General features: G+C 33.0%; 5 protein-coding genes and 1 pseudogene across 6 annotated transcripts; 4 read left to right on the top strand and 2 right to left on the bottom strand.

The window, feature by feature from the left end:
- The first annotated feature begins 22,709 nt into the window (after positions 1-22,709).
- Positions 22,710-25,339, top strand: LOC120135658 (phosphatidylinositol:ceramide inositolphosphotransferase 1-like). The gene is made up of 12 exons (XM_039151893.1): positions 22,710-22,844; positions 22,932-23,021; positions 23,191-23,277; positions 23,371-23,439; positions 23,606-23,686; positions 23,873-23,944; positions 24,051-24,111; positions 24,212-24,314; positions 24,560-24,655; positions 24,748-24,794; positions 24,884-25,011; positions 25,097-25,339. Exons 1-12 carry the CDS (start codon positions 22,812-22,814, stop codon positions 25,172-25,174), a joined length of 945 nt encoding a protein of 314 aa, XP_039007824.1. The 5' UTR covers positions 22,710-22,811; the 3' UTR covers positions 25,175-25,339.
- A 4,020-nt stretch (positions 25,340-29,359) lies between these two features.
- LOC120135660 (serine/threonine-protein kinase BSK6-like) lies at positions 29,360-31,951 on the top strand. Its single transcript, XM_039151895.1, has 10 exons — positions 29,360-29,489; positions 29,568-29,788; positions 29,893-30,028; positions 30,118-30,251; positions 30,339-30,444; positions 30,536-30,621; positions 30,734-30,922; positions 31,030-31,191; positions 31,293-31,406; positions 31,568-31,951. The coding sequence occupies exons 1-10, from the start codon at positions 29,408-29,410 to the stop codon at positions 31,808-31,810; spliced, it is 1,473 nt and encodes a 490-aa protein (XP_039007826.1). The 5' UTR covers positions 29,360-29,407; the 3' UTR covers positions 31,811-31,951.
- A 211-nt stretch (positions 31,952-32,162) lies between these two features.
- On the bottom strand, positions 32,163-34,375 carry LOC120135659. Its single transcript, XM_039151894.1, has 2 exons — positions 33,665-34,375; positions 32,163-32,514 (listed from the first exon to the last, which is right to left on the bottom strand). The coding sequence occupies exons 1-2, from the start codon at positions 34,099-34,101 to the stop codon at positions 32,277-32,279; spliced, it is 675 nt and encodes a 224-aa protein (XP_039007825.1). The 5' UTR covers positions 34,102-34,375; the 3' UTR covers positions 32,163-32,276.
- A 1,425-nt stretch (positions 34,376-35,800) lies between these two features.
- On the bottom strand, positions 35,801-38,137 carry LOC120135436 (transcription factor MYB1-like). Its single transcript, XM_039151696.1, has 2 exons — positions 37,726-38,137; positions 35,801-37,067 (listed from the first exon to the last, which is right to left on the bottom strand). The coding sequence occupies exons 1-2, from the start codon at positions 38,063-38,065 to the stop codon at positions 36,349-36,351; spliced, it is 1,059 nt and encodes a 352-aa protein (XP_039007627.1). The 5' UTR covers positions 38,066-38,137; the 3' UTR covers positions 35,801-36,348.
- Positions 38,138-51,496: 13,359 nt separating this feature from the next.
- Positions 51,497-53,208, top strand: LOC120135471 (annotated as a pseudogene).
- A 1,241-nt stretch (positions 53,209-54,449) lies between these two features.
- Positions 54,450-56,696, top strand: LOC120135439 (E3 ubiquitin-protein ligase HAKAI homolog). 2 transcript variants are annotated; one of them, XM_039151702.1, is made up of 4 exons: positions 54,450-54,826; positions 55,111-55,169; positions 55,477-56,318; positions 56,391-56,696. In XM_039151702.1, exons 1-4 carry the CDS (start codon positions 54,572-54,574, stop codon positions 56,597-56,599), a joined length of 1,365 nt encoding a protein of 454 aa, XP_039007633.1. In that variant the 5' UTR covers positions 54,450-54,571; the 3' UTR covers positions 56,600-56,696. The 2 variants fall into 2 exon arrangements, with proteins under 2 accessions (XP_039007633.1, XP_039007632.1); XM_039151701.1 differs by having other exon boundaries at positions 55,477-56,696.
- Positions 56,697-72,089: the final 15,393 nt, after the last annotated feature.

Raw genomic sequence — 72,089 nt, 5'->3', positions numbered from 1 at the left:
TTGTAAATTTATATTTAAATACTTGAAGAAAAAAAATATATTTAAATAATATTAAACTTGAAAATTTTATAATCAAACATCTAGATTTTGACCTCTTATAATATGTATGTTGCTACAATAGTTGAAGTTCATTTTAAATGTTAAGATCATAAGTATTTTGTAAGGCAACAATAAAAAGAATTAAGCCTTGAATCTAATAGAGTCAAGAACATGCCTTTGACACCTTAACAACTCATGTCACGAGATTATCATATCTCACATTATTTAGATATTAATTTTTCAAGCGTTTAAGTCACTTATACATATATTCATTGAGTAATTAAAGATAATATTTGTACATTGTTGTTGTTATTACTATTATATTTGACATTATTAATTGTTTAAATATTTAAACATTTTTCCCGTGAGCAAAGGACGGGTATGACATGATGTGGAACATCTTTATTTTATGTGATATGGAAATATGTTAATCTAAAAAGTAAATTAAAAACTATATTGTTTAGGATATTAGTTATTTCAAAGTGATATATGGGTAAGAAACACGACAGTAGGGCTAGGTAATTGAAAGGCGCCGTTGATGGATTTGGTCATTGGGGTACCCCACAGACGGAGTCACCCCATGATAGGTCCCCCTTGCCCTAAACAGGCGATTTGATCACACATATTTATCGATTATTTACCTTTTTAGCACCGTTTAATATATATATTTCTTGAAGTGACACCTTTTCGGCTGAGCTGGCAAAAGACGCGTCCCCGGAGACGCGCTTTACCCGTGTTTTCGTTGAGTTGGATGCCACGTGTGGAAGGCGCATCCCCAGGGACGCGTCTTTCGCCAGCTCGACTGCCACGTGTGGAAAGCGCATTCCCGGGAACGCGCCTTCCATTAAATGCCATAAATGCCCCAATCTGTTTTCCCTAACTACCCCTCCTCCTCCCCTATATAAACTCCCTCAACCCTCCCTCATTCTTCACACCAAAATCATTTCTCTCTCTTATAACTCAATTCTCCAATATTTGAGTTTTAAATTTGTTATTAGTGGTAAGAAATTTATTTTTATGTTATTTTTTTAAATTTTATATAATTAATATATTATGTAAATATTATTTTTTATTAAAATAATATTTATAATTATTATTATTTAGAATTATTAATTTTTTTGTGCTAATTATATTTTTTTGTCTACAGTTATAATGGAAAATGAAATGCTGTTGCGATTGGATATTGATCATATCTCCAGACATTTTAGCGATATGGTAATATTTTTTATAATTAATGTTAATATTTAAATTTATTTTTATTTTAAAGTTATTATGAATTTATATTAATTTTTATTTTTTAATGTATATTATTAGGATACTGTCATATTTTAGAGACTTTTATTAAAATCCACGTATACCGACACCGGAACGTATTTGCCATTTGGCTTCTGCCGGGTTTGGGTATATTGCAACAATTATTGGCGGTTGCAAACTCGAACCTGTCCTAATCTCGCAACCAGGTGCATTGTATGTGGTTGCGGCATCTGATCGATTTTGATGAAGCTGGAAGATATAGTTGGGGCGCTGCAGTTTTGGCATTTCTCTTTAGAGAAATGTGTCGGGCGACGAATTATAAGAAAAACTGCTATCGGTGGATGTCTCATGCTTCTACAATCATGGGCGTGGTTCCGCATGCCTTTCTTATGCCCGATCGTGAATGAACCATACGTATTCCCTTTATTGTTGAGGTAATTTTCAAACTAAATTTTGATTTAAATATTTTCAATTAATAGGGTGATATTAGTTTATATTATTCTTAAGTGGTCGATGAAAAGAAAGGACCATAAAGTATACCTACGGGTTAGAGGAAATTCGTTTACTTATTGATACGAAAGCTGGGTCTGAGGTATGTTTAAATTTGTTTAATTATTAATATTTTAATTTAAAATGCTAGATAATTAGAATATTTTATTTATTTGAATTGTATATTTAATTTCAGTTTCAGTGGATACCTAATGCGAGCGATGAAGTGAAAGCTTGCATCCCACCCCACCTTAGTAGGTCATTAGAGGTATGGATATCGGTTATACCTCTTATATGTTATGCTATTATGAGTGGCATCCAGTGATCGCGTGCTCCGTCAGTATGTTGTACGCAATATATTCCTGGAGCACCTAGGAATTTAGACGACGTGCATAACATATAGACGAGGAAAGAAAGAGTTAACTGGGTGAGACACAGAGATTGGATTGCGCTTTGGGAGAACCGATTACACTGTTGGCCCCTCGACAATATTATGCTGAAACTGGTCATATGGTTACGGATAACTATATGGACTGGTTTAATGAAAATAGGAAGTCGTTTCTACTTTCGGCGGAAGCACGAGGGGTTAACATTCCTAGGCGCCGAGAAAGACGTCAATCGTCTCAATATCATCGTCCCCGACGCGTGGATGGAGAGAAGGCGCTACGGTTCTGCATCTCCTACCACAACATCCTTATCCGTCGATGCCGCAGGGGTATATTCCCAACCCTCTATTTCATATGCCAAGCCCACCAGTTCATATGCCATCTCCGCAGGGTTACATTCCGAGCCCGTAGGGTTACATTCCTAGCACGCCAGGTTACATGCCTAGCCCGCAGGGTTTCATACTATATGGAGGTGCATATACGACTATGTTTAATGATCCAACATATGGTTCATATGCATCTTATTTGGCTGGTGGTGCTTCTCCGCAGACACCTCAATCTCCATCTGGATCACAGACATCGATGCCAATGTTTCCACAGTTTCACAGTTCCCGGGGAGCGGTGGGTTGTTACTAGCACTCCTCCAGGGTCGTTATTTTATACAGGCCCTTCAGCCTTCACGTCATCTACACCAATGAAGAAAATGCTGCTGATGATGATAGTGAAGATGAGGAGACTGAAGAACAAGTTCCACGAAGAAATCCTCCACGAAATAGACAACCACCGCCATGTGGAACTCATTCGAGAAGACGACATCGGTGATCCAGTTGTATTTTAATGTTATTTAAATAATTATATTTCAGAATTTTATGTAATTTGGTTATGTTATTTAAATGTCATTTGTTACATACATATTTTAATGTGTTATTTTTATTCACATTAACATTAATGTTTGATAAATGTTTTAAAATACAAATTATATTATTCGAAATTTAAAATAAAATAAAAAATAATATTATTCGAAATTTAAAAATTAAAATATAAATTATAGTTTTCGAAATTTAACATTAAATTTCAACTTAATATTCCAATTGTATTCGAAATTAAAAGTTATATTCCAATTATAGTTCACAATACTTAAATTGAAATTAAATTTATCCATACATGATTTTATCATTAACATATATTAAAACGTATATATTAAAATAACTTATCACTTCACATTTATTCGTAAAAACATCTCTATGCTCATTCCATACAATTTCAATGTCACAACCAACTTATCACTTCACATGAGTGACATAATAGGGCAATGATAACATATTATCTGACAAAATAATGGAAGGCGCGCCCCCGGGAACTCGCCTTCATGTGAATAGTACTCCGATTATAGACACTATATATGCAACGTATTATAAACTTCAAAACAAAACTTCAGTTCACAAGCTTTCAAATTCTCAAATTCCCAAACTCTAAATTCTCAAATTCTCTGAAAATGATCGTCTTTCTGCTGTTGTTTTGTATGATGGAGAAATAAGGAAGCTGAAGAGGGGGTTGTTTTTGAATCAGATCATTATCCCCTTAACCTTTAAGAGAAAACGTCACAATTGAGGAGTTAATCACAAAAATTTCGTTAAGGATTCGTGTAGCAGGCCAGAGAAGACTATCTTCACTTCAGTACAGATTTATATAATTTGTCAATGTATGTACACCTAAATAATTTTTTTAACTTTTAAATACATAATATTTTTAATATATTATTTATATATAATTAATATTATTAGTTATAATTTTTTTAAAATATAATAATAATTCCACCTTCTAAGTAGAGAAAAATATTAATTAAATAAATTAAAAGTTATTAAAAAATTTATATATACGTACACATTTCATGTTCTGATTGGATGATTAAATTTATTAAATTAAATTTTCAATAAGTCTAATTTTATAAAATGTAAGTCTTGAAGATTAAATATGTAATTATACTATTTAACTTATGCATCAATATTTTCGTTAAAATACTGATAAAAGATGACTAGATGATAACATTAATAATTAACTGATAAAATTATAGATCGATAATCAAAATCAAAAATAATATATAACCATATGTGTTATATTATAATTTCATACATTTTTCCTATAACTACAATAAAATCAAAACTGGTTTTCATATATTGTTCTATCATTAATGTAGATAATTCACTCACCTTTAACACAAATTAACAAAATACATTTGATAATTCTTACATTAAATCGAACACTTTACATAATATATTACTAATTTATAATAATAATAAAAATAAAATATTTATTATTAAATAAAATATGTGGCAGTCGAACGCGCCTTTCGCCAACTCAACCGAAAAGGTACCACTTCATAAAATATATATTAAACGGTACTAAAATGATAAATATTCGTTAACAATTTGGTGAAATCGCGCCCCCCCCCAACACATGATGTGGCAGGCACGCAGCGGCCTTTTCAACTATCGCAACGCGAATTTGCGATACTGGAGATCGCGTTGCGATTTACATATTCGCATTGCGAATTTGTTGGTCATTTTGACAAATCCAAAAAAAATTGGTTAAAATCGTATATTATAAGACATTTTTGGTCACTGAGGCGATTTTCTCTATATATATTTTTAAAATTATATATATATTATAATTTTCTTCCTATATTTATATTTTTTCTTTTAAAAGGAGGAAGATATTTTTATAAAGCATCCAAATTCTGACATAAGAACCATATTTTTTTATTTTAAAAACTTTATGACTTTAGATTCACAATTTATCATTACAAATATCTAAATAATTTTTGTAATAAAGAAACATGTAATTGATAAAGTTTTCTTATTTTAGTCTTAATACAAAAACAAGTATTTAAAAAATACTTCGAAAAATGTTTTGGTGTTAATTTTTTTTTGTTAAAAATATATATCTAAAGTTTTATCTAATACATATTTAGGTATCTATCAATAAAAAAGTTGTTAAGTGACACGTGTCACGTTCATATTTTTTAAAAGTCAAATATTTTTTGTTTTTTGTTTTTTAAAATATGAATGTGGAACATATCACTTAACGGGTTTTTAACGGTAGACACGTAAAAGTGTAACAAAAAAAATTTTATGCACATATTTTTAACAAAGAAATCTTTAAACATTAAAAGTTAATTTGAGTATAATCTAGACACTTATTTTTATATTAAACATTTTTTTATAAAGAAAACAAACAAACATGTCACTATCCCTTCCCTATTCTTTGAAAAACCTGCATCAGATTCTCCCTAATCTTAGCATATGAATTGACCCATGCAGTGAACTGTTTTTCTTACTTTTAATAGTTTATCGGTAAAATAATGATCGCGTCAAAAATGCTTTTAAATATATTATTGGTAGAAATTTATTTTAGGGTTTATGATAATTATTATAATAGTTTGAAACTTGTCAAATGGATATGGTGAATTTTAATAAAAAATATATAATTTATTAAATTTATCTTGTTGACATGGCGAGTTTTAAAAAAAATATTTTTTATTAAAAAAAATTCATACTCTCGTGACGATTTTAATAAAAATATATATTTATTATAACTCAGTATGTTCATGTGACCAGTTTAAAGTACTATAGTAAATACCATAGATCCAAAATATTTGAATGTGTTCTATTTTATTAATTAATTATTCTTAATGCATTATTGCATGCTTTTACCTTTTTTTACTTAAATTAAAGCTTAAAATTATTATTTTTTCATATAAGTTCCTCTATCTATTATTTTGAATGAACTATTTTTCAATTTTATGATAGATTTTAAATTTCTAATATATAAATTTAAAAATTAAAAAATGAATATTTATAAAAAACTTATGAACTTTAAAATTTTTAAAAGTATTTTTAATAGTCTGAGATAATTATAAAATATTATTTGTTTTAAGATATTTATTAGCCATTAACAACGTTCGCGCACTCCAGAAAAGCAATTGTTTGGATCCATTATCTATTGGAAGAACAACACTCCATTTTATATTAAAATCACTTAATAGGTACAATTTCTAAATATAATATAAAAAGTTAAAAGAATGTGTAAATAAATTTTCTAACTTTGTTATTGATAAATTTATTGATAATGCAATCATTATAAATACAGTTATTTAAAGTTAATTTTTTTAAATGATACTAATTTTTCACTAAAATCATTCAAAAAGGGTAAGGAATACTGATGGTCCTAACAATAGGATAATAGTCCCTTAATTATATGATAATATTTTTATTAAGTCACTTGATTATTCAAAGTTACAGAATGATCCCCTGTCTATAGAAAGTTTCTTTGTCAAGTCCTTCGACTGTTACAAAATGATCATCCGACTATTAATTATGTTCCAAACTTGTAACATCCTCAATATCGGGTTGTGACTAAATTGTAAAGTTTCAGAATTAGGGAAAAATAAAATAGTTGAATAGTTCAATGATTTATGTGGAGATATTTCTTAAAGTTATTGGTAATTATAAATTAAGTGAAGGGCAAAAGGTCATTTGGCTTAGAAATTAATTAAAAATGGGATGATAAGGATATAGGATAAGATGAAAGAGATATTTCTCCAAAACTTCTCTTCATCTTCTTTTTTCTTCTTCACGTGAACCCCCAAAGGAAAGGTGAGTTTCTTTGTTAGTTAATTGTTTGTTGATTTTATGGTTGGGTTTTGATCATTAGATGATGTTGAAAACATTTTGATATTTCGATATAACAAATTAAGATAAATGAATTTTAAGATTTTCCAATAAGGTTTTCTAAGTATATTCGATAATTATTCGAATAACAAAATATTACTCCAAATCTTTTAAAAGTCATTTTTAATCCTTACTCAAGTGTAAAATAAGTTTTAATCTTAAATAATTTCAAAACAATTTTACAAAGTATTTCGAACCATTTCAAAGCCAAAATTCCAGAATGCTCAGAGGGAACCGATTTCCCCCCAAGGGAGTACCGATTCCCCCATGGTTTGGCTCCGAGAATTCCAGTATGCTCGGAGGGAACCGATTTCCCCAGGGGGTACCGATTCCCCCCACTGTTCAACGGTCGAAATATTTGAATTTTACACCTAGGAACCAATTCCCCATTAGGGGTACCGATTCCCCCACGCTCCAAGTAGAAATATTAATTGTTTTCACACTTAAACGGCTCCAAAAACTTCATTAATGATCCCCAACATTCAGAAGTGATTCAAGTTGTATTTAAGCAAGCTTAGAAGCCATTGATCAATAAGAAGAAATATCAAGCAACTAGAATCAAGAGAGAATCAAAGAGAAAGCATCAAACCTCAAGTTTGAGCATTTCAAGCCTATCTTTCATTCAATATTCATTTTGCTTTCAAGAACACTTATTGTGCTTAATTGTATTCATTCTTGAGTGTTCTTTTCTTTGTTCTAGAATTGTGCAAACAATCTACCTTGTAAGGATTTCCTTGTAAGTTTGCAAATTTGTATTATTCTCTTTGGGAGAGAGTGTTCTCAAGAATTTGGGTATAAGGGTTTGTAAGGTTACTCTTTGTCCTCAAAAGAAAGACAAATTAGTGAATTTGTGGAAAATCCTTAGTGTGGATAGCTAAGGTCGTGGACGTAGACTTTGGTTGAGAAAGTCGAACCACTCTAAATCGTTGTGCAAATTTCTTTCAATTTTCTGCAAAAGCTTCCACCAAAATTTTAATTGCCAATTCACTCCCCTCTTGGCCAATTTCGTCAATTGATTAACTCAACAATTGGCATCAGAGCCTAAATCATTTGAAGGTTTAATCACCTCTTGAGTCGATCCGGGAAGAGTTAAATCGATAAAGATGACGTCTACCTCCGGTTCATTCTCCATGGAAGAATCCAGACCTTTTGACATGCCTCAACACTTCAATGGAACAAATTATCATCATTGGAAGAGGTGTATGATGATATTCATCAAAGCATTTGATATGGAAGCTTGGATGATAATCAAGAAAGGATATTATTCTCCTACTAAGAAGGCAAAGAAGTGGAGTGTTCAAGAATGGAAGGAAGCTCAACAAAACTCAAAGGCTATGCACATGTTGTGTTGTGCAATTGATCCTAATGTATATAAAGAAGTTTCTTCTTGTTCAAGTGCCAAGGAAATGTGAGATAAGCTTGAGGAGATCTATAGAGACAAGGAAGAAGAAGAACCAATAAAAGTGATGTCTCTATTAGCTCTCACAGAGCCAAATGTATCTTCTAACTCAAATATATCAAATTCAAAATCTTTTAATGAGTTACAAGATGCTTATGATAAATTATTTTCGGAGTTTGAGACCATGAACTCCAAATACAATAAATTGATTTCTAAATTTATTGCTAAAAATGATCTTCTTTTGAAAGCTAAAACAGACTTGGAAAATCAAAATGAAATGTTGAGAAATGAGTTAGAGCTTTCAAAAATAAAATCTGAAAACTTTGAAAAAGAAATTTTCAAATTAAACAAACTTCTTCTAGAAATGAAAATGGATTTTGAAAATCAAAATGAAATCTTGAAGAAGGATTTAGAACTCTCAAAAATGAAATTTGAAAGTATTGAAAAAGAAAATTTCAATTTAAAAGATAAGCTTGGATGTTTAACAAGAGAAAAAGAGATCATTCTAAATAATTCATCTAGTTCAATAATGAAAATATGTTGACATTGTCATTATCATGGTCATAAGGAACATATTTGTCCTTTAAAGAAAGGAAAACGATTTAAAATTAGACAAGTATGGGTTCCAAAAGGAACAAGAGGCATTGAAACTAATTTTCAAGGATCCAAAGCAATTTGGATACCAAAATCTACTTAAATGTCTCTTGTAGGTGTGTGAAAGCAATGGTGATAAAGATGATGATATTCAAGACGCTCTAGCCACACATAAAAAAAAGGAATGGGTAACCTCTAAACTTAATGTTTTTATTATTTGGTTGCTTATTTAGTTTATGTATGCATGAGCTTTTAAAATGTTAAATTATGTTTTATCTCATATATGTTGAAAAATATTGTATGATGGACATAGTAATTTTTTGTAATGTTTTATAAACTCTAGTTCATCATATTAATTTTTGGTCAAAATTGTTTTTAAAATGTAATTGATATCTCTTTAACAATTGATATAGATTTTTTCAAGAACTTTGGTTTTGCAAAATTTTGACCTGAAATTTTTCTTAATGTTTGTGCATAGATTTTTTGTTTAAATATTATAAAGTTTTAATGCATAACATTTTCAAAAACTTTACGCATGTGCTCTTAATTTCTATAATCAACATTGCATAATGTTTTATATGTGAATGGGTTAAAAGCATAATCTTTTGAAAAATAAATTTGATAAAAGATACAATGTTTTATTTTAAATGATTGCAAAATTGATTGGCATTGCATCTATTTTCGATTATGCTTGTTGGTCATAAAATAGGGATATATACATGATTCATTTAGATTTTATTAATATGACTATTTTGTGCCTAGTTGCCAAGGATGAGCATGATAACTTGTTATGGCATAGGAGACTAGAACATGCTAGTATGAGTGTTTTACAATGGTTAGTTTGAGGAGAATTGGTTCGAGGGCTGCCTAAACTAAAATTTGATAATGATAAAATTTGTGATGCTTGTGCTAAAGGAAAACAAAAACGAATTTCTTTTAAATCCATTAATGATGTATCAACTAGTAGAGTATTGCGACTGATCCATTTAGATCTTTTTGGGCCATCTAGAACTACTAGCTTGGGTGGAAAACAATATGCATTTGTCTTGGTAGATGACTATTCTAGATATACTTGGGTTCTATTCTTAATTACTAAAGATGAAGCATTAGAAAAATTCATCACGTTTTCAAAAGTAATACAAAACAAAAAAGGTTACTCTATAACTAGTGTTAGGAGTGATCATGGAACTGAGTTTGAAAATCTTGGATTTACTGAGTTTTGTAATTCTAATGATATTAGCCATAATTTTTCAGTACCTAGAACCCCTCAACAAAATGGAGTTGTTGAGAGGAAAAATCGAACTTTTGAAGAAATGGCTAGAACCATGCTTTGTGAAAATAATTTGCCAAAATATTTTTGGGCGGAGCCACAAATATCGCTTGTTATGCTGTAAATCGAGTAATGATTAGGCCAATTTTAAAGAAAACTTCATATGAAATTTTCAAAAATAAAAAGCCTAACATTAGCTATTTTCATCCTTTTGGATGTAAATGTTTTGTTTTAAACAACGGTAAAGAAAACCTTGGCAAATTTGATGCTAAAAGTGATGAAGGAATTTTTCTGGGTTATTCCTTAAATTCTAAAGCTTATCGAGTATTTAATAAAAGAACTTTAGTTGTAGAAGAGCCTATACATGTTTTTTTCGATGATAATCTCCTTTCGAGGAAGGATTCTTGTGTTAATGATGATGTAGGTATTATAAATACAAATGACGTTAGACATGACGTTGGAGAATCATCATCAAAGGAAGAAACGAAAGATGAGAAAACTCATGATCCTCTCGAGAATCCAACCATTGAAGAAAGGGAAGTATCTTATCCAAGAGAGTACAACTATGTCAAGGATGGTGAGATTATAGGTGATCCATCCAAAGGGGTAACAACTCGATCTTCTCTTAGAAATATTTGTAATTATGTTGCATTTATTTCATGCATAGAGCCTAAGAATATTAAAGAAGCATTAAATGATGAACATTGGATTATGGCTATGCAAGAAGAGTTAAATCAATTTGAGAGAAGTGAAGTATGGACATTAGTTGAATAGCCTGGTAATAAATCTACTGTAGGTACTAGATGGGTATTTAGGAATAAGCTTGATGAGAGTGGTAATATAGTGAGAAACAAGGCTAGACTTGTTGCTCAAGGGTATACTCAAGAAGAGGGCATAGACTATGATGAAACATACGCTCCCGTAGCTAGGATGGAAGCAATTAGAGCCATAATTTTTCAGCACCTAGAACCCCTCAACAAAATGGGATTGTTGAGAGAAAAAAATCGAACTTTAGAAGAAATGGCTAGAACCATGCTTTGTGAAATAATTTGCCAAAATATTTTGGGCGAAGCCACAAATACCGCTTGTTATGTTGTAAATCGAGTAATGATTAGGTCAATTTTAAAGAAAACTCCATATGAAATTTTCAAAAATAAAAGCCTAACATTAACTATTTTCATCCTTTTAGATGTAAATGTTTTGTTTTAAACAACGGTAAAGAAAACCTTGGCAAATATGATGCTACAAGTGATGAAGGAATTTTTCTGGGTTATTACTTAAATTCTAAAGCTTATCGAGTATTTAATAAAAGAACTTTAGTTGTAGAAGAGTCTATACATGTTGTTTTCGATGATAATCTCCTTCCGGTGAAGGATTCTTGTGTTAATGATGATGTAGGTATTATAAATACAAATGACGTTAGACATGACGTTGGAGAATCATCATCAAAGGAAGAAACGAAAGATGAGAAAACTCATGATCCTCTCGAGAATCCAACCATTGAAGAAAGGGAAGTATCTTATCCAAGAGAGTACAACTATGTCAAGGATGGTGAGATTATAGGTGATCCATCCAAAGGGGTAACAACTCGATCTTCTCTTAGAAATATTTGTAATTATGTTGCATTTATTTCATGCATAGAGCCTAAGAATATTAAAGAAGCATTAAATGATGAACATTGGATTATGGCTATGCAAGAAGAGTTAAATCAATTTGAGAGAAGTGAAGTATGGACATTAGTTGAATAGCCTGGTAATAAATCTACTGTAGGTACTAGATGGGTATTTAGGAATAAGCTTGATGAGAGTGGTAATATAGTGAGAAACAAGGCTAGACTTGTTGCTCAAGGGTATACTCAAGAAGAGGGCATAGACTATGATGAAACATACGCTCCCGTAGCTAGGATGGAAGCAATTAGAATGTTATTAGCATTTGCATGTTTTTCATGAATTTAAAATTATATCAAATGGATGTTAAAAGTGCATTTTTAAATGGTTTTATAAAAGAAAAAGTGTATGTGGAACAACCTCCAGGTTTTGAAGATTCAAAATTTCTGAATCATGTTCTTAAATTGACAAAAGCACTTTATGGTTTAAAACAAGCTCCTAGAGCTTGGTATGAAAGATTGTATAATTTTTTTAATTGAAAAAGGTTTTTCAAAAGGGAAGGTTGACACTACATTGTTTTTAAAGCATAAAGGTAAAGATTTATTAGTTTTTCAAATTTATGTTGATGATATAATATTTGGTTCTACTAATGATGTTCTTTTCTAAGAATTTTCTAAGCTAATGCAAAGCGAATTCGAAATGAGCATGATGGGGGAGCTCTCATTTTTCTTGGGACTCCAAATCAAGCAAAGAAAAGATGGCATCTTCATCAATCAAGCTAAGTACGTCAAAGATATGCTCAAGAAGTTTGGACTGGAAAATGGGAAACCTCATGACACTCCAATGAGCTCTTCAACAAAGCTTGACTTAGATGAAGGAGGTAAATGTGTAGATGTTAAATTATATAGGTCAATGATTGGATCTCTACTTTATCTAACTGCAAGTAGAACAGACATTATGTTTAGTGTTTGCTTATGTGCTAGATTTCAATCATGCCCTAAGGAATCACATTTACTAGCTGTTAAGAGAATCTTTAGATACCTTAAGGACACTCCTAGTTTAGGACTTTGGTATCCTAGAGACTCTAGCTTTAGCTTGCATGCCTTTTCTGATGCGGATTATGGAGGATGCAAATTAGATAGGAAAAGCACCTCCGGTACTTGCCAATTCCTTGGAAATATGCTGATTTCTTGGTTTTCAAAGAAACAAAATTGTGTTACATTATCTACCACTGAAGCCGAATACATTTCAGCTGGTAGTTGTTGTGCACAAGTTTTATGGATGAAACAACAACTTTTTGATTATGGAATTGAAGTAGGTACCATTTCTATCAAGTGTGACAACACTAGTGCTATTTGTCTCACTAAAAATCCCATCCAGCACTCTAGAACTAAGCACATTGAAATAAGACATCACTTCATTAGAGACCATGTCACTAAGGAAGATGTAGTTCTAGAATTTGTTGATACTTTTCACCAATTAGCGGATATCTTTACAAAACTTTTAGACAATGAAAGATTTTAGACACTTAGGAGAGAATTAGGTTTGACCAACCTCTCTTCACTTAGTGTTTAAAATAATTTTAGCACTTTTAAGAATAAATGAAAAATGCTTATAATAGTAATTTTTGATTGCATTCATTGCTATTAGTTAGGGAGAGTTTATGATTCTTGATGAAAATTATTTGTTTGTTCAAATAATGTTTAATGACAAATTTGATTGTTTGAACATAGTTAATTTTTGAAATATGAGTTGCCAATACCACTATGATTAATTAATTTAGCACTATTGGATGTTTAAAATACAAAATTTTTAAATATTTGGCAGAGGGAATCGATACCCCCCATAAGGGAACCGATTCCCCCTTTGATTGGGAACCGATTCCCTCCTTGAGGGAATCGATACCCCTGACGGGTTCTGGATATATCACGACCAGAAAACCCATTCTCTCAAAACCTCTCTTCTTTCTTAAACGTCTTTCATCCTCTCTTTCTCTCTAAATCTCCATTTTTGCCAAAATCATCAAATACAAGTCAGAATTAGATCGTTCTTCAACTTCTAATCCTTGCAAACAACATCACATTCTCATAAAATCCAAAATTTCAAGGTAATATTTCAAAATCCTCTATTTCATTGATTTTTGAACTTATGACTAATTTTGATTAGTTCTAAGATTAATATTACATCGGGCATTGGTTATATAATGATTTTACAACCAATTTCGTCAAAAACACTCAATTTTTCAAAACTTTTTTTTTCAAAATAAATAAAAAAATCGAAAATTGTTGTTTTAATTGATGTTTTTTATTCAATTATGTTTTCATAAAAATTATACGTATTATGATTTTCAAACATTATTTTCCAAATAGTTTTTCAAAATATTGCCCTTTAGGATTCGGTTTAGAGAACATTGAAATATTGAGAACTCATTTGAGTTTTGGGTTTGATTATATTGCATACATGTGTTTAAATTTGCAGGTTACATATTTTATTCTGATTCTTAAACCATGTCAAATCCTAAATAACCTAGGACATTGTCTAGTAGCTCAAGTCAAAATCGACCTCTTATTCCTCCACCCAATCCAAATAACCCAAATATAACCATTATGAACTCTTGTTTCAACGTACCTGGTTGTGGACAAGATCTATACCATATGCACCATATTTGTTTTGAGTCATACAAAATCTGGGAAGAGCGTATCCCCTCGATCCAAGCTATAGAAGATATGAACTTCCAATATCTTCCTACTCTTAAATCCTAGAAGTTTGATAAACTCTTGAAACTCAAATCTTTGGTTTATCATCAATTAGTCCTCATTTTTTCCAATGTGGTATGTGTCCAAAACGAGCGCCGATCTAAAACTATAGGAATTCAATCCTATCTTTTAGGACAATTCATTTTATTGACTTCGACACAATCACTACCCATTTTGGACTAGATAACTCAGGTTTACTGAAAAAGAGACTATGGATTCACCCTATAAGTCTAAGGATAGTGAGAGTACCCTAAGAACTCATCGTGATAGATTCTTTCATTATTTGATCTCTTGGTGGTTTAGACCATCCGGAGATATGTACTCCTCCCTTAGGAACATAAATATATGGTGGATATATTGTATCCAACATAAAAAGAAGATTAATCTGCCACATCATCTTTAGTGAGTTTCCATAAACATTGTTCCTTCCAAGAATATAAAAAACCTTGGTTTATGGTTGTCTCCTTAATAATTTGTTTATCAAACTCGATCTTTGGGTCAATGGTCCCAAACTCAGAACTTTTAATTGTGAAATATTTTGATGTTCATGGATTGTTTTATTTTGAGTGTTTGAATTTGTTGGATAATTGGATATTTGAACTTACATGCTTATATTTGATTTGATTTTCACTTTCATTTTGAGCTTAATGTTTATTTTTGCATCATTTACATATTAGTTGCATTATGACCAATTTTTTGTCATTTCACATTGTTTATGAATATTGAATTATGGAACTAATGGCTAACGTTTCTCTTGATTGTGATCTTAGCAGCTTAAGCTATATATTTACAATCAATTGGCTAAATGATTTCAAAACCTTGTTTAAAATCTTTTAAAATGTCTTTTGATTAAACAAAAAGGGGGATAAGTGTTTTAAAGGGGAGAAGTGTTAAAGTAAGGGGGAGTAATTTTTCAAAAACGTCGTTTTTATTTCAAAATCTTAAAATTACTAAAATGTTTTGTTATATCAAAAAGGGGGAGATTGTTGAAAACATTTTGATATTTCGATATAACAAATTAAGATAAATGAATTTTAAGATTTTCCAATAAGGTTTTCTAAGTATATTCGATATAATTATTAGAATAACAAAATATTATTCCAAATTTTTTAAAAGTCATTTTTAATCCTTACTCAAGTGTAAAATTAAGTTTTAATCTTAAAATAATTTCAAAACAATTTTACAAAGTATTTCGAACAATTTCAAAGCCAAAAATTCCAGAATGCTCAGAGGGAACCGATTCCCCCCCAAGGGAGTACCGATTCCCCCCTTAATGGTTTGGCTCCGAGAATTCAAGTATGCTCGGAGGGAACCGATTCCTCCCAGGGGGTACCGATTCCCCCCACTGTTCAACGGTCGAAATATTTGAATTTTACACCTAGGGAACCGATTCCCCATTAGGGGTATTGATTCTCCTCACGCTCCAAGCAGAAATATTAATTATTTTCACACTTAAACGGCTCCAAAAACTTCATTAATGATCCCCAACGTTCAGAAGTGATTCAAGGTGTATTTAAGCAAGCTTAGAAGCCATTGATCAATAAGAAGAAATATCAAGCAACTAGAATCAAGAGAGAATCAAAGAGAAAGCATCAAACCTCAAGTTTGAGCATTTCAAGCCTATCTTTCATTCAATATTCATTTTGCTTTCAAGAACACTTAGTGTTCTCAATTGTATTCATTCTTGAGTGTTCTTTTCTTTGTTCTAGAATTGTGCAAACAATCTACCTTGTGAGGATTTCCTTGTAAGTTTGCAAATTTGTATTGTTCTCTTTGGAAGAGAGTGTTCTCAAGAATTTGGGGTATAATTCTTGAGGGTTTGTAAGGTTACTCTTTGTCCTCAAAAGAAAGAAAAATTAGTGAATTTGTGGAAAATCCTTAGTGTGGATAGCTAAGGTAGTGGACGTAGACTTTGGTTGAGAAAGTCGAACCACTCTAAATCGCTGTGCAAATTTCTTTCAATTTTCTGCAAAAGCTTCCACCAAAATTTTAATTGCCAATTCACCCCTCTCTTGGCCAATTCCATCAATCGATTAACTCAACAGATGATAACTAAGCTTAAGGAAAGCTTAAGTTGTCTTAAAATAAAAAGATGAAGTTATGAAAGATTAAAGAAAATGGGGTTTTAAGTGAATTTTTGGAAAAGAGTTGATAAGTTGAATTTGAAACTAAATTTGACTTGTCATCAACTTAATTAAGAGATATGAAGTGATAGAATTGAATTTAGAGCATCTTGAAAATTTCGTATGATTATTGATTTCCATATGAAAGATGAAATTTTGAGGTTAAAGATGAGATAAATGGATATAAATGAGTTTAAGCATATGTATGTGAGTTAAGGATATAACAGGGGTTGAAATATGGCACAATTAAATTAGAATGAAGTAATTTACGTGCATAAATGAGAATTTTGGACTAGTGTGCATCGATACACATTCAACATGTACCGATGCATCAAGGATAAATTTCCAAAAATTATTCAGTGTGTATCGATGCACACAGGTAGGCATCGAAGCATGGGAATTTTGAAGTTATTTTGTGTACCGATGCACCCATAGTGCATCGGTACACCCTTAAAGGAAAAATGAAATTTTGGTTCATTAAACTAGCTTGAATTATAAACATCAAGTTATAAGGTTTAGGCTTTTGATAATCGTATCGAAATTTATGTTTATGTAGATATTGAGCCTAAATAAGTTCCGGAACAATCAAAGAATTAGGATCGAATCAAAGCAAGGATAAGGTGAGTGCAATTTAATCGTACTTATGTTATTAATCAAACAATGGCTTGCGAGGAGCTAGTGACGGAGTTACTATGGTAAGAAGTAATTCCTAAAATGTTATATGATTGAGGTGATTCTTATGAGTGTATATGTTAAATGATATGTGTGAGTATATGTTAATGTGATGGTAAATATGTATAAAGGAAATAAGTGATAATATGAGAATCTATTATAAGATATATAATATAAAAGTGTGATAGTGAACTATGTGAAAGAACTATGAGATACATGAGCTTATATGAATAAGTTTATATATTATTCTTATGTGATACGACCTACATGATTATATGTTATATGCATCATTATACATGAGCTATGTCTGACATGTTATTCTATGAGCTATGTGACATATGAACATGAAATCATATGAAAAGTGACATGAATTACATGAAAGTAAACTACATGATTATATGTTATATGAAATGACATAGATGTTTACACATACATGTGGTATGTGACAGAAGAAAAGGTATATGTGATCACAAGAGAAATGACATGAATACATGAGCATATGAAACCTAAAAATAAATGCCCATGGTATATGATACGAGAGCGATAGGTATAGTTGGCATGCCAAGAGTCGAGGGTTTACCTATGTCTTTCGGGACAGATTGACAGTTTACCTAGGTTCTTCGGGACCTATGGACAGTTGTCGAGGTTCTTTATGACCTCTGGATAGGTCTTTCGGGACAATTATACAAGCTGTGGTGATAGCATAATAGTGCACAACCTCAATGTACTCACATACCTTAAGTTCTTAGAAGTGTACATGGGCTAATATATAATCTTTAAAGATAATAAATAACTTGATATGATACTATGTGTGCTCTGTTGTGAAATGATATGGATGCCCGATGGTGAGTATAAAAAGGTACAATATATGATTACATGATAAAAAGGAATTAATGATAGTAATATGAGTACTGATAAGTATGTTAATGTAATAGGTATATGTGTGCATTGGTTATACAATAGGAGATATGCTTTTATATGATATGATAGTATTAATTGTTTATGCATTAATATGAGTAGAGTAATATCATATGTTTTCATGTCTCACTAAGTCAACGACTTAGCGTGTGATTGTTTCACGTGTAGGTTCTGAGAAGAGGAAGATTGATAAGAGTTATGCAAGACATTTCAATTTCTTCTTTCCAAAGATCAGATCAGAAAAGAAATGTATAATATGTATTTTGTAATAAGGATAGTGGTTGGGATGTAAATAAAGGTTTAAATCTGATATGTTCTAATTGGTTTGTAAAATCATATGATAGAGTTTTGTAATGTTTTAAACGTATTTATGTAAATGTATAGTAATGAATGGTTAAATTTTTACGAGTTTTATGAACGTTTTACGAAAGTCACTGTAGCAGTACATCGATGCACAATTTTGCTTCTTAATTTTAGTGCATCGGTGCACTGTAGCAATGCATCGATGCACTGTAGCAATTCATCGATGCAATGTAGCACTGTTCATGGCACTATTCACTACTGTTCACGGTACTGTTCATACCGTATAGTATTGTTCATAAATACATTTTTGCCTTAAATTTTTATAATGAAGCATAATTTAATAGTATTTTCTTAATATAAGTCCAAAGGTTCTGTATTTTGTTAAGAATTTTGTTTTTAAAAGTCAATGTGACATCTCGGACTCGTATTCGGTCAGGTACGGGTTGGGGTGTTACAAAACTCACCCCTTTTCGTTAAATTTTTTACAAAAATATGAATTGTACGTTAACCTATTGACTGAGATATGATAAAATACGATCTCTTAATCTCAAATGACTATCATATCTCTGTCAACATGTTATATCCAACTTATACTACCATTATTTTTTAACGAAAAACGACGAGTTTGAAATATAATGATTAATCTAGTAATCATTTTGTAACTTTTAGTAGTCAAATAATTCAATAAAACTTTATCTTATAGTCGGGATCATTTGTATACTTTACCCTTCAATAAATTATATATGTATATATATTGATAATAAACCTTTACAATCTCTGTTTTGAAAACCGGACCGGACCGGTCGGTTCAACCGGGAACCGTTGCTTAATCCGGTTCAATCTAAACCGATTAAACCACTATTAGTGAACCGGCCAGAACCGTTGAACCGTTCAAATCGGACCGGCTGAAAACCGAAAAAAATCGGGATTTTTGATTTTTTTTATAAAAAAATTAAACCAAACAACGTCGTTTGTTAAACGAGCCAAGTCGAACTCGAGTATTGCTGAGCTCGACTCGAACTTGAAAACTTTAAAAGTAAGCTCAACTCAACTCAAACTCACAAGCTAAAAATTATCAAGTTCAACTCAAACTCGAAATATAATATTGAAACTTGAACTCAAAAAGGTTTGAATTCAAAAAAAATTAGAAGCTCGATTGAAGCCTAAAATTCGAGCTTAATTGAAGTGAAAGAATAGTTCACTCAATGCTCACCAACAGGCTCCATGATTTTGAATGCCAAATTACCTCTATTATTTATAGAAGTTAGTTGTGATGTGCTTCTATGTTTCTTAGCAATGTGAGATTATTTTGTTCTCATATTTTTACTCTTAGACTTTTGGGATGCTCTTCTATGTTTCTTAGCCATGTGAGATTGTTTAAAAAAAAATTAAACCAAACAATATCATTTTGTTATGATTTTTTTAACCCCAAATTTATTTTTTAATTATAATTATATAATTATATTTATTATTTAATATGTTTTATCTTAAATAGTATATTGTAGTTAATTTGAATCATTTTGTTTCACTTGATTTTATGGTTTTTAACTTATATATGTTATGATTTGCTTTGAATATTACTTGTGATATAAAAAATTATTTTTTATTAAATATTTTTGATATTTTTATTTAATTTTTTAAATAATTATGACGTCGTCCGATTCTTCCGACCGATCAAACCGATTCAACCGATTGAACTAATAATCGATAGCATGACCGATTCACTAACCGATCCGGTTCTGAAACCATGTTTACATTATATTTACAGAGTCTTGTGTTTGGTGCCTCGTAATTTTAGCCTCATCGTCCAGTGGGGCCAACTAATTAGCGACGGTTCGGGCAAAAATGTGAAAAATGAGGTCCACTGGCCGCCCGCCCACCTTGATTGTGGAGATGGCTCGCCAATAACTACCTTTGACTTTTGACCCTCTCCCAGTTCTCTTTCCTTTTTCCATAACTGCCCTTAACTGTCACCCAACTTGTGAATCATCTTAATATATTCAATTGCTGATCTTATCAATTCTTTGAATTCGTAAATACAAAAAGAATTTATATTTGAATTACATCTTGAAAATGGAATGGTGTAGTTTTGAATAGGTAAACTACAAGAGTGGTCCCTTTTGTTTTTGACCCGTCTTGTTTTAGTTATTGATTTTAGAAAAAGTAATATTTTGGTCATTTACGTTATATGTTTATTATTATATTTTGTTCAATGGATCGTTGACCCTCGCTAGTTCGATGATTTGAGAAACTGATAAAAAAGATTAATTTCTAATTTAATCTTTTTTTTTTCACATTCTTCAAACAAAATATATCAAATCTCCCAAATCTCCCTAAATCCTAACAGTCCATCAACTACTTTTGCTTCATTCGTGATAACAGAGCATATCAAACATGATCATTGGCGTGGTAGCGCGACCGTGCACAATAACCCGAAGACGATAGCTCTAATCGGGCGAAACTGGGGAAAATATGTGTTGGGGTTGAAGGGCAGAGCTTCAGTCGACCACGGGGCAGGTGTGTTGGAGACATTGGGTAAAATGTGAGTAGAGTTCTAGGGCCATGGTAGGAGGCCGACGTTCACAGACAATTGGGTCGTGTGGGTGGCCCTATGGCATACTGATTGGTCGTGAAAAGCAATAATTAAAAATTGAGTTGACGTCTACGTGACTCAAAACATTATAACAATCTCTGTCGCGAAAAATAGTCTGAGAAAACAGAAGAGTGACAAAGAATTCTAATGCCTAAAATTTAGTGATTAAATTAAAAAATTTAAAATTTTAACGACTAGAATAGAAGTAAGAAGAAAGTCAAGTGATTAAATTTAGAGTTTACCGTAGAAGTTTATACAGTTGATCGTGTATAGAAAGAGGAAGGAAGGAAGGAGAAAGTAATGGTCAGCAAGTAATGACAATTGACAGGCAGACAGACAGACATACTGGCAAAATAACATATTCTGAGTATTTGCAGGTCGGCACATGCAACCCCCCAGCCAACGATCAAGGCTGCTTTAATAATTATTAATTATCGTAACCCCTAACCAAATGCTCGTTACTGTTTTACCTATAAAAGGCTATTTTAGTACATCAATTACGATTTAAATTAAAATACATCGAATTTTAAAATATACTGTTTTAACTAATTATTTTTATACACTTTCTTAAATAAAAATATCTAAAATTATGAAAAATTATAAAAAGAAATATTAAATTGAGCACATAAGTTGAAAATATTTTATAATACCGTCAAAATTCACAAACCAATTTAAAACAAGAAAAAAAGATGATACATGAAAATAATTAAAAAATTAACCAAACAATTTAATCAAATGATGATATAAAGAAATAATATTGTCTACAGTGAAATATATACTATTATAAAAATTCATATAACAATAATTATTCGTTAATACATTGACAACGTGACATTATCGTAATTCAATCGTGACTTGTCTTCAATGATTACAAGTATATATCGATATCTAACTTAATATTCAAAATGAAAAATATTAATAAAATAATCAAACAAATAACATAGGAATACGTAGAACCAAATAAAATATAATTATAAGAAAAAAACTATGTTATAATAGCATAAAAACAACATACTAGAAGAATAAATAATTTTATAAATGATCGAATAAATAAATAAATAAAATAATCTAAAGTCAACATTGATAGTCGCGTAGAAAGAAGAAAATGTAAAAAATTTAGAGGAATATTTGTGTGTTTCAACTTAAATTAATTCAAATTAAAGTTAAAAAGTAATTAAGGAATCACCGTTTCTGGGGGCTCTTCTTCGTCTTTTCACTTGGGGTGAAAGTTTTTGAAAATAAAAAGCCTCAAAGTCCTCTCCGTGTTCAACTCGCGTCGCCGTTTTTTTTATACGAGAAACACAGCCCAAAAGGAAGATTACACAAAGATAAAACCACCAAATTCAGATTCTCAAGCTCTTCTTCTTTTAGAATTTCCCCCTTAATTTATATCGAAGAACCCACTTTTCCCCTCATTCATTTCTTTGTCATCGGTGTTGTTCGATCTTGACCGTGGGTTCGCGTTGTCTTTGACGATCGCTTGAAGAATTGATAAGAAGCATCGATTGTTCAGTTGTGGTGGATTTCAAAGAATTTTTTGGCGGCGGCGGTTAACTTCTTAAGGATTTGGTTAAAAGGGGGAACTTTTAAAGTTGTTTCCTTTTAGTTTTAATGATGTTCACCTTAATTGCTGGGTTTTGAAGTGCTATGGGACTTGTATTTACACGACTATAAGAAGATGACGCTTTACATTGGACGCGAAGCTTCAAAGGTTTTATTTTATTTTTTGCTTTTTCATTTTCACGTTCTTATTCGAATTTTTGGTTTGTATTTGTTAATAATTTTCCCTTTTTTGTAGTTATGGAAGAGAATATGTTCAGAAACAACTACAGAGATCAACCTTCTTCTAGATAACTGGAAATACCTTCTCGCTGGTCTCATCTTTCAGGTTTCATTTTGTTCAAATTAAACCCATTTCTATTTTCAGTATCTATTTTGTGTAAATAATTTCAAAGCTTTTTTTTCCCAAAGAGAATTTTAGTATTTTAAGTATTTATGTGCATTTTTTCACCTGTGACTTCTTTCTGGGTCTGAAATGTGCATTTTTTTCACTGCAGTACATTCACGGTTTATCTGCTCGAGGAGTCCATTACTTACACAGGCCAGGGCCAACACTTCAGGATCTTGGATTCTATATTCTACCAGTAAGAACAAGTTTCCCCCTTTTTTGGCTCTTTTCTTATCTCTATAAATTGGTGAAAATTTCCATTCTTATATATATTTTCCTGTAAATTTAGGAGCTTGGGCAAGATAAAGGCTACATCAGTGAGACTGTGTTCACCTGTGTCTTTTTATCGTTTGTATTGGTAAAGTTATTCTGATACTGCCTTTTTTTTTATTTTACTTGTCTATTGGTAATTCCTTTCACTGCTTTTATTTAGCATCCACTTTGTTAGTACTTGGTGTTGCTGTTCAGTTCTATAGGAAACTTTTTCTTTTCTCCACTTATAACATATTAGTTGCTCTCTGCAGTGGACTTTCCATCCTTTCATCTTCAAGAGCAAGAAGATCTACACAGTTCTTGTTTGGTGCAGGGTGCTATCATTTTTAGTTGTGAGTATTGATGCTTGGTTTATATTTGTTCTAGGATTACCGTTTTCATCAGTAATATGTCTAATAAAATCGAACCTGTTGATGGAGTTGAATTCGAATACCTTTACTAATCTCATGAATGTTGATAACTTTTGAAATGCTAAGCGATTCTTTGTATTTACTCACAATTGTTTATTTTTGCTGCAGGCTTCTCAGGCTCTCCGCATCATCACATTCTATTCTACTCAGCTTCCGGGACCAAATTATCATTGCCGAGAGGTATGGTCTTGGAATTATATGTTAGCTTGTCCTCGATTTTACGTTTACATTTTAAATTTTAGGATCATCTAGTAAATAAGTCTGTTTTTCTTTTGGACTTTTGTAGGGTTCAAAGCTTGCAAGGCTGCCAAAACCGCATAGTGCATTAGAAGTCCTCTTAATTAATTGTACGTATTCTTGTTTCATTGAAGATTTCAATTTATCGCTTTCAAAGATATAGATGCATTTTTATGAATATTTTGGCTCATTTGCTGGACAAATTTGCAGTTCCTCGTGGTGTAATATATGGCTGTGGTGACTTGATTTTTTCATCACACATGATCTTCACGCTGGTTTTTGTGCTCACCTATCAGAAATATGGCACTAGAAGGTAAAAGATGGCTTACTCTTTTTACTTGTTTCTAGTGATTAGCCCCAAACAAAATAATGAACAAAACAATATATAATTGTTGGGAACACTAGAAATTGTCTCGAGTGCCATTCTCATAACATTTCTGATTCTCAAAAGCGGGATGTTTAGATCTGGTAATTGGCAATCTGTTCTTCCTTGCTACAATGATATACATATGAGCAAATAATTGATAGATTTATAATGGTATTGTTGTATAATAGCAGCTGTATAAAGTACTTTGCTTGGTTGGTGGCTATTGTTCAAAGTCTCTTAATTGTGGCATCCCGCAAACATTACACGGTTGACGTAGTTGTTGCATGGTATGGAGTACACTTGAAATTTCTATTCACAATTAGGATTTTAATATTTTCTTTGATTTAGTTTTTACAACATTACAATTTTTTTGCTTCAGGTATACTGTCAATTTAGTGGTATTCTTTCTAGACAAGAAGCTGCCAGGTTTGAATATTCTGATCTTATCAAACTTTGGTCTAATTATTGGTTCGATGATTGGGGTTGAATTTTCTAACCGTTAGATTTTACTGCAGAATTGCCCGACAGAAGCAGTGGAAATTTACCTATGCTGCTACCATTGAGTACCAAAGACAAGGATGGTAGAACCAAAGAAGAGAATCACAAGCTCTTGAATGGGAACTCTGTGGATCCTGCAGATTGGGTATAGTTTCATTTGTTAACTCGTTTTGATATCGAAGTTAGATTGGTATTCATCTTTCTTTATTTTTTTTTTCTAATTTATTTAGAGGCCGAGAACTCAAGTGAATGGCAAGATTCAAGAAGATGTCAATGGAATCCATGATACTGCAATGAATGGTGCATAGACGATGGAAATTACTGCTATCTCACTTTAATGGGGTTTTGCTTGAATGAATCCTTATTGTCTTGGATTAAAGCTCTGGTGAATTCGATTTGTATTCTTAAGAAAACTGAACCGTAGTGCACTTGTGAATTGTCGAGTTGCTGAAATATAATTGTCGGTTGCTCAATGCCGAAGGCCGTTGAGATAAAATACTTTTAATTTCGACTTTAAAAAACCTCCATCACTTCGTTTCGAGATAGGATTGTATATGGGGCAGCCTGTCTTTAAAAACTATGATCTCTGCAACAACTAAAATGGTAGATGATGCGTTGGGAGGATGAGGATCTGATTCAAATGCATATTTGTGTGAATGGCCCCAAGTGCCAGTTGTTTAGAAGCTTTGAACTCTCTCTCTATACATTTGGATGGCACAATAATATACAACTAAGCCAGGCTGCTGTGTCTTGAGGCCCCATGCTTGTAGGCCAGGGCCTATCTCAAAAGCAATGACTGGGGGCGCAATTTAAGCATTTGAAAAGTTGGTCAATAAAGTAAAAGGAGCATGGAAAACAACAATGGCATGCCTGGTTTATGAGTCCTGAGTATGCCATGAAAGAGAGAGAGACACAGAGAAGGCTGCAATTATTTTTTTCATCATTGCTGGTTGCATGTGTGAATAACGACCACTTTCTCCTTTGCATGCTCTCTTTCTTTGTTTTGTTTTTCCGTTGTAAAAAGCTAAGGAGGGGGTCCTATTGAAACCCAAGAGCCATCTGTCAGGCATGAGCCTGCCTCTCTCTTGTTTCTTTCGTATGTCCGTTGGTAGGGTGAGTAATATCATTTGAGTCGATCTTTTTGAGATTATTATTATTTAAAATCAAAATTTTATTTGATTTTTTTAAAATCGAATCGAATTTATAAATTTTAAGTTGTTTTTTTAATTTTATTCAAATTTAATAATATATATACTAATAATGTTATGATGTGTATTGATCTAATTTAACTATTTCTTATAATAATATAATATATACTTCATATTTTCTTCACATTGTAATTTATTTGTTAAATCAAATCTCATTTAAAATTTTAAAATATATTTATAATTTTATTTTTTTAAAGAAGATATTTCTGGAGAAGAACATTGATGAGAATAAATGAATCAAATAACTGAGGAGAAGAATGAATTTATAAAAAAATAAATCAAATAAAATAAAAAGTTGATGGATTAAATAGAAAAAAAATAAAAATTTCTTTTTAATTAATCTATGTACAAGTTAAAATATATGTTTTAAAATTCTTAACCATTTGATAATAAACATTTAAATACTCTGCAGTTGTTGGTGCTCAAACCCGAAACATCTAGGGATAATAATTGGGCCTATAAACAAACCGATTGAACACGAACGGGGATATGCTCATGTTCGTTCGTTTAACTTTAACCGAACAAACGAACGAACATGAACAACTAAACGAATGAAATTTCTTGTTGGCGTTTGTTCATTAAGAAATTTAGCTTGTTCATGTTCGTTCGTTTAAAGATAAACAAACACAAATGAACAAACGTAAACAAACACAAACGAACAAACATAAACGAACGCACATAAAATTATTTGGGTTTATATTTGAGATTTTTTTTAATTTTCAAATAATTTTAGGATTTATATTTTCTTTAATTGTTTTTTTATTTGAGATTAAAATATTAATGGTTAAGGTTTAAATTTATCAAATCTTAATATTTCAAACGAGTTCGGAGAACATAAACAAATGAATATAAACAAATGAACGAACATAAACAAACAAATTATTGAACGTTCATGAATATAAATAACTGAACGAGCCTTTTGTTTGTGTTCGTTCATTTAATTAAACGAATATAAAATCTTGTTAATGTTCGTTCGTTTAATAAATAAATCAAAATAAATGAACTCCCCGTCGAACAGTTCATGAACGATTCACTAAACATTCAGTTCGTTTGCAAGCAATCTAGACTAAGAGAAAAGCTCTTTCACTCTTTATTCTTTCTTTTCTCTTGTACATAGTGTTTTTGTGAGCTTATATTTCTAAACACCTACATTTGAGAGGTTTTTCTTGTTTACATTCTTTATCCTTTTGTAAAAGGAAAGTGGTTCTAGTTTAGCCATTGAAAACTAGGAAATTTGTAAAAGTTACTCTTGAGTCTAGAAAAAGAAAGAACAAATTAGTGAGTTTGTTAGAAATTCCTTAGTGTGAAATTAAGGTAGTGGATGTAGACTTCATTGAGGAAGTTGAACCACTCTAAATCTTGTGTCTATTGTTTACGTTTTATTCCTCCATCCCCAAAATTTTCAAAAGGCCAATTCACCCCTCTTGGCTATATTTTCGATTGTTATAGAGCCTTAAAAATCCCAACACATTGCTTTGATTGTTCTTTATTTTTGTATTATTGTTTGTGCCCAGTCACGTTTAGATAAGTTTTGTATGTAATATCCACTTCGATTCTAAGTATAATAGCCATAACTAAGGTGAACTCAATCATAAACTTGCTTCACTTTTGCTCATAATTTTTGGTGTTAGCTGTATGTTGTTGTTTTTATCCGATAAGGATGGATATAGTCTCTTCTGTTTTCAATTAAAAAAGTTTCAGGGGTAAAGCTGAAGAAAAAATCATAAACTTGCTTCACTTTTGCTCATAATTCTTGGTGTTAGCTATATGTTGTTGTTTTTATCCGATAAGGATGGATATAGTATCTTCTGTTTTCAATTAAAAAAGGTTCAGGGGTAAAGCTGAAGAAACAATCATAAACTTGCTTCACTTTTGCTCATAATTCTTGGTGTTAGCTATATATTGTTGTTTTAATCCGATAAGGGTGGATATAGTCTCTTCTGTTTTCAAATAAAAAAGTTTCGGGGGTAAATTAGATATAAAATCATTGTTCAAAAACTTATTTGATGTTTTAACAACAATTTAAAGGTAAAATTGAATACTAACCTTGTTATTAACGTTGTCACGTCATCAATTTAACGGAGATAATGGTGGAGTGACATTTTGTTACAAATCAATAACGTTAGTGACCAATTTGTTACTCTTGAAACTTTAGCGGGGAAAACGAAAACTTGCAAAAAAATTAGTGACCGTTGGTGTAATTTACCCATAAATTTACTCTTAGCACCCCTAGCTCCGTAGCCTAATAACTCGGTTGAATCAGGAACGAGTGTTAAAACTAGTGGTTTAACTAATCAAACCCAAAATTGAATCCAACCTTCAATCTGATTTTCACAGCATTTCATCTCATATCGTATAGTACGGCTTCCATTTGTAAATTGTAATGAATCAGATTATCTATCATTTCCTCTACGCGGTGACTAAGTGGTTAAATGTGCAGTAAAAAGATAAGAACCCTTTCAAAAAGGCTATCTGCCTCCCCCCCCCCTTTTGATTATGGTTTCTCAGGATTCACATTATTCAAAAAAAAGGGAGGTTGATGAATCATAGTAAAATTAAACGACAGCTTGGCTCAATCGTCAATGATCACATGTTTTTCCAACATTCCCACACTGTCATTGATGGTTTTCAATTTTTCTTTAATAGCAACAATCATTTCCAGATGATCATGCACATTATTCGTGTTTCCGTGACGTTTGTCATGCAAAGCGCGGTACCTGAAAACAAAACTTGCAGAACATCACATTTTTTTTGAACAACTCAAGCACCAAATTTGAACCCAAATTGCCTCCTTTTGTTCTCGTTTTCAATTATTTAACCCCCCGGAAGATGGTGACTTGGTCCCAGTCAAAGAAAGATAATCAGTTTATTGATGCAACTTTACCAAATCCAGGTCCAAACTAATCCGCTGCTTCCCCATGTCAGTGATTTTCTTATGACCAAACCGAACTATGATATTGTCCAACTTTTACCACTACGCCTATGAAAGAACAACCCTGTTTTTTTTATATAGATGTTTAATATTATCCATTAAAAGGCAAAAAAGATTTGTCAAAAGGTTCTCCAAATCATAACATATTTCCAGAAAAAACCACCCACGAAGTTGAAAAAGGAGAAATGAGAGGGGAAAAATAGAACTCAAATGATGAGCTTGTAGGAAAAAAATTCTCTTTTTGTGAATTTGTTTGATAAATGTCAACAAATTGTAAGTCCGACAATTTTGCATTTTTTATAGTAAACAGAGGGGGGAAAAGAAAGTGCCACTACGACGACAGAGTTCGGGATTGTTGCAGACATGTACGGAGTCTGATAATTTGATTTGAAAGGGGGAAAATGGGAGCTCGTTGTTCAGAATTCTCTATCTGTAGGTTTCAGTCTCACCTTAAAGCTTCCGTCCTCGAATCCTCCGATCTCGGTACTTCATTTTCTGTCTTCGGTTTCTGGTTCTTTGTTTCAAAAGATGTTCCTTTTTTCTCATTGTAATCAAATGCAGAGAATGGGGGCAAAGGTGAGAAGAACACACGGCCGAGTTTCACTAAGTTCAGCCTGGAGCAACTCAAAGCTGTCACGAATGGTTTTTCTTCCGATAACATAGTGTCGGAACACGGTGCAAAAGCTCCGAAAGTTGTCTACAAAGGGAAGCTCGACAATGGCCGTTGGGTTGCCGTTAAACGGTTTAACAAGTTCGCCTGGCCCGATTCTCGCCAATTCCTCGTCCGTTTTAATACAATCACAAGTTCACCATTTTTTTTGTTCTCTAACTATTTGATCATCTAACTGAGTAAACATTACTTTTTGAAAATTGCATGTTTGTTTAGGAGGAAGCCGAAGCAGTTGGGAGTTTAAGGAGTGAACGGTTGGCGAATCTGATCGGTTGTTGCCATGAAGGCGACGAGAGATTGTTCGTGGCCGAGTTTATGCCCCATGAAATGTTGGCTAAGCATCTTTTTCACTGTAAGTTCATAGCCTTCATTTTTTGTTCCCACTAGGCTCAAAGTGAAGCTTAGGATTCAAGTTAAAGGAAAATGGGTTACTTTTGTCGGGGGAAAATCAGCCAATGAGATGGGCAATGAGGTTGAGGGTGGCACTGTATTTGGCTCAAGCTTTGGAGTATTGTAGCAGTAAAGGAAGAGCTTTGTACCATGATCTCAATGCTTATAGGATTTTGTTTGATAATGTGAGTTAATGAAGTTTTTACTTGTGAAATCAAATGACCCTTTGTTTATGATTTCTGAATTGGTTTATTTTTTTTTCCTGGTAAAAGGATGGTAAACCCAGGTTGTCTTGTTTTGGTCTCATGAAGAACAGAAGAGATGGCAAGAGTTATAGTACAAACTTAGCTTTTAAGCCCCCAGAATATCTGAGAACAGGTTAAACATGTTTAAATGATTCATTTTTCTCTACTTTTAAGAAATGTATTATTTTGAATAAAATCAAAGTCTGAATGTGCTCCTTGGGCAGGTCGAGTGACGCCGGAAAGTGTTGTGTATAGCTTTGGAACCTTGCTGCTAGATCTTATGAGTGGCAAACATATTCCTCCCAGTCATGTAAATTCTGTTTCTCATAGTAATATATTTTGTTGCAATTAGGGTCTTTATGGTATTGCAAGAGAAAGCTTAGTAAGATTAGTGTATCCAAATCTCTATGTTTTGTTTGTAGGCACTTGATTTGATCCGAGGCAAGAATTTTCTCATGTTGATGGATTCTGCTTTGGAAGGCCATTTCTCAAACGATGACGGAACAGAGTTAGTGTGGTTAGCTTCGCGCTGTTTGCAGTATGAAGCTCGTGAGAGGCCGAACCCGAAGTCCCTTGTCGTATCTCTCATGTCAGTTCAGAAGGAAGCAGAGGTACATATAATTAGTGATTGAATTGAATCCTGCAAGTTCATAATCTTTAGCTGTTAATTTTGTGCGGTAAACGCCATTGAATTTCTCATTGGATGGAGTTTTGCTAGGTGCCATCATATGTGTTGATGGGTATTCCACAAGGAACTGCTTCGAAACAGCCATTGTCGTTGACGCCTTCAGGAGAGGCTTGCATGAGGGTTGATCTAACTGCTATACATGAAATATTGGAGAAGATCGGATACAAAGATGACGAGGGAATTGCTAATGAGGTTCGCTACTCCATCCTCAATATTCTGTTATGACACTGGTCACTGCTAATGTTACTTCATCTATCATGTAATTTGTCTCCAAATTCTCTGGGTCATTTCAGCTTTCATTCCAAATGTGGACCAGACAAATGCAGGAAACCTTGAACTCCAAGAAACATGGCGATACCGCCTTTCAAGCTAAAGATTTCACAACTGCAATTGACTGTTACACACAGGTGAGTTACACATTTTCAAATCTATACTGCTTGTGATTGTTTCTGTTCATTGAAATAATAGACACCATGTTTCGAATGCATGGAAACAACACCTCCTGTATGACCGTCTTTGCAACTCGGTTCTTTTTTCAGAACATTAACATCTAGTGTACCTTGTGTAGTTCATCGATCGCGGTACCTTAGTGTCCCCGACCGTCTATGCCAGACGCTGCCTGTCTTACTTGATGAACAATAACCAGCAACAGGCTCTCGGGGATGCGATGCAAGCGCAGGTGGTGTCGCCGCAGCGGCCAACTGCTTTATATTTACAAGCGGCCTGCTTGTTTAGCCTAGGGATGGAAACTAATGCTCAAGAAACACTCAAAGATGGCACCAACTTGGAAGCCAAAACGACCAAAACCTGAATATTGTATAGGTTTTCAAATTGTTTTATTTTTTTTATTTTTCCTTTTTCTTCCCAGAGTTCATCTTCAGGCTCTTGTATTTAATCCTTTGTTTTTACTGCATTGCAGAATTCTTCAATATTTATCATTGGATTTGAAATTTTGCTAATATTTCTCACTATAATCATAATTGATGGACATGATATTTCCCAGAAGTCACAGCCGTGAATAAAATTAAATCTGGTCAAACAAACAGCACCCCGACGACAATGAAGCGACAACGATTATACGAACCAGAGATAACTAAGATGAATGTGCATAATACAAGTATACAACAAGCTTCATACACGTATTGAGAAGAGAGGCGTATATAATTCGTATTTCCATTATTCATCATCACAACAAGAAGTTTCCGAGGATCCTTTACAGTAATTCTGCTTATTTTTCATTCTTCTTGCCATCGTTCAACCGTGCGCGGAAAGAAGTTTTAGGATGATGGCACGCTGAAGTGGAAGAGCCAAGATATGACTAAAGCAAACACCATGCACGCAAGGAGTAAGTTGAGGAAGCGGTGACCATGCCAGAAGTTTTGGGACTCTGAATAGGATACTGCTCCTGAGACAGCATCTGTTGCAGCAGAACTGTTTTCGTTTGGTTGCTCTGCCGCCTCGATCTCATCAGCTCCAATTACGTTGCGTGCGATAGAATGACAAATTTCACAGGTCCTAAAAGAATTGAGAAAATTGAATGAGTACATGGAAAGGTACGATAATTCACAAAAGAAGAAATAAAATTCGAGTACAAGGGGGATCCAATATGCCATTCGAGATAAGGGTGTTTCTTAATGACGTTGAATGAGATACAAATCATACAACTTAACAGATTTAATGAGCTACAAATATAAACCATGCTCCTCTATTCAGATAGTTGTTCGTAGTTTCAACACTTGCAAATTAACTCGGATATCATAGACAATCTTCATCGATACCAAACATCGGTCCCTCTTGTATCAAATACATCAGAAAATACTTGGCTGCATATGACCTTTCATTTGACAGGATATACGGATAGCTTGTAAATTCTTATCGAAATCCAGTAAATTTAGTCAGTGAGGCATTTCAAATCCTTACCTAATCAATTATAAAGGTCAATAATGGTGGTTCAAATAGCTAACAAACACCATTCGGCCCACTGTGATCGTGGTAGTCATTGTATCAACAACCGTTTCACTGAAACACAACCCCGAACCAGACATACATGAGGTGCAGAACATGCCAATGTAAAATCTGCTGAAAGTCTAGAATCAATGAATTTCTCGGGCCAATGGTTCGGTAACTAAAACATTAGTGATATCAAATATCCCTAACCATGTCAAGCAAGAAATCTAGAATCTGCAACTTGCGAATTAAAAATATCCAAAGCGATGCACCACCAAACAACGATCTTAGACCAAAGATCAGACAGTTGATTAATAAAAAAAATGTCGAAGCACCATTTTCCTACATGGAGAGTGAACATAAAGGAGAAAAGAAGAAAAGCTAGAGATTCCTAAACCTCAAAATTAAGCACATAACCAGCAAAGAATCGTCGGTGTAGTCAAACAAAGCACAAATAGTCAAATCTTTAGTCTTTAGCTTTACTTTGAAGATGCTTTATAAATGTAATCTGTTTTACTTTCTTTCCAATTAAGCAAATGTCTCATGTTTTCACCTTACAACTATAGTGAAACTAACAGTCTAACACCTAAAATAATCATTTTTTTTAATTATCAAGCAATCATCAAAAGAGTAATACACAGAAATATCAATAATGATCCATGAAAAGGTGGTTAATTTACTCTAAAAAGGGTTGAGATTAGAATTGAATTATGCTTACTTATTCCCTCTGATCTTAAACCAAGCCTCAGCACAATGTTTATGAGCAGCAGCAAGATCATCCTTGCAAGAACAACCCAATTCAATAGCACCACCGGATTCATGGCTGTTACTCTCTAAACCCAAATGACAAATTCTACAATCTTTCTCGACTTTAGCCGAATGCACTTTGATTTCATTAGCTCCGTTTTGAATCTGCACCACCACCGAGCAATCCGACACCGAAGATACCCTCCCGGAACCCGAAACGTCACCGATTTCGCCATCTGAACCGCAATCATCGTAGGAACCGCCGGTGGTGGAATAGAACTGAGAGTAGCAAGAGCCCTCGTCGGCGTCGGAGAAGCATACGCTAGCCTCATCCGCGCTCATATCACTCCCGTTCCGGCGGTGAGTACCTTGCTCTAAATCGAAGTGGGAAATCTCTAATGATGACATTCTTGGAATTAAAAAAAGTGTGTAAAGCGGTTAAAGTTCGAAGCTTTGAAGGCCATCAATGGTGCCAAAGTTTGAAGCTTTGTGAGGGTTTTAAAGAATAAAATGTGAGAATTTAAAGAAGTTGCTATTGGATTAGGTGACCCTTTACCTCCATTAACGTTTACATTAAATATGAAAAACTTGTAAAAAGGAAGAAAATAAGGACTGACCCAAAGAACCAAAAGGTGAAAACATGGCAAAGATTCACAGAGCCATGGCTTTTCAAATGCATAGAAAGGAGAGAGAGAGAGAGAGAGAGAGGCTTAAAGAAAATGAAAACAAATGAAAACAGAAACGTGGGGTGAGTCCACACAGAACCGAGAATCAATTTCTTTTCTTTTTCTTTACATTATTAATACGATTGATTAAAAATGGAAGACAGAGAAAACAAAGTTGTTGGAAGATTTGGTGTTAGTACTTGAGGATCTCTGTTCTAAGCTGAATCTGTACGTCCGATGTTATCAGTATAGTGGTGTGTGAATCTTGATGATGATCTGGCGGTCAAGAATTTAGGTTGGCATACTCCTTCAAGATCGCACGATACTTTCATGACAATGGAATTTCGAGGCCAACTACAAATTTGCTTGTCGAGGAAGTATCACTTAGTTACAACTCGTTTTATGAAAAGTCTTTTTTTTTCAGATTAGAAGTATTTTTTAAAGTTATAATTTATTGATAAAATATGTATTTAAAAAATATTTCTAATTTAAATGTAAAAATTATAATTTTTATACTTTTAAAACTAAAATTTTAATATTTTTTTGCTATAATATGAAATATTTATTCTACATTTTGTAAATTTATAGTTTTTATTAATATATAATTATATGATTAACAAATTATTTGTGAGTTTAAAAGTTTTATATCTTATCATATTTTAAAATATTTTAAAATTTATCATATAAAATATTTTAAAATTACATAAATTATTTTCATAGATTATATATTTTAAAAATTATTTGTGCGTAAAATTTTTTCTCCTACACATGTTCACCCTCTTTCAGGCAGCCCCTAGCATGTGTTCCTTTCAGGGTTTGAACCCTGGAAAGATTAGTATGACATGTAAGGAGTGACAGTGGACCTGGAAAGGGTACATCAACGTGTTTCTTTCACTAGTAATGGGCACTTGCTATTAGTGCAAGCTGATGTCTTCCACTTTTATATTAACTCACCATCACCAGCTTTAGAGCCTTTCACTCTCATTTTCTATCAAAGGAAATAAACGTAATTGCCCTTCCTTAACTGTTTGAATCTAACGAAACTAAATATCAAGGCAGTTGCAGCTCTACTTCAGAATTAAACCACATGAAACCTACTTTACTCTTTGTCCCACAGCCCATGTTATTCTCTGGCATCAAAAGTCATTCAAGCACAAGACGTGAACATTTAATCTAAAAGCCCATGTTCTCATCTACTTTCTGCAATCCTAAATACCAAAGAGTTCAAGTTCAATATGAATCATAATTAGAGGCTTTTCCCCACTATAATTCATTCTAGGATAAGATATGTCTTTGCCACATACTGGTATACTATCAGAAAAACCGTCAACTAAGCTACTGGTATAGTAGCAAAGGATTTGCGTTGATATCGACTCTTTATTTGACACTCAATCTCGAGTTCAGACCTTGAACAACCCCTTCTCCTGCTAGAATACGATTTAAGGCCAATATGGACACTAGAAAAGACATTTGAGATACTAGCAAAGTTAAGGGGGAAAAGGATGAATAGTAGTAATTAGATTGTACATCAATATTTCCTAACTTTGTCATCGGTTCTTGCTGGTACAAGGATGTTAAAAGGAATAGTTGATCAAATGAAAATGGAAACAAGCTCCCCCGTATCAAACTTATCAACTACTATGCCCATTTAAGTGTCTGGGTCAAGCATTGCAACGAACATGAAACAATGAAGTCTTTCTTAAGATTTAGTAACGCGTGACATTTACCTTGAACACAAGAAATCAGGATCCCATTCCAGCATTACTCCCAAGCTAAGACTGCCATTCTTCACCATTTTTCTGACCGCTTTATCTCAATTTATAAGTACAATTGCCTCATTCTATGTTGACAGCAGGTTGGTCATAGTGCCCATTAGCTTGCTGTTTTTCTCTTCGATACTTAAACGATCACCCATTCGGCTCTCCTCAAAATGTCCCATGTGCACTAGAGATCTATGAGGAGTTGTACCAGCAGCTGCAACATCCACTGGTCAGACGCTGCTATTTTCCAATCCACTTTTCAGCCAAGCAAGGTTACTTATATCAGTGGCTATTGCAGCCAACTCATAGTTCGGAAAAGATGGAGGTTCTGAAAATTCCACGAATTCTGGCCCCAGCAATGACTTACTTTGACCATTTTGAGTTCCACAACAGCCATGACCACATTGCGGATGCACTAAACGATTGGTGTAAACTCCTTCCAGCAATTTGCATATCCCAACTTCTGGCTTTGATGTTTGAAAAGAAGGGCCTAACACTGGAACTGGGGTTGAATAAGGTGAAACAAATTCTGGTCTGTCCATGTTATTGTAAACGTTTAAAGCACTGATACGGGCTACAGGTCGGAAAAGAGTAGGCTGTTCAATTGATTCATGGCTAGATTGAGTCCTTGTTGGTGCTTTTCCCTTTGATTGGTTATTTAACTTTTCTGAAGAGCTTACATCTTTTACTTCCAGGGATCTGAATGAACTGTCCTCCGCACAAGACAGAGTTTCTTCAGATAATGCCTTGTTTTTGTCCAAGCCAGCATCGTCCACCATATTTGCAGATTCTGGGTTTATTTTGCCAAGATCCATGTATCGGCGCCGCAATGTGGAATTCCAATGATTTTTAATAGCATTATCTGTTCTCCCGGGTAGAAGCCTTGCAATCACTGCCCATTTGTTCCCATGTACAGCATGAGCTGAAATTATCAACCGATCCTCCTCATCTGCAGAAAACTTGATTATCAGTTCGATTTATCCGAAAGAACTAAATAAACTATTGTCAAAAAGTTAAATGTTAATAAATCGAAACACACAAACTAACCACAGAAATGCATAAATATGAAAATTGCAAACTAATACTCACTGCCGCCATGTGACTACGAGCAGAATGTTCATTGACTTGATACATATTATTTCTGCTCGAATACCAAGTGTATGATATGAAGATTGCTACTTTCTTGTAAGTAATGACACTTGCCCAAAATACAAGCAGTTTCCGTAATGCTTGCCAAAAACTATTGCCATTTCCAAGCAACTAGATTCCTCTAGCCCCAATTTCAACAAGAAACATGTGATTCAAGCTTTAACATAGCAAGAGCTAGCTGCTTTGTTTCAATTTCGACATTAAACAAAAGAGGTCAGCATTGAGAAATTTTGGGGAAATCATATGATGATTCACTTAAACCACAGTTCTTAAGAGTTTGTAGTTTTCAAACAAATAAAAAAGGCAATAATCTTGAACTTCGGAAAGCATCTCTTAACTTCAAATCATTACATAAATCTAACAGGCAAAAAACATTCAAGCAACTCCTAAACATTAAGAAAAATAGATAACTACATCGAAAGATCACAGAAAAATGAGCAAATGTATAGACTTCGTACCAGTAAATGGCCTGCGCTTAACGGCCGGATCAAGCTGATTACACCAACGAAGCCGACACGACTTGCCAGAACGGCCGGCGATTCCACGCGCAATCAAACTCCAATTCCTCGCCCCGAACTTGCTTACGAGTTCACTCAGTGTCGCATCTTCCTCAGGCGACCAAGGACCCTTCACTCGCTGTTTACACACTCGCCCTCCGACCGCCGAATCTTCACGGCGTTCGCAATCGTTTCCTTCATCGGCCGCTTCGCCGCCATCTAGGGGCGGTGGTGATGGGACTTTGATTTCAGTAACGGTCGTTCCGTTGCCGTTTCCAACGGTTTCCAGTTCCGTTTCCATTTAGCGTTTGGGTGATGACGGTCACTCGAGTATCAGACTTAACGGCAAGGAGTCTTTGTTACATAACAAATTGAAAAATAGTTTTTATCGGGAAAATTGTCGTTGGGAGACCTTCGTGTTTGACAATTTTGTCCTCGAAGCTTTTTCTCTTTACGGATTTGTCCATCATTCTATTCACTGTCGGAGTCAAATTTGGACTTTGTTTTCCTCTCAATTTCTAATAAATATGAAATATCCAAAGATAGAAGCACAAAGTAAAAAAAATTACTACCCTATTGACACTGTGGGTTCTAGTGTGCTTATTGAGATATAATTTAATTAATAATGGATTTGAGAAGTTTATGAATATTTTAATAAATATATTTTTAATAATTTAAGGTGCTATAATATAATATTTTTTCATAATTATTTCAAATTATTGATAATATATGCACATATTATGCAACATAACTTTTGAATTCGAATACTATAGAGAAGAAATGTATTTAAAAATTATAGTTAATGATTGAATTTTCTTCGTGCTCTGAATTCCAATTTAATGGGTTCGAGAAAGAGAGGGAAAAGGGGGAGGGGTTTTTCGTAATTTGAGACTGATATTTGAGACAGTCGATTCATAATACTAAAATTAACACTGGGCTGGATTGGCGGGAAAGCTGCCGCTATTTCTATAGACTTTGATGGGTCTAAATTAACCCATTAGAGCAAGGTAAACTCGTCCGCCTATGGTATTGAGCCAATTTTACCGTTTTACCCAAGCTTCCAACTCATTCTCTATGGTATCATTTATATTGTCATACTTGTGACGAGAGGGTTTATTTAAGGGTAAACTACGGCTAAAGTTTCACTTTTGATATATTTTAATATATAAACTTTTAATTTTTATAAAATTATACTTAAAATTTAGTTTTTGTTTCATTTTAGTATCTCGCATTTAAAACTTAACGGTAAAACTGACGTGATATTTTTTAATTATTTTTATTTTAAAATTGATATTTATATTATTATTTATTAATTTTATTCAACTAATAAGGTGATGACACGTGTTACCACCTTATTAGAAACAAAACAAACAAAAAATTTGTTTAAGTGAGTCTGCTGCAATTCGAACCCTGTTATACCGGAAGAAGTTAGGACACTCAACTATCTGAGCTAGGCGAGTAACCGGAACACATGTTTAACATATATTAAATTTGTATATTTATTTATAATAGAATATATATTTCAAATTATTTACAATTTTAACAATAAATATTATAAAAACTTATATTATATCATGAATATTTTAAAATTATATATATTTAATTTTTTTATATAAAATACAGTTTATTGTATTTATTTAAATATAAATTTTTAATATATAATTATTTATGAAAATAAATAATTTAAGGATAGAATATTTATTTTAATTTAACTTTTTTAATTGATTATTTAAATAAATAAATAATAATTTTAAATAGTTGTTTAACTATTTTCTTATTTCTAAATAAAATAAAAAATATTTTATTTTAATTAGTATATATTAAATCAACTCTTAATCTGATATAATGCCTAAATATTTGAATATTTTTGTGAAATGTTATAAGTTTGATTCATAAATCTAATAAATTTCTTTTCTTTTATAGTGGTAGTTAAATATAAGTTAAATATAGAATTTGGCAAAAAAGTTAAATCATCCATCCAGCTCAAATGGTTGTGTTCTATCTCCCTTATTAGTTGCATAAAATTAGTTAAATAATAATATAAATAATAATTTAAAAATAAAAAATAATTAAAAAATGTCATGCCAATTCTGCCGTTAAGTTTTTAACGACAATGTACTAAAATGAAACAAAACTAAACTTTATGTATGATTTTGTAAAAATTGAAAGTTAAGGTACTAAAACATACCAAAAGTAAAACTTTAGGTACTAAATGCGTAGTTTACCCCTTTTTTAATGCTAAGAACTTACGTGAAATTAAGAAATATTAGTTTATGATAATAAAATAAAAAAATCTTTGACAATTAAATTTTGAATCTATTCTAAAATAGTATCATAGATTATTATTTGAATTTGATTATTCTATCAATTATCATCACTTTTGTGATACATTCATTATATTTTCATTATTTAACATCTTTTTATAAAAAAAGGGGGTTCACATCGTACGTAATTGACCATCAGTTGAAATGTTGCTCCGAACTAAATTTTAAATTTGTATTAAAATTATAATTAAAGTGTTATCATCTTGACAAAAAAATTTGCAATTAAATCAATTACTTTCTAAGATACTATTAAATTAGTTATTATAATTAAAGAATTGTTAATTTATTAGTAAAGCCGGAGATAGTCGGTGAAATGATACCTCAGTTTATTTCTAAAAAAATATATTATAAAATTTAATATAGAAATATCAAAAATAAAAATTAGAACCATTTTAAAAAAACGACACCATAATATAAATTATTTGATTATGCTCATATGCAATAATCGTCACCAATAGGATGTCTTTCGTCTCTAAAGAAAAATCTTAACCAAGTAATCGTGACTGATAAGACAAGTATTGATTCAACGATCTTTTTTTAATAGGTAAATTATATTGTTATTAATTGAATTGTATTCTCTCTCATATTCGTACTTTTAATTTTCTAATTTACTCACTCATCTATTATCTCTCTAACGTTGTGATGATGTACCATTTTTTATTATTATTTAATATAAAATAACTGAAAATATAAAGGTTGAATTACATTGTTCCGCACTAAACTTTACCATCTCCTATTTTGCTCACCCAATTATAAAATAAAAACATAAGGTGGTCAGATGCCACTGCCGGCCACCATCGACCGCCATAGATGGTGATCGTTCGATCCTAAATTCCGTGGGTCGTTTCGCCTCGACACCTTGAGTCTGAATCTGACCTCCATTTTGTAGGAACTTGCTCCGAAGTCCAAAAATTAGAGATTGAAAGTGAGGAAGCTTAAATGTTTCAATTGAGATTCACGGATTTTAAGATTTTTTCCGTTGAAACAACCACCAGATTCGGACTCAGGAGGTTGAGATGAACCGTCCCATGAATTTTGAGACTGAACAACCACTATCAAAGATAGTAGACAGTGATCGGAATGAAAAATGACATGGTGGCCAGAAGCGACTACTGGTCACCTTATTTGCAAAGAATAGGGAAAATGGGGGGGAAGATAACGATTTAAAATGACATCGTTTTGGTGTATATTTGAGTTTTTTCAAAACAACGTCGTTTTGATGTTTGTGTCATATCATAACACCGTTAAAAAGTTAACATCAGAGTGAGTAAAATGATTCAATCTGTAAAGTTCAGTGAGTAAATTAAAAAAAATGAAAGTACGATGAGTAAAATAGAAGAGAGTAAAATTTAGTACGAAACGCTGCAAATTACCTTTTTTTAATAAGATAATGTTACAAAATAGGAAAAACTAATTTTATAGCATGAAAGAATCAAACTCAAAATCTTGTAATATGTATGAATCAATTGGTTTCGGTGGTTAAAAATATCATTGTTACTTTTAAAAATTGTGGGTTCGAACACCAACCATTGAAGGGTATTTACATAACTTTAATAAAAATAATAAAAAAATAATTTGATAATAAATTATTGATTAAATTATTTTTTATAATTAACTGATTATTGAAGTAGTTTATCCTATTTTATAGTTTCTTACAAATATATAGTTTGAATTCAAGATTTTAAAAGACAAAAAAATATTTAATTATTAAAATTATTTGGTTTATTTGCATCGTATTAAGTTGAATGATAAAAATTTAATATTTTAAACATTATTTTAAAGTTTAAATTATATAAACAACACAAAAAAACATTGTCCAGATTCTCTCTTTAATGCAACAACTTACTGCATTTATAATAAGGCCCTTTTTTTTTACCTGGCAACATGAAATGGTGGGTTTATCGATGCCTAACTGACCATAATTGTTACTAGGTCAGACCTTCCATGGTACCTGGTTCAAGATCCATGAGGACAGCCCGGGAACATACCTTCCACAACTTGCTTCATTGTAATAAACATTGATCCTCTCAAGTTGAAGATCATAATCCCCATGGTATTTCCCGGTCGAGTCGATGCCGTGTTCGGCACAGACCACTTCCCAAAACTTGGCACCGATTTGGTTGCCGCATTGGCCTCCCTGGATGTGAAGGATTTCACGCATCTTTTCCGATTAAAACACTTGAAAAGAGTACAGAGATTAAAAGGAAAGGGTTAGAGAGGAAGGATTATGGTGTCATGATGTAGAATTAGAGCACCAAGTGTTCACATGGTAGCCAGCCAAGCCCAGGTGCAACAAACACATGGAAACCGAGCATATTTCCAGTACACCTTCATCAGTGCACATGGTGAAGAATCGAACTCTAATACTCCACAGAAACTGCATATCAATGATCCATCCAAGTCAACTTCCGGTGCAGCAGCGGTTAGTAAGATCGAAATAGGGTTCTCCTCGACATGCAACGGCACATGGTACGGTAATCTTAACCGAGTGGGATTTTTTCTCACCTGATACAAGAATGTTGCAAAACGACAGCCGATTTCAGTTCGAGAAAGTCTCACGTGCAGTAGTTTTAATATACGGTTAAGGAAAGACGTTATCGATTTTGTTAATATTTTTTTAACAAAACCGGTAAAAAATTACTAGAAATGTTATTATTTCTATTGGTTTTGTTATTATTGAGAGCTTTACCGGTTTTGTTAACATATCTGGTAAAACACTACCGATTTTGTTATTATTGGGCACATTATTGGAAATATTAAAAAAAATTAATGTTTTAGGTAGAAATAATAATGTCTTAGATAATTTTTTACCGGTTTTATTAAAAAAATAATAACAAAACTGGTAGAGTCTTTCCTTAGCCTTATATTAAGACTGATGCACTGTAGAAGTTCCCTTTCAGTTCGATAGGCCATATGGATAGGGATGAGCTTTCAATCGAATCGAATTGAGTCAAAAATATTTATTTTTTTTTGAAAATAATCGAGTTTTAATCTAACTAATAAGATATTCTTTTCCTACGCATCCATCGAGCAGGTGTATCCGTTGGAGGAATATTTTACAGCTCACGTCATACACCGAAACACACATCTAGTTAAATTATCCTCATTAAATAAATATTAAAAGAGTAAATTGCATGTATCTAAATTATCACTTTGTTTCATTTTAATATCTAAACTTTAATATTTTTTTAAACTATTTAAGGCAATTTATGTGACATGACATGTCACTTTTTTTAATTATCACATCACTTTTTTCATTATTTTTCATTATTTTTTATTTAATTTTATTCAATTATTTTAAAAATTAATTTTAATTAATTTTATTACCTTGTTTTTAGTATTAATCAAACTTGAGTTTCTTACCTAAGAAACAAATCACTCAACCATTATCCCAAGCTAGCCATTTGGTTAAACATCACCACATTTTTTATTTAACTTATATAACAATATCACCACATTTTAAATTAATAACCGAAAGTTTAGTCACTCAACTACAATATGAATTTTGTATTGAACTTAATACTTATATCATTATTAAATTAAAAGACTAATTTTTCGCTTTATTTAGAAATAAAAATAATAATTACAATTATCAATTTACCTCAGTGGTTAAAGGAATCGTTGTTGTTCCTAGAGGTCATGAGTTCGAGAACCAACGACTGCAGTAGGGTGATTGAATGTTCATTGTCAAATAGTTGAGAATATTCATAACATATACTACTTTATCATCACTTTAGCTTAATCAAAAAATAATAATTCATTAATTTATATATTTTTATAAAAAATTTATTAAATTTTTAAAATAATATTATTTATATATTTGAAATAATATTGTTCTTAAATTATTTATTTAATTTTACATCATTTAAAATTTAGGGTAAATTATACGTTTGGTATCCAACCATTATTTTCGTTTCGTATAATATTATTTAAAATTATATAGATGATTTAAATATAATATTATTTCATATAAAAGTTAATATTTCTTAAAATAAATAAATAATATGATTCTAAAAATTAAATAAATATTTTAAAATATTTTTATAATATTATAAATTTTATTTTATAGAATAATTTAATATAAATTTATATAAATAATTATTTAATTTTAAATAAAGTGGAAAATATTCTTTATTTTTTTATTTTAATATAAATTTATAATTATTTAATTATTTTTTAATAATAATTATATAACTACTAAGTTTAATATAATAAAAATATATTCGCATTAATGTTTAATGACAAAACTTTCAATCATTAATTTAAAGTGTCACATATTCGAATTTTATAATCATCTAAAAATATTAATTTTGTGGTGATATTATTATATAAGTTAAATGAAAAATGTGGTAAAATCAAATTAAATGGTTAGTTTAACTCAATGATTGAGTGCTTTGAATTTTACCTATGAGGCCCAGGTTCAATTCATGCTAAGAGTAAGAACAATTCTTTTATTTTATCGCCATAGTTGGATAAATTAATTAAAAATGCTTACGGATAAATGAAAATGTGACGTGGAAATAAAAAAATGAAATGTAATGTTACATCAACATTGTAATGTACGAACCAACTTATCTTAATGGTTAAAAGAATCGTTGTTGTTCCTAGAGGTTACGGGTTCAAGCACCAACAGTTGCAATAATGCGTTTATTGTCAAAATGGTTGAGAGTATATAGAACATATACTACTTTGTAATCACTTTAGCTTAATAAAAGAAAATCATTGTCATTAATGATTTTGAAAAATAAAATAAAATTTAGGTACAAAAACAAAATAAAAATGACAATGAAAGTATTAAACTTATAATTTCCCTTTTTAATATTTACTTAACAAGAGTAATTTAGTTAGTAGTGTGTTTAAATGATCGTTTTAGTAGTGTGTTACGGTTTGCGACGTACAGATTTGTCCATTCGTTGGATATGTTTTTTTTTACACATCCATCGAGCAGGTTTATCCTTTGGATTTGTCCTTTTCTTTAGGGTAAACTACACGGGAGATCATTAAACTATGGTCAAAAATCACTTTAACCACCAATATTTTAATTTGATCAAACAGAGCACTCAATTATTTTTAATAAAAAATATGACGTGGCAGTTAATGAAATTTTTATAATGACATTTTTGGTCATCAATTTTTATATATTCTATCAATTTAATCTTAATTTCAGTTTAATTAAATAAATTTAATCCTCGACTGTCATCATATGATTGAAAGTTTTCTTTCTTAATTTAGATTTATTTAATTTTAATTATTTTTCTTCCAATCACCATCTGGTTGAAGGAAAAGCAAAGCAATGAAGAAATAAGATTAAGATGGTTCCAACGTGAATTGAACCTGGGGAAAGGGTGAAAAAAAGTGATAGACGGAGCCATTGAACCAACCCAACCTAACACATATATTTAAGTATTAAGTACATATAGTTTATACATATTTTAAAGTTTAATTACTACAAAATTAAAAGAAAAAACCGGGTTGAGATTTTTATATTTATAAACTATATTTTATAATTATTATTTTTATGTTTATAATTTACTGGTTATAAATACAATCATTAAATAAATTTTTAAAAAAAAAATTAATTAACAATTTTATGTTATTTATTGAAAAAAATAAAATATATAAATTATTTATATATGAATTATTTTTATAGAATTATGTAGTTCAAAATTTGTAATTTAAGTTATAATGTTAACATAATTAAAATCAATTTTAAATTAAACATTTTAAACTATAGCACCATTGTAAAAAATACCTAAAATATAAATGATTTGTATATTTTATTTCTTATAAAAATAAAAAAGTATTAATTAAATTTAAAAAACTCAATTTAATGAATTATAAATATATAAAAAGAATTATTAAATTTAATTTATAAATATAAAAATTTTCAGTCCAATTTTCCTTTTAATATTACAGTAATTAAAGTTTAAAATATGTATAAACAATATCCATTTAATATCCTTGTCTTCTGGCATTGATTAAAGTATAATATATATATATATATTGTGTAAAACAAAGCCCAATGGCATGGGTAGCTTAGTGGATGGCGCGTCCTTTATCATGGCATTATTATATATAATAACCCAATTAATTAATTTTTTTAAGAATACATCCCTTAACAGATTTGTTAGAAAAAGACTCCTCAAACTATATACGTAGGATTAACTCGCATCCTACCAGACGCAAGGACGCGCCTCGTTGTTTACACGATGTGAGGTACGATTCACTTGTCAGAGGAATCAATTTAATATGGTTATTTAATACCTTGCGGTTCGCAAAACGTGAGGTCTCCGAGATATTGAAACTTCTCAAGAATTTTATCGTGAATAGATTTAACATACCTCGCGTTTTCCAAAGAGCGAGGTATTTAGTTCTCCAATAAACCACAAGTGCTTATAGGCAAGTTAAGGTGCATATTTAGGTATTTAATCTCGAAATTTTTCTAATTTATAAGATTCTTCACGTAGTATTAGAATTTATCTTCTAGTTGAGGCTAATATAAAAACATACGAGTTATTGTAAGCGGGTTAAAAATCGCGTTGAAAATGGTACCAAAGCTTGTTTTGTGCAAGAATAAGAAGATACAAAATGTATTCAATGCTTGGTTTTGTGCATACAGAACAAGCTAAAATGGCTTGATAGACATGACTAGTATCGGCACATACGAGATTTTTTAAAAGGTATAATAATTGTGTTGAAAATTATTCAAAATAAAAGTAGTACAATGAAAAAACACAATAAGTTTAAGGGAACGAGTGGATGTATGTCGTCTGTGGGTTTGATACCTTAAGTAGAGGATGTCACTAAAAGAGGATGCCTTCTTAGAAACATCGTGGCTTTGATGGAGAGTGAATCGGGCATAAAAATGGAATTTGGAAGCCATGCCCACCACTGTCAGATCCACGTCACGAATGATAAGTCGAGGATGCCACTAGAAGAAGATGCCTTCTTAGAAACGATTAGTTTCCCGAGAATGTCTGGATTTGATGGAACGAGAAGTTTCCCGAGAAGCCCTCCGTAGCAAATGCAAGTCAAAAAACTAAGAAGACGAGTGGAGGTGTGCCATTTGTCAGATCAACGTCTTGAGCGAATAAGTAGAGGATGCCTTCGTAGAGTTTCCCAAGAAGGCTAGATTACTCATGTTTAATCGACTTTATAAATATACCATATGAAAGACAAGTTCCAGAGGAAGCCACCAAAAGAGGATGTATTTTATAAACATTGTTGGTATGCAGTTTTGATGAAACAAGCATTTTGTCGAGAATAGCATGTCTTTTATAAAAGGCATTTTATTCGGGTGGCATAACTTGTAGCTCCAATATTGGCATAAGTTTCGTGCCAAGTTGTTCCACTAGAAGAAAAACCTCTTATAAGTAGAGGCCGTGTTGAAATTTACAATATCATCAGAATGAGGGTTACTTATAATCAATAATCTTGCGATGTACAAAATACGAGTTCTGTCGTGATTGCTGAGGTGGCAAGAAACTCATGCTATGTAAAATGCAAGGTCCTTAGGGATTCCTGACGTGGCAACAATATTTGATTTGACGTGGCAAGTCTCGCATTATAAAAGGAGCGAGATTCGGAGAGAGTATGTCTATAAAACAAAATTGGTGTCAATTTGGATGAAATACCTTTAGAAAACAAAGATTAATGGCTTATTTTTCTGCAACTGTGTTCAATTCCTGAACTTATTTCTACACTTCCTTCAGGTCCAAGATTAAGAAAGATGTTTAAAGCTTACACACATGTTGGTGGTATGAACATCGAATTGTATGTAACATTTAAGGAAGAACCATATTCAACAAGCAATGCAAGAGCAACTCGATTATCACAAGACTATAAGGACGAAGAGCCAGTTCTGCTACGTTATGCCCGTGAGCATCGGGAGAAAGAACTTTAAACAATTCATGTAGTTCGTTTTTAATTATATTTTATTAAAATAAATTTTAGTAAATATGAAGATTCCCAAGTTATTTATGCATGAAATCGAACAACTAGTTATCATATTGTTCAAGGATAAACAAATTAATAATTTAAACTTAATTAATAATTTAAAGTTAATTAATAATTTAAACAAATTGAAAAAAAGCTATAACATTGTATTCAAATGCTATTTTTTTAAAAGAAACGAAGTTCGATTAACTAAAAATGAAAATAAAGTTTGATTAAATAAAAAATTACAAATTTAAACAACTAATGATGTCTATGTCCACTCGTACCGCACTGTGGTGGACGACAAGTCCAACGAGGATTCATCGAATCAATCTATATTCGGGGGCACCATCAGCACTCTCATCATCATTAGCACCACAACTACCACCATCACAATCACCCTCATCTACATGTCCAGTACCACCACTTCCACTGAGACCAAGACCAGTGTAGAACATGCTCTGTGGCACGTATGCTCAATACTGTCAGATCCGAAGTCTGTTGCCAATGGTCGAATAGATGCACACAGAGGTGACGAATAATATAGTTCAAATGGTGCATGGGGGCAATGAGAATGGACAACAGTCGTCGAATAGGAATGAAATGTATCGACAAAAACTTTCTATCGGAGACGCCATATGCTGAACTGAGTCGAGTGGGTGAATGTAGGTGCAGTCAGTGGTATCTGATGCTCTACAGGTGCATGTTTCGTTCTTGATGATAAGGCTTCAGTGTGTGTTTGTCTACTCCGACTTGATTCTCCTCTAGCATGGTGTTACATCGGGGGACGTTGTATCGACATATGGTTTGGGGGAGGCCTATAAATTTCTCGTGCTCACTTATCCTCGTTCGGTATATATGGCATCCCATTTTGTCCCTACCATAAGATGTAATCATTTGAAATATCGTAGGCCAAGGTGGGTTCAGAAACAACCTGCCTATCGAACATCGGTATCCACTACATCACCCAATCGTCATGATACACCGCCCAATCCATGTTCGTCTTCCCCTGTCGCGTTAGGCAATACATGCGTCCAAGTTTTTTGGTGGTAGTGGAATAGTTTGGACACAATTAAATTGCTACAATACGCGATGAACACGTTGTCACTCGACTATCTCATAGACTATCAAGTAGACCACCGACATCCAAATGTGTGAAGTGAGACCTATTTCAGCCGGAGTATACGATCTAATAACATCGTCACTATACGAGTCCACATGAACTACAAAAATATTTTTAGACTAAATTAGATATACTCGAATAAAAAATTGATATTTAATTTACAAATAAAAATTATAAAATCGATTACTTCGTCTGTTATCTTATCGATTGACAATCTAAAATCACACAGAGTTTTTGGTAGGTGGGTGTAAGTTAGTGCGGCGATCCATCTATCATTCATATAATAAAATATAATTGTTTGTAAAACTAAAAAAACATGTACTAATTTAAATATATAAATGTAAGTTATTTTTAATTACCTCCGAAGTAGTGGAAATCCTAATAGGGTTAGTTATGTAGGAATCAGCGCTAAAAACAACATTCGAAACCAAGACCACGATTGTAACAACATCAAACAAACTCTAATTGCTTGTTTGTTCGGATGAACAACTTTACATCGCTCCCGAATCAAAAAGGTCAACACTACCAATCCCTAACTCTTTTTTTAACGTCCCTTAAAACGCGTAGATGATATAACCACATCAGATGCACTTTGTTTCGAGATTTATTAGGCATCAAGATCCCCCATAACTTGTAAAATATGAGCATAAACAAATTGTTGTAAAACAAAAATGGTGCGAATAGATTAAAAATTTATCGTTGAAAAATTACAATAACATAAACTAAAATAAAATTTAAATATTATAAATAAATAAATTAAAATAAATAAACATAGATTTAAAAATTTACATGTTTAATTTCTGGAGCAGCGTCGATAAGTAGCTGCGAAAAATTATCGTCCAAAAATTTAATGTAGATCTTCCCTCCATCAAAATTGTCTTCTCTTGGAGTAAGTCTGAGCAGTTCATCACACAAACGTTTCTAGTCCCTATGAGCAATATCGGTAATAGGATCTCGGTCAACAGGTAGCCCAAGATGATATGCAACATCTTCATGGGTAATAGTTACCTCCAGACAAGGGAAATGAAACGTGTGCGTCTCCAGTCTCCACCATTGTAGCATCACATTTATCAATGGAATATGCAACTTCGTACCACAAATTACGGTGCCAACGTAACCAAAATCGACTTCGTGTAAAAATAGAATAATATCGACATCAGGGATCGGGAAACGATTGATATAACACGTCAACTATTGTTCATATCCCTTCAAATAAATAAATGAATAAATAACTAAATTCAAAATAAATAAATAAATAAAAATAAATTATTACATAAATAAATAAATTATTAAAAATAAATAAATAATTCAAAGTAAATAAATAAAAATTAACTCCAGATTTCTCTGCCAATAATCACATACATGCAGAAGATCGTCATTTAAGAATCCTGCCATAATAATATCAGAGATAAAATATGTGTGAGAATTTTTTTTGAGTGAAGGTGTGAGAAATTTCGGGTGAGAGCCCCCTATTTATAACTGTCCTCGCACTTCTCCCAAAGCGAGGGGTACCTCACGTTATATGAAATTCGAGGTTTGAGGAATCTTTCTAAATTTTAAATTTCAAATCTTTCGCGAACGATAATTTGCCAAAATCTCGGGGACTTCACTTTCTACTAACCGTGAGATAGTAAATAACCATTTTAAATTGAGTCATCCGAAAAGTGCATCGTACCTTGCGTCGTGTAAACAACGAGGTGTATCCTCGCGTTTGGTAGGACGCGAGTTAGTTCTATGTATACAGTTTAAGAGTTGTTTTTCTAACACATCTATTAAGGGAGGTACTCTTAAAAAAATTAATTGATAGGTTTTTTTATATAATAATTCCCTTTATTATTCCCCTTGCCCAAGTTCAATTCACGCCAAAGGCAATTTAGATTGTTTCTTCGTGCTTTGTCTTTCCATCAACCAGATACTAAAACGTGTTATCATTTTATTAGAAGAAAAAAAATTAAAATTAAATAAATTTAAATTAAAAAAACTTTCAATTATATGATAACACGTGTCTTTTTTTGATTATGAGATTAAATTTACTTAATTAAACTAAAATTAGGATCAATTTGATACAATATATAAGTATTGAAGACCAAACGTGTAATTAAACAAATTTCATTAATTTCCATGTCACATCATCCGTTAAAAATTAACGGAGAGTAGCTTTAATGAATCATTTAAATAATTGAGTAGTTTGTTTGATCAAATTGAAACATAGATGGTCAAAGTGATTTTTTACCATAGTTTAGTGGTCTTCTATGTAGTTTACACTTTATTACATGACCCGAAAATTAAGAACCAAAAAAAACGACCCGATAATATTTATCAGTTCAAGGACAAGGAAAAAAAAACCCATGGATAAACCCGACATTTGAAACAGAAACAATGGCATCACTTCTTCAACTTCCTCACTCTTTCTCACTGTTCTTGAATTCTCCGAACCCAAGAATTCAGTTTCTAAAATCTTCCAAGTTCGTAGCTTTACCAAGAGCCTCGGTTGAAACGAACGGAGCCATTGAAACCCCAAAACTAGCTCGTCTAGGCAGGAAAAAGAAACCAACTTCATCTTCCCCAGAAACTCCAACGGAAAAGAAAACAGGGGGCGGGAGAAAAACCCAAACTGAAAATGGTTCAAGTGAGGGAGAAGAGGAGGAGCTGTGGGATTTCGACGATGTCATGGATTTTCCGTACGAGGAACCTCCTTTGATATGCTGCTTTGGCGCTGCACAAAAAGAGTTTATACCCACGGTTCGAGTGAACGAAGAACCGATGCACCCGGATAAATACTCCACCTGGAAAATGCTGCAATGGGATCCACCGGAGTTCGGGAGAGCTCCAGGTGGACCACCATCCAACGTGGCGATATCCCACGTTAGGCTCGGAGGGAGAGCTGCGTTTATGGGAAAAGTTGGGGATGATGACTTCGGTGATGAGCTTGTTCTGATGATGAATAAAGAGAAAGTGCAAACCAGAGGTGTTAAGTTTGATCAGAATTTAAAGACTGGGTGTACTTATATGAAGGTTAAGTTTGATGAGAATGGGAAATTGAAGATGGAGACTGTTAAGGAATCTGCTGAGGATTCTCTTCTTAGCTCTGAATTGAATCTCGCTGTTCTCAAAGAGGTAGCATTTAGAACTTCCTTTACATTTGTTCTTGGAACATTTATGATGATGTGAAATTGATTAGGCTTATATTAGCATTTCTGTAGTTAGTGTACTTTATTGTTAATTGATTAGTTGATGCTTTGAGAATATATGAATCTGTGATTCTCTTAATGTGGAAACCAATTTCGTCTAGATGATTGAAGTGGACTATATGGTTGAAATTGAGTTTCTTGATTGAATGTGGATGTTTTGCCATCCAACATTAATGCAGGCTAGGATTTTCCACTTCAATTCAGAGGTTTTAACATCTCCTTCCATGGGATCTACACTTTTTAAAGCAATTGCATGGTCTAAGAAGTTTGGGGGGCTCGTGTTTTTCGACTTGAATTTACCGTTACCTTTGTGGAGATCGCGTGATGAAACGAGGGAGATTATCAAGAAAGCCTGGAACAAAGCAGACATCATTGAGGTTTCAAGGCAAGAGCTGGAGTTTCTACTGGATGAAGAGTATTACGAGAGGAAGAGAAACTACAGGCCCAATACTATGCTGAAAGTTTCGATCAAACCAAGAAAAGGAGAGACTACCATCATTATACGCGTGAGGAAATCTCTCCGTTGTGGCATGATGGTCTTAAATTCCTGTTTGTGACTGATGGGACACTTAGAATACATTATTATGCACCTTCATTCGATGGCGTCGTTGTAGGAACAGAGGATGTGCTAATAACACCGTTCACTTGTGATCGAACCGGTTCTGGTGATGCTGTTGTAGCCGGTATTATAAGGAAACTGACCACTTACCCCGCGATGTTTGAGAATCAAGATATCTTAGAGAGGCAGCTCCGCTTTGCAATTGCTGCGGGAATCATATCTCAGTGGACAATTGGTGGCGTGAGAGGTTTTCCTACTGAGGGTGCTACACAAAATCTGAAAGAACAGGTTTATGTACCTTCGATGTGGTAGTTTAGAGGCAGAGAACGCAATTTCGGAAGTTTACTGTTTTTTCTAGTAGATTATGAAGCTTTGTGACCGATGAATATTGATAAGAACTAATGAAAAGAGGCCGAGGCTGCATAAAATGTATTTGGCTTAGGTTTGTTGGATTCTTTTCATTACATCTTAAGTGGCTGTTTTGTGGGCAAGCCTTCGGTACTCGTAGAACTGTAGGTAGTTGGGTGAGGGATGGATTACACAATATGTTGTTGTAATTGGATTTTCTGAATCAGATGTTCTTCATTTAAGATCCAATATTTATCAGAATGTTGGCATGATTGTTAAGGAAAGTGCATGTGTATAGGGACCGGAGAGTTGAGGCTGCCAAACAATAATTACATTTACAGTATTATGTTTCATCAGTTTTGACTAGGCATCTGCCATTGACGAACCTCTTTTTCTATGGCTTGAACAGTTCCAACTCTTCCTCAGTTGCCAGAGTAGAATGAGAGAAGGCATTCGGGTCGGATACTCTGCAATGAAGATTGTGATGCTAATGCTGCCATAGATTTCTCCTGCAATGATTTAGACAGGCATGCTTGAAGGGTAGTCCATTGCCTTGAGAAACGCGGCTGTCTCTCTAGGGGCCATTGGTGATCGGACATCCTCCTTGACTTCGCCGATCTTCACTGTCCATCGCTTTCTCCTTCCAGTGTTTAACATGGTACCTCATAATCGTGAGTTGGTCGCGTTCTACAATGGCAAGTTTATGGATGCAGCCAAGCATATCCTTCACATACCTGCAATTAAGATTAGACTATCTGGCTCATAAATGGTATGGCACCTTAGTCTTTGAATGGAAGTCGGAAGGCCATTATCGCAAGCCTATCAGAATGCGTGAACTCGATCACCTTATGTCACTTTAGTAAAGGAAGCACCTCCTTTCTGTACTAACAAGCCTGTAAATGAAGCCATATAAGCCCCCATTCCAATAACATAAAATCAAATAAAAAACACACCAAAAATTTAACAAATTTCAAGCCTTTCCCCCCCATACCTTTGACCAGGAATCGGGGGCAATTACAAGGGGTTCATTGCCCTACACCTAATAATATTATACAACATATTTCAAAGTTAAAAAAAAATAATCAAAGGCCCCAATCGATAAAAGTTTTAAAGCCCAATACGAACATAAGACTTAGTGAAGCAGTACGAAAAGGTTAAAACGCCGTCGTTTCATGAATAAAACGGTCCTAGCCACTATTTAACAAAATTCGATCTGTCCAGCCAACGAAATTTGATAGATTTCATCTGCAGAAAAGAAAAAGAGGAACAGAGTGGTTCGATTTTGATTTCGTAGAAGGGAGAGCCGAAGAAACTCGTGTAGAGAAACATGCTTCAAATCAGACTCAGCAAGGGACCGACCTTGGATGCCGGCGGTTCCGTCAAGCCATTGCACGTGGACACGGTGACGGTGGCCTGCCCCGACCATCTCGTCCTCGCCGACCTTCCGGTTGCCAAGAGCATTGGCGCCGCTACCTCCTCCTCCCTCGTGAAGACCGTCGGTCGGAGATCCCGCCGCCAGCTTGGCGAGCGTGTACACTTCTGCGTTCGCTGCGATTTTCCCATTGCGATATACGGCCGCTTGGTACGTTTTAATAATTACCATTTGGAATCAGAATACTTTATCTAGATCTGTGAAAACTTGTTGTTAAAGATGTTATTTGTAAATCGACTAAGAAGCAGAAGTGGAATTTCTAGGTATTGAATGTCAAATTCGGACAGAAGCTGAAAATTTGAAACAATTTTAGTAGTGAGACTTTCATCAATGGCTGATGGCTTCAATTGTTAAAAAATTATTGTTGTGAGTTCCTTAATTAATTGGAATTTGTTTTCTGTATATGAAAATATATGTTTTTTTCTCGTTTGCAGAGCCCCTGTGAGCATGCCTTCTGCCTTGATTGTGCAAGGAGCGATTCAATTTGCTATCTGTAAGTGCTTACTTTTTTAATTCTTTAATGCAAAGTAGTGCTCAAAAAATTGTAGAACTTTATATCTAGTTTATCAATTTACTTCTTTTATGGTATTCATGAGTAATAACAGCTAAGATCAAATAGTTTCTTAGGGTTTCACACTTTCACTTGGAGCAAGATCATATTATTATGTGGAAATTTTGAAGGTGTTTGTTTTTGGTGGAAGTCCAATTTCGGCTATTTCATGAAGTAATTTTGTATTCGGTTTAAACATAAGTAATTTGCCATTGACTAAAAAGTTAAATTTTCTTATGCTTTTGCATAGTTGTGATGAACGTATACAGAAGATTCAGACGATCAAGATAATGGAGGGGATCTTCATATGTGCAGCTCCTCATTGTCTTAAATCTTTCTTGAAGAGGACTGACTTTGAATCTCATATCCATACAAGCCACACTGACCTTTTACAGCCAAATGCTGAGAAGGAAGATGGTAAAGAATCAGAGGTTCATAGTGGTAACCAACCTACAGGTTCAGATTCCACTGTCCGAGGTCCTCCACGGCCTGTCATTTCTCCCGGTTCAAACCCGCAGCTCCATGATGCTGAAGACAAAGCTCGTTGGCAACAGCCGAGGGAACCACTGCCTCCAAGGCCAATGATGCCGAAGGGGCCACCAGCATATGGTCAAGTGCAAAATTATCCATCAGAGCCACAACTGGACAGTAACCAACCCCCGGGTTTTGATAGGACTGGCCCTCACCACCACTTTCAACAAGGTTTCGACAGGCAGGGCACCCCACAACCAGAATCGAGTCAGTTTTCAGACAAGTCACAGGGGCATTTATCTGAGAGCCAGTTTTCAGAATACCCACCTATGCATTCAATGCAACAACCACCTAAGTTTGCTATGCCAATGAATTCAAACCCCATGTTAACACCATACGGTGTTCCTCCATTTCCAACTGATGGGACTCAACCATTTTATGGTGCTCCACCAGGTGCTGGTTCTGAGCAAGGGTCGTATATGAGTTTCCCACCAGGTCCAATTGGGGCTGTAAATTACCCTGCAGCTTATCCTCAGCCCTGGAACGGAGGGCAAACTGGTGTCCGTTTTGAAGCTACACCTGGTAGTCACATGATGCCAGACGGCTTTGCAAATTATCAAGGTGATTATGGTCGAAATCCTGGAGGTTTACCTATGATTCCTCCCCAACGATCAGCCAACAAAGGAATGGAAGCTGTGCAGGGTAGTAATGCAATAGACCCTCGGGATGGCGTATTGGCACCGCCACCAATGCAGGTTCAGCCACCGCCTCCGCCACATCTACATCATATGTCACAACATAAACGAGGCAAGTTCCACCCCGGTGATATGGGTCGAGATGGCCAAGGGTTTGGTGGTTGGCAGCAAGAGAATCGTGATGGCTTTGCAGGAAGCCAGGAGTAGAAAATTGCTTGTATTTTTGTTCACGTGTGATGTTTTCAGTTTTCGGATCTTTTATTAGGCATTGTAACGGGCAGACAAGTTTTTCAAATTCTTAATGCAGTCTCCTCCCTTTTATATTATGATACTTAAGTTCAATAATTAGTCTGCGTCTAGGTTTTCTTCGTTGCAACTCAAGGACCAAATTTTAGTTTAGTCATTGAATGGGAAACACACATGATTTTTTTTTTATATATTAGACAGGTTAGTTGATAAAATTTTAGGCGTTTTTATAAAAGAGAACACAAAAATTCATTTATTAAACAAATAACCATCAAACAACATTAATTGGAAAAAATACCTCCAAACTACTTATCTCGCGTCCTACAACACGTGTGTAAAGGCCTCATGTTATATAAGGTGTGAGATTCCTCCAACGTAGAAATACTTTTCAAAGAATACAATTTAATATTAGGTTAAACGACCTCACGTTCTATAAAACATGAGGTCCACGAGAAATTGAAACATCGCACTAATTTATCGCGTTCAAAATTTGAAATTTTATTCCAAGACCTTGCGTCCTATAGAACATGAGGTTGAGAAGTGTCTTTTCAACGGATCCCGCGCCTTACAGCACACGAGGTCCCATTAATCTCACTTAGTAAGGGGTGCTAGAACTCTTATAAATTGGCTATCTGTCCACCCAAAATCCTCACACTGAATTCTCTTTATTTCTTCCTCTAAGCAGTTTATTTATTACTTTAAAAATCCGATTATTTGGTATTATGAATGGATTACTGAGGCTTGATCAAAAGCATGTGTTTGATTTTTTACGGAGAAATATGGAGGTAAATTTTTTATTAATTAATTTTTATTAATTTATTTTTAAATTTTTATTTGAAGATGTGTGAACGTTCATTTACGTGTTATATATCAATCGTTTCACTTTCACATCACCTCATGATGATATTCTTTCATATTTGCACGAAATCAATTTTGGTTATATTATGAGTATAATTGGTGGTATCAAGTTGCATCCTCCACTGATAAACGCATTGTTAGAAAGATGGAGGCTGGAGACGCACACATTTAATTTTCCTCGTATGGAGACGACTATTACCATTGAAGATGTTGCATTCTATCTTGGGTTGTCTGTTGACGAAACGACTATTACCAGTATTGTCGATGGCTATTGATACTACTTGTATGAGGAACCACTTGGAATTTCTCTGAACGATAGCGATTTGGATGGAGGAAACATCAAGATTAAATTTTTGGACGACAATTTTACGCAGCTACCCCCAATGTTGCTCCAATAATTAAGGAGATAATTTTTTAAAATTATGATTATTTATTTTGATTTTTATTTATAATTTTGAACTTATATTTTATTTTATGTTATTGTAAATTTTTACGATAATTTTTAATTTATGATTTTTTCCCAATGATTTTCTCGTGCTCATATTTTACGAGTTATTGGGGGATCTTGATGCTAGATAAATCTCGAAACAAAGTGCATCTGATGTGGTTGTATCATCTACGCATTTTGTAGGACCCTAAAAATAAGAATTGAGGATCAACAATGTTGGCCTTTCTGTTTTGGGAGCTTTGTAAAGTTGTCAATTAGGACAAATAAATTATTGGAGGGTGCCTGATATTGTTGCAATCGTGGACTTGGTTTCCAATGTCGTTTTTACGCTCAATTCCTAAAGAATCGACCACATTTCAATTTCCACTACTATAGAGGTAATTAAAAATAATCTAGGTTTATATATTTAGATTAGTATATATTTTTTAAAGTTTTACAAATAATTATATTTTTGTTATATGAATGATATGTGGACTGGTATACTAATTCACGCCCACCTACCAAAAAACTCTGCGTGATTTTAGATTATTGATTGATAAAATGACAAGCGAGGTAATAATTGTAACCAATTTTAATTTTTTAATTTAAAAATAAATTTTTAATTCGAGTTTATCTAACTTAGTTTAAATTATTTTTGTAGTTCTTGTGGATGACATACAATGATTATGCTATTAGATCGTGTACTCCGACTGAAATAGGTTTTAGTTCGAGCGTTTGGATGTTGATGGTCCCATTGATACTCTATGAGATAGTCGAGTGATATCCTACCGATCTTATGTTGCGACAATTTAACTATGTTCAAACGATTCCATTACCACCACCAAACTTCGACGAATTGCATCACGTAATATAAAAAGGGAAGACAGATGCATCATTCGACATGGGTGTTATGGTGGGCGACGAGATTTGATAGGTGGCCTGTTTGTTAACCTATCTTCGACCACAGTGTTTCATATCATTACATGTTGTGGTACGAACAATATGGGAAGCCACATATATTAACTGAAGAGGAATGGGTAAGAGAAATTTATGTGCCTCCCCTAAACCATCTGCTGACGCAACGTCCGTCGACGTAATGCGGTGCTAGAGTTGGAGGGGAATCAATCCAGACAAGAAGAAAACACGCTCCAAGCTCGTCATTGGAAATGAAATTGGCGTCTGCAGAGTCATCAATAGAGCATCAGACATTGGTGTCACCACCTACATTCACATACTTGACTCAGTTAGCATTTCAGCAAATGCCACCTCCAATGGAAGGTTTTTTTTTACCCATGCGTTTTGTCCCTATACATCAGTTGTCACTTTGTATTGTCTTATTGTCCCAGTTCAATCACATTATATGCCATTGTCGTCTGTATCTGTTCCACCACCAGTATCTTGATTTTCGTCATTGGTAATAGACTTCGTATCAGGTAGTGTTGAGCAGATGCCACCATAAAGCATATTCTACACCTGTCTCGGTCCCAGTGCTAGTGGTGGTACTGCACATGCATATGGCGATGACGATGACGGTGATGCTGATGAAGATAAATTAATTCACAGAAATCCAAGTCGGGCTCATCGTCCACCACAGTGTGGTACGTGTGGACATAGACATCATTAGTTTTTTTTAATATGAAAATATTATGTAATGTTTTAAAAACTTTATTGTAATATTTTTTTATTTAATTGAACTCCATCTTCATATTTAATCGAGTTTGCAAAAATATATTTAGTTTTTTATTAAAAAATGGTCTCATTAAAAAACCCCTCCATGCTCATCAACATACCCGAGAGGTATATCAACAAGTAGCAGAAGGAGGAAAAGAGTACCTCGTATATTAATTAAGGCAAAGTTCAATACAACCAACAAAACATAGTTTTAAAGACAATATCGACGCCAATACAAAACACTGGCACCTTTGTGTCAAAACTAAAGACATCCTCTGCCTCCAAATTTGCACTCCGTTGAACAAGCCTCATAATAACTGCAATGTCAATTACCACCATTACAATGTCTCTAACAATAGACACAAAATGAGTTGGAATGGAGGCATGATTATCAATCCACTTCAAAGCGTTCTTGCAGTCACACTCCAAGATTAGTGTTTCTTTCGACTCCCACTCCGAATTAAAGAAGAAATAGAGCCCTGCCCTTATAGCCAACAATTCTGCCAATGCAGGAGGTCCCGGTCCGATTGGTTCTGAAAATGAGCCCATACAGTTGCTATAATAGTCTCAGATTAATCCACTGGTTCCACCTGCTCCCCAGTCCTGGTTCATCGCACCATCCACATTAGTTTTTGGAAAACCATCAGAAGGAGAATGCCAAGATGGGGATGAAGAATTCTACTTTCTTTTAACCGAACAGGATTCCGCGAATATCAGATCCCCTACAAGATTATCCAACGAGATCAAAATGACAGGATTTTTAGCCAAGAACCATGCTGTTAACCTATATCTCATTCAGAAGAATAATTGAGCGGTATCAAGCTTTTCGTTAGCAAACACTATCTCATTCCTATATTTTCATATCGACCAAAATACTATACAGAGAATAAATTTCCAAATGGGAGAGTGCGACAACAAGTCAACCCAACCGCCAAGAAATGTTGTTATATTACATGGAAAGGCACTAGATAGCTTTCATAAATAAAAAAAAAAAAAACGATATCACAGGTTCCACTTTACCTTGCAAAAGACAAAAAGATAAATCACATATTCTGGTTCAATGCTACATAATGGGCATAATGGATCCATCACCGATCGAACGCCCCGCTTGAGTAACTCAGTTTTGACCTACACTCTGTGATGCATCACTTGCCAAACGAAGGCTTCTACTTTAGATGGGGCCATACCCATCTAAACATATTTGCTCCAAAATAGATCTGCCCGATTGATTTTAATCATATTATAACAAAAGATACAATATTTCACTTCACTTCACGTTAGAAATCTCTGTCAAGAATTCACGTCATGAATATGTCAGGTGGACTCCGCGTTTCGTGTAATGCGAGATCTATCAAATATCACATCTGATATGATGCGAGGACTTCTATAAATAGGTTCCCCCACAACTCTTTTTCCTCGTATTATGTTTGAGTTATTCCAAATCATGTATATGTGTGGGGGGAATTTTGTGATTCTGAACTATATTTTTGGGTCTTTCGACTCTGACTCTGGCTATTGGAATTCAAGCTCGTCTTCAAATGAGGATGAATGGATAAAGGATGCAGTAAAATCGATAGCCGAGGATCATAAAAGTAAACTTGAAGAAGAGAATAAGAAGATGGAAATGGAGAAGAAGAGAATAAGAATATGGAAATGGAGAAGAAGAAGAAGAAGAAGTATGAAGATTTATCAATTCTACGTAGCGAAAGGATTTGAGGGAAGAATAAAAAAAAGCACAACTGTGTAGTTTGCGGTTGTAGTAAAAAAAGTAAAAATAATATATGAAAAAATATAACTTTTTATGTTTAAAAATATGATCAAGTCGAATTGAAAATAACGTTCAAATTTTTTAAAATTATTAATTAAGTTCTGATATATCAAGTATTCAATATTATCCTTCAACAACATGATAATTTCTTATTTGGTTCGATGCATGAATACTTTGAGAACTATCATATATTTAATGAAATTTGATTTTAAAAACACATTAATTTATTTAAATACTTATTTATAAACATAATTAAAAAAGAACTACACGAAGTTACAGTTAGTTGAAATGAATAGAAGAAAAGTCTGTTTACGTGTCTTCGTAATCTGTAAAAACGTCTGATGTTAAATTCAATTCCTCAATTATTTGTTCTTTCTCCCGACATTTACGGGTGTAACGCAGCAGAACTCCCTCAGTCCTTTTCATTTTGTCGCAACCGAGTTGCTTTTGAATTACTTGTTGAAGATGTTCTTCCTCAAATTTTATATTCAACTCGATTTTCATAGTACTGACACGTGTGTAAGCCTTAAACATTTTCTGAAGGCTGATTACATTTAATGAGGTTAATATGTAATGTGCTTCTAGGCCAGACTCATCAACGAAAACTTTTGCTTACAACGAAGATATATGTCGTGTTGTAGATTTTAAGCTCCGTTAAAATCAAATCATATAACTCATCTTTCTTGATCTTAACATTGAATAAAGTGTAGAAATAAGTTTTGGAATGTAACATAGTTGCAGAAAATCTTGCCATTAAATATTTCTTTTAGGAAGTTACCTATCCAACATGGTTATCGTTCGTATTTATATATAAACTTTTTTTCTAAATTAATCTTGTGCCTTCCAGAACGCGAGGCCTCTTGACATGTCAAATAAAATTTGTATGCTGGGGGTGCTGTTACATCAGGAATCTCTACAGACCTCGCATTATGCAGAACGCGAGGTCCCTTCCAAGTTAGGAATCTTAATGGAAGTCGCGTTTTGCAGACTGTGTGGTCCATACCTATATAAGCATTGTCTTCTCGTGAATTGAGCCACTGTCATCTCAATTTTCAATACGAGTTTAACATCGTTTATAAAAGGCATCATCTTTTAATGACATTCTAATATTGAATGAAAGGTCTCTACTTATAAGGGGTTCTTCTTTTGCTGGAACGACCTGGCACGTAACTTGAAGATCTTTACGCCAATATCGATGCTATAAGTTATGTCACCAGAAATGGATGTCTTTTATAAGGAAATCGCATGAAGAATACCTCTTTCAAGGTCATGGGTAAACCTTCTTCAATGCAAGTAATCTGACATTCTCGAGAAACTTCTCATTTCTAAAAATGCATCCTCATTTGGTGACATTAGGCCGTTAATTTAAACAAAAATGTCGTTGTAGGTTTTTGTTGTTGTTGTTGCAGTCATGGACGTGGTTTTGAATTTTATTTTTCCTAAAAAGGCATCAAACCCGCTTTTCTCATGAACATTCTTCAACATGAGTAACCTAACAATCTCAAGAAACTTATTGTTTCTAAAAGGCATTCTCTTATAGTGGCATCCTCTTCTTATCGCTTGTAACATTGATATGACAAATGACGCACCTCCATTTGAGAACATAAGGCTTCCATCGTATCGATTAAGATGTGCTTTTTCATTGTACTACTTTTGTAATTAACAAAATATATTCGTTAGTTTTTAATTTCTTTTTGTTTCGAACCATTTTTGTAACATTCTCAACCCGTATCCGAGTCCGAGGTGTCACATTGACTTTTCAAAACTATGTTCTTTACAAATCCACTAAAATCTTAATTTCCTCATTTAAGAAAATAATTACTTTACAGTAATAAAACTATCAAATTGTTTTACAAACCATTCAGAGCATATTCAACTCAATCAATTAGTGCATGCCAACTATATTCAAAATAACCCAATACATTTAAATCATCTATTTTCTGATCTGAAACTTTGTAAGGGAGATGTTGACATGTCTTGCTCTTCTTAGCTTCTCTTCTAGCTTCTGTAACCTACGTGTGAAACAATCACACGCTAAGTCTATGACTTAGTGAAGCATTAAATTTATAAAAGAACTCTAATTATTTAAACATGCAGGAACACATCATCTCATGATGTCACACCAAAACAATATAACATTACATATAATGTAATATACACATATACATATCTCACACTATTTCCATTACTAACCTTATTCCACTATCCATATTCTTATAATTTATGTCTATTCTTTTAAGCCATATATGATTCATTTAACCAAGCAATACACACATCATCATATAATCATATAATCATATAATGCAATTCATATTACAAAAGCATATACTTTACATGTAATATATATATTTATTGTTATCTCTTTCTTAGCCCATGTACATATGTGAGAACTCAAGGTATTCAAGTACATTGAGGTTGTGCACTATTGATGTCACCACAACTCGTATGGGGTCTTACTAGGGGCTATGAAATTTTGTCCCGAATGACCACTCTTTAAGAGCGATATACATATTCTGGTGGATCAAATCTATCTTAAAAGACCCTGCAAATGTTCCAAAGGGTACATATATGTCCCGAAGGACCACGTAGAACCCTCAACTCTTGGCATGCCAACAATACCACTAGCTCTCATATCATATAATATGGTCATTATCATTTATACATTTCATATCACTTGTTCTTTCTTCTCTGTCACATACCACATGTATGTGTAACCATATATTTCATATCATATCACATGTATCATGTATTGCATATTCATATGTCACATAACTCACATACAGAAATGCACTTACTCTATAGACATGTGCATGTATTCATTTTATTGCTCTTATGATCATATATAATATCATATACCTATTTCTATGTACTAATGCACAAATCATAATCACATAACATTTTAGAAATTACTTCATACCATAGTAACTTCGTCACTGGCTCATCGTAAGCCAATGTTTGTTCTATAAACACAAATTAAATTGCACTCACATTGGCCTCACTTGCTATCAATTACTCATATGGCTTACTTTCTCTTCTTGATCAATTCTAACCTTTCAATCATTACGGAACTTGCTCTCGATCGATATCTACATAATCATGTATACATATTAGCATTCTAAATACTATGATTCGATCCTTGATTTCTTAAGCTATAAGAAAGATCTACTTCTATTTTTCCTTTGAAGTGCATCGATACATTCTACAGTGCATCGATGCATTCCTTAACATGTGCATCGATGCACTATCCATGCATCGGTACACAAATTACATTCGATGTTTTCATTTTAAGGGAGTGCATCGATGCACTCCTTATGCATCAATGCACTAATTGTATTCGATGTTTATTTATTTGAGAGTGCATCGATACACACTGAAGATGCATCGATGCACACAACCCAAAAATTCCATTTTGAGCACGAAAATGTCTTACTTTGTCCTCAAATTCTACTTATTAACCACTCCTTATACCTTAAAACTTATCTATACATATATAAACCTTCTTATAACACTTCACCATCTCTCATAATTCACCATAATTCTTGAATCAAAGAATTTCATCAAATTTTCCATGTGTTCTTAATTCAATTCTATCACCTCTAACTTCTTAATTAACCCTTTAACAAGTCAAATTTAACTTCAAATTCTACTTATAAACTATTTTCCAAAATTTCATTTAAAAACTTCTAATCTTTAATATCTCTTAACTCCTTCATCTTATGGTTTTAAGACAAATTAAGCTTTCCTTAAGCTTAATTATCATCTCAAGAATTAAACCCAACTTTAAATTGAAAGGAAACAATCACTTGACATAATCTTACCTTATCAATGGAGCCACGGGAAGAAAGGAAGAAGAAAGCCAAGCATCTCCAGAGTCTTCTTCTTTTTCTTCTCCTCTCCACATGTCTACTTCTTTTATAAGGGAAAATAAAAATCTTTCTTTGTCAAATGACCATTATACCTCTTATTCCATCAGTTATTTACTGAACAAACCAAAAAATATTTCAAATCTTTTAAAATCAGACTTCAAATTTTCAAAACTTCAATTTTAGTCACTTACTCTAGTTTTGGGATGTTACAAATCTCCCCTCCTTTTAAGAAAATTTTTCCTCTAATTTTCATTGCACACATTGATAAGAACATATCTTCTAATGTTCTCATATTGCTTTCTTTACTTTATCCTTCCGAAATTTATAATCATTGATTTGACTTCAACTTCCAAAGAACACAATTAAATTTCTCTCTTTTCTCTCCTTTGATTCTACATCTTTCTTTGACCTTTCTAAAATTCCATATAATGTCACTCATCATGCAAACAATAACATCATTTATCATCACTTCATATCATAATATCTCTAATTACCTTATAACAATAACCCAAAATCTTATTCCATCATCATTTGACCAAAAACAAAACCTTAACACTTCTTTAAATGTGATTAAACATACATTTTACAGAACCAAACAATCTTTTCACATCACCTTGCACACTTTTCTTACTTCTATATCAAACTTATCATCTACATTTTCATATAACCTTTATTATATCTAATCCTTTAAACTCAATCCTTTTCATTCTTTATTCCATTATTTCTTTATTCATTCAAAATCGAAATCTCCTTATACAGAAATCGTATATTTCCCTTCATATTCACATATTCATTTTTTTCCTATCACTTATACTCATCTCTGATTACCGATTTTTATCACATATTTCTCAACGATATCTTACTCAACTTTTCAAACTCATACACAGTACTACTCATTTGCTCTTTTATATCACATATATTTATCCTTAACTATCACTCCTTATCACATTTCCATGATTTTAATAGTCAACTTTACTTATACAGAGCATCATTCTTTATCATCTATTGTACTTATGTTTCCCTCAATCATACGAGTCCTTATCTCCATTACTACCTTACATTTCCATATTCAGAATACACCACCATATCCAAATATGCATCATACTTGGTTAACTTACCCTGACATCATCTTCTAATTCCAGTACATTTTCATCACATACTCTGGTTAGCCAATACTAACTCTTTCCATCTTAACTACAAATCCTTATCATATTCACACTCTTTCTTATACACAATATTATCCCTTCATTTCAAACTCATAAGCAATGAATTTAAATATATATATATATATCTTATACGCTTGTCACTGATACACTTATTCTTGAATTCTTCAACCAATTCTCACTGCATCGTTTGATCTTCTAACACTCTTATGGTGACACTTGTTTACCATATTCTATCTTATCCACAAAATAACAAAATTACTCCATATCACTTTTCCAATTCAAAACAATGAATACCTTATATCACTATTCTGATATGATTTCAACTTTCTGAAACCATCATTTGATCTTACGAGGCACTTCCTGATGTGTCCGCACTTTATCCTGTCTGGCCAAGCCAGGGGAATTGCTATCACAATCATGTTTACCTCTCACTTCATTTCGAAATCATCATACTTCTATTATAACTTAGCATTCTAATTCTATTAGCAAGACAACATACTCCTTACACTATCAGATCAGAAATTTTTACTCTATGTTGACATTTACAAAATTTTAAAACTATTTTACTCTCGGTTTAAGCCTAGAATCGACTAAACCTTAGCTCTGATACCATTAAATATAACATCCCCAACCCGTATCCGACCCGGATCCGAGTCCGAGGTACCACATTGACTTTTCAAAACTTTGTTCTTTACAAATCCACTAAAATCTTAATTTCCTCATTTGAGAAAATAATTACTTTACAGTAATAAATACTATCAAATTGTTTTACAAATCATTCATAGCATATTCAATTCAATCAATTAGTACATGCCAACTATATTCAAAATAACCCAATACATTTAAATCATCTATTTTCTGATCCGAAACTTTGTAAGGGAGATGCTGACTTGTCTTGCTCTTCTTAGCTTCTCTTCTCGCTTCTCTAACCTACGTGTGAAACAATCACACGCTAAGTCTACGACTTAGTGAGGCATTAAATTTATAAAAGAACTCTAATTACTTAAACATGCATGAACACATCATCTCATGCTGTCACACCAAAACAATATAACATTACATACAATGTAATATACACATATACACATCTCACACTATTTTCATTACTAACCTTATTCCACTATCCATGTTCTTATAATTTATGTCTTATAATCATATACTCATATGTCTATTCTTTTAAGCCATATATGATTCATTTAACCAAGCAATACATACATCATCATATAATCATATAATGCAATTCATATTACAAAAGCATATACTCTACATGTAATATATATATATATATTTATTGTTATCTCTTTGTTAGCCCATGTACATATGTGAGAACTCAAGGTATTCAAGTACATTGAGGTTGTGCACTATTGCTGTCACCACAGCTCGTATGGGGTCCCACTAGGGGCTATGAAATTTTGTCCCGAAGGACCTATATACTATATTTATCCCGAATGACCTATGTATTGTATTTATCCCGAAGGACCACTCCTTAAGAACCATATACATATTCCAGTGGATCAAATCTGTCTCAAAAGACTATGTAAATGTTCCAAATGATACATATATGTCCCGAAGGACCATGTAGAACCCTCGACTATTGGCATGCCAACTATACCACTAGCTCTCATATCATATAACATGGGTATTATCATTTATACATTTCATATCACTTGTTCTTTCTTTTCTGTCACATATCACATGTATGTGTAACCATATATTTCATATCATATCACATGTATCATGTATTGCATATTCATATGTCACATAACTCACATACAGAAATGCACTTACTCTATAGATATGTGCATATATTCATTTTATTGCTCTTATGATCACATATAATATTATATACCTATTTCTATGTACTAATGTATAATCACATAACATTTTAGAAGTTACTTCTTACCATAGTAACTTCGTCACTGGCTCATCGCAAACCAATATTTGTTCTATAAGCACAAATTAAATTGCACTCACATTGGCCTCACTTGCTATCAATTACTCATATGGCTTACTTTCTCTTCTGGATCAATTCTAACTTTTCAATCAATACAGAACTTGCTCTCGATCGATATCTACACAATCAAGTATACATATTAGCATTCTAAATACTATGATTCGATCCTTGATTTCTTAAGCAATAAGAAAGATCTACTTCTATTTTTCCTTTGAAGTGCATCGATACATTCTACAGTGCATCGATGCATTCCTTAACATGTGCATCGATGCACTATCCAAGCATCGGTACACAAATTACATTCGATGTTTTCATTTTAAGGGAGTGCATCGATGCACTCCTTATGCATCGATGCACTAATTGCATTCGATGTTTATTTATTTGAGAGTGTATCGATACACATTAAAGATGCATCGATGCACACAACCCAAAAATTCCATTTTGAGCACGAAAATGTCTTACTTTGTCCTCAAATTCTACTTATTAACCCCTCCTTATACCTTAAAACTTATCTATACATATGTAAACCTTCTTATAACACTATAACACTTCACCATCTATCAAAATTCACCATAATTCTTGAATCAAAGAATTTCATCAAATTTTTCATGTGTTCTTAATTCAATTCTATCACCTCTAACTTCTTAATTAACCATTTGACAAGTCAAATTTAACTTCAAATTCTACTTATCAACTCTTTTCCAAAATTTCATTTAAAAACTTCTAATCTTTAATCTCTCTTAACTCCTTCATCCTATGATTTTAAGACAAATTAAGCTTTCCTTAAGCTTAATTATCATCTCAAGAATTAAACCCAACTTCAAATTGAAAGGAAACAATCACTTGACATAATCTTACCTTACCAATGGAGCCACAAGAAGAAAGAAAGAAGAAAACCAAGCATCTCCAGAGTCTTCTTCTTTTTTATTCTCCTCTCCACGTGTCTACTTCTTTTATAAGGGAAAATAAAAATCTTTCTTTGTCAAATGACCATTATACCCCTTATTCCATCAGTTATTTACTGAAAAATCTAAAAAAATATTTCAAATCTTTCAAAATCAGACTTCAAATTTTCAAAACTTCCATTTTAGTCACTTGCTCTAGTTTTGGGATGTTACAAATCTCCTCTTCTTTTAAGAAAATTCGTCCTTGAATTTTCATTGCACACATTGATAAGAACATATCTTCTAATGTTCTCATATTGCTTTCTTTACTTTTATCCTTCTGAAATTTATAATCATTGATTTGCCTTCAACTTCCAAAGAACCCAATTAAATTTTTGTCTTTTCTCTCCTTTGATTCTACATCTTTCCTTGATCTTTCTAAATTCCATATAATGCCACTCATAATGTAAATGATAACATCTATTCTCATCACTTCACATCATAATTCTATCTCTAATTACCTTATAACAATAACCCAAAATCTTTTTCCATCATCATTTGACCAAAAACACAACCTTGACACTTCTTCAAATGTGATTAAACATGCATTTTACAGAATCAAACAATCTTTTCACATCACCTTGCACACTTTTCTTACTTCTATATCAAACTTATCATCTACATTTCCATATAACCTTTATTATATATGGTCATTTAAACTCAATCATTTTCATTCTTTATTCCATTATTTCTTTATTCATTCAAAATCGAAATCTCCTTATACAGAAATCGTATCTTTCCTTTCATGTTCATATATTCTTCTTTTTTCCTATCATTTATACTCATCTCTGATTACCGATTTTTATCACATATTTCTCAACGATATCTTACTCAACTTTTCAAACTCATACACAATAATACTAATTTGCTCTTTTATATCACATATATTTATCCTTAACTATCACTCCTTATCACATTTTCATGATTTTAATATTCAACTTTACTTATACAGAACATCATTCTTTATCATCTCTTGTACTTATGTCTCCCTCAATCATACGAGTCCTTATCTCCTTTACTACCTTACATTTCCATACTCAGAATACACCACCATATCCAAATATGCATTGTACTTGGTTAACTTACCCTGACATCATCTTCTAATTCCATTACCTTTTCATCACATACTCTGGTTAGCCAACACTAACTCTTTCCATCTTAACTGCAAATCCTTATCATATTCACACTCTTGCTTAAACACAATAATATCCCTTCGTTTCAAACTCATAAGTTCTGACTTTAGATATATATATATATATATAAAACTTATACGCTTGTCGCTGATACACTTATTCTTGAATTCTTCAACCAATTCTCACTGCATCATTTGATCTTCTAACACTCTTATGGTGACACTTGTTTACCATATTCTATATTATCCACAAAATAATAAAATTACTCCATATCATTTTTCCAATTCAAAACAATGAATACCTTCTATCACTATTCTGATATGATTTTAACTTTATGAAATCATCATTTGATCTTACGAGGCACTTCCTGATGTGTCCGCTCTTCACCTGCCTGGCTAGGGCAGGTGAATCGCTATCACAATCAGGTTTACCTCTCACTTCATTTCGAAATCATCATACTTCTATTATAACTTAGCAGTCTAATTCTATTAGCAAGACAACATACTCCTTACACTATCAGATCAGAAATTTTCATTATATGTTGGCATGTACATAATTTTAAAACTCTTTTACTCTCGGTTTAAGCCTAGAATCGGCTAAACCTTAGCTCTGATACCATTAAATGTAACATCCCCAACCCGTATCCGACCCGGATCTGAGTCCGAGGTATCACATTGACTTTTCAAAACTCTGTTCTTTACAAACCTCTAAAATCTTAATTTCCTCATTTGAGAAAATAATTACTTTACAATAATAAATACTATCAAATTGTTTTACAAACCATTATAAGCATATTCAACTCTATCAATTAGTACATGCCAATTATATTCAAAATAATCCAATACATTTAAATCATCTATTTTCTGATCTGAAACTTTGTAAGGGATATGCTGACATGTTTTGCTCTTCTTAGCTTCTCTTCTCGCTTCTGTAACCTACGTGTGAAACAATCACACGCTAAGTCTATGACTTAGTGAGGCATTAAATTTATAAAAGAACTCTAATTATTTAAACATGCAGGAACACATCATCTCACACTATTTCCATTACTAACCTTATTCCACTATCCACACTATTTCCATTACTAACCTATTCCACTATCCATATTCTTATAATTATGTCTATTCTTTAAGCCATTATGAGTCATTTAACCAAGCATACACACATCATCAATATAATCATATAATTGCAATTCATATTACAAAAGCATATACTTACATGTAATATATATATTTATTGGTTATCTCTTTCTTAGCCCATGTATATGTGAGAACTCAAGGTATCAGTACATTGAGGTTTGCACTATTGCTGTCACCACAGCTCGTATGGGGTCCCATTGGCTAGGGGAATGACATATATTTGTCCCGAATGACCACTCTTTAAGAACCATATACATATTCAGTGGATTAAATCTGTCTCAAAAGACCCTGTAAATGTTCGAAATGATACATATATGTCCCGAAGGACCACGTAGAACCCTCGGACTCTTGGCATGCCAACAATAACACTAGCTCTCATATCATATAACATGGCATATCATTTATACATTTCATATCACTTGTTCTTCTTTCTGTCACATACCACATGTATGTGTAACCATATATTCATCATATCACATGTATCATGTATTGCATATTCATATGTCACATAACTCACATACAGAA

This window comes from Hibiscus syriacus, unplaced genomic scaffold (genome assembly GCF_006381635.1).
Source record: "Hibiscus syriacus cultivar Baekdansim isolate YM2019G1 unplaced genomic scaffold, ASM638163v2 tig00110610_pilon, whole genome shotgun sequence".
NCBI classification, from domain to species: Eukaryota; Viridiplantae; Streptophyta; class Magnoliopsida; order Malvales; family Malvaceae; genus Hibiscus; species Hibiscus syriacus.
Note: the sequence above shows the minus strand (reverse complement) of the source record. Positions and strands in the feature narration are given on the sequence as shown.

Excerpts from the sequence above, each read along its gene's own strand:
- LOC120135439 (XM_039151701.1), top strand. The coding sequence starts at position 54,572 with ATGCTTCAAATCAGACTCAGCAAGGGACCGACCTTGGATGCCGGCGGT. Across the intron at positions 54,827-55,110 it reads TTGCGATATACGGCCGCTTG|AGCCCCTGTGAGCATGCCTT; the intron begins GTACGTTTTAAT and ends TCTCGTTTGCAG. Across the intron at positions 55,170-55,476 it reads AGCGATTCAATTTGCTATCT|TTGTGATGAACGTATACAGA; the intron begins GTAAGTGCTTAC and ends GCTTTTGCATAG.
- LOC120135658 (XM_039151893.1), top strand. The coding sequence starts at position 22,812 with ATGACGCTTTACATTGGACGCGAAGCTTCAAAG. Across the intron at positions 22,845-22,931 it reads TTGGACGCGAAGCTTCAAAG|TTATGGAAGAGAATATGTTC; the intron begins GTTTTATTTTAT and ends CCTTTTTTGTAG. Across the intron at positions 24,795-24,883 it reads TCTAGACAAGAAGCTGCCAG|AATTGCCCGACAGAAGCAGT; the intron begins GTTTGAATATTC and ends ATTTTACTGCAG.
- LOC120135660 (XM_039151895.1), top strand. The coding sequence starts at position 29,408 with ATGGGAGCTCGTTGTTCAGAATTCTCTATCTGTAGGTTTCAGTCTCAC. Across the intron at positions 29,789-29,892 it reads CCGATTCTCGCCAATTCCTC|GAGGAAGCCGAAGCAGTTGG; the intron begins GTCCGTTTTAAT and ends ATGTTTGTTTAG. Across the intron at positions 31,407-31,567 it reads CAATTGACTGTTACACACAG|TTCATCGATCGCGGTACCTT; the intron begins GTGAGTTACACA and ends TACCTTGTGTAG.
- LOC120135659 (XM_039151894.1), bottom strand. The coding sequence starts at position 34,101 with ATGTCATCATTAGAGATTTCCCACTTCGATTTAGAGCAAGGTACTCAC. Across the intron at positions 32,515-33,664 it reads TTTAAGATCAGAGGGAATAA|GACCTGTGAAATTTGTCATT; the intron begins GTAAGCATAATT and ends CAATTCTTTTAG.
- LOC120135436 (XM_039151696.1), bottom strand. The coding sequence starts at position 38,065 with ATGGAAACGGAACTGGAAACCGTTGGAAACGGCAACGGAACGACCGTT. Across the intron at positions 37,068-37,725 it reads TAAGCGCAGGCCATTTACTG|ATGAGGAGGATCGGTTGATA; the intron begins GTACGAAGTCTA and ends AGTTTTCTGCAG.